Source organism: Vicia villosa, unplaced genomic scaffold (assembly GCF_029867415.1).
Source record: "Vicia villosa cultivar HV-30 ecotype Madison, WI unplaced genomic scaffold, Vvil1.0 ctg.000060F_1_1, whole genome shotgun sequence".
NCBI classification, from domain to species: Eukaryota; Viridiplantae; Streptophyta; class Magnoliopsida; order Fabales; family Fabaceae; genus Vicia; species Vicia villosa.
This window is the reverse complement of record NW_026704990.1, coordinates 982,923-1,055,011: the sequence shown is the minus strand read 5'-3', so window position 1 is coordinate 1,055,011 and position 72,089 is coordinate 982,923. Positions and strand designations below refer to the sequence as shown.

At 34.5% G+C, this 72,089-nt stretch overlaps 2 protein-coding genes across 2 annotated transcripts; one reads left to right on the top strand and one right to left on the bottom strand.

Annotated features, from left to right (window-relative positions):
* Positions 1 to 58,404: 58,404 nt before the first annotated feature.
* LOC131623262 (zinc finger BED domain-containing protein RICESLEEPER 2-like) lies at positions 58,405 to 60,731 on the bottom strand. The gene is made up of 2 exons (XM_058894261.1): positions 58,657 to 60,731; positions 58,405 to 58,556 (listed from the first exon to the last, which is right to left on the bottom strand). The coding sequence occupies exon 1, from the start codon at positions 60,687 to 60,689 to the stop codon at positions 58,734 to 58,736; it is 1,956 nt and encodes a 651-aa protein (XP_058750244.1). The 5' UTR covers positions 60,690 to 60,731; the 3' UTR covers positions 58,405 to 58,556; positions 58,657 to 58,733.
* Positions 60,732 to 63,676: 2,945 nt separating this feature from the next.
* Positions 63,677 to 68,091, top strand: LOC131623348 (putative hydrolase C777.06c). Its single transcript, XM_058894357.1, has 12 exons — positions 63,677 to 63,861; positions 64,013 to 64,143; positions 64,389 to 64,501; positions 65,074 to 65,115; positions 65,540 to 65,595; positions 65,729 to 65,805; positions 66,495 to 66,614; positions 66,984 to 67,060; positions 67,165 to 67,228; positions 67,355 to 67,405; positions 67,474 to 67,522; positions 67,716 to 68,091. The coding sequence occupies exons 1-12, from the start codon at positions 63,684 to 63,686 to the stop codon at positions 67,832 to 67,834; spliced, it is 1,077 nt and encodes a 358-aa protein (XP_058750340.1). The 5' UTR covers positions 63,677 to 63,683; the 3' UTR covers positions 67,835 to 68,091.
* The last annotated feature ends 3,998 nt before the right edge of the window (positions 68,092 to 72,089 follow it).

Genomic DNA, 72,089 nt, shown 5'->3' with positions numbered 1-72,089 from the left:
TTCACCAACAGAAAAAGAAGAAAGATTTGTAACAGAATATCAGAGAAAGAGAGCGTAACAGAAAAATTGGAAACTCACCCTGGAATCCTCTTCTCTCCGTCTCAAACCTTCAAACTCCTCTGAACCTCGATAATCTTCAACCTTCAATCCATAATCGCATCTTCAATTCTTCCATATCAAGATTCCTCCAGTGGATTCACCACAAAATTCTGCAGAAAACATAGAAGAGGAAATCACAAACTCAATCGTTTAGAAATCATCACCAATCACCGATTCAGGACTTCGCTTCTTCCGTTCATACACTCTTCACTTTCTCGATTTCTCTTCAATTTCAGCATCTCCTTCCTTTTCATCTCCATCTGCGCAATAACAACTATTCAACATCATCATCTTCGTTCATTATTCAAACGCAACGACATCACATCTTCACCTGTATCAAGCAACAACATCAAAATAACGTTTCTCAGAGGAAATTGGGAATAAGAAAGAGAAGTTTATTCGGGATGTTAAGCAGGAAAAGAAGAAATTAGCGATCTAAGAAGATCACTGAGAGACGAGTAGAGAAAGTAGATCGGTGAGGAAAGAGAGAGTGAACCGGAGAGACGAAGGTCGATTGTCTGTTTGGTTTACAATGACGGAATGAAGCTCCGATTGGAAAGAGGTGACAAGTCGCCGCCGCGCCGATCGCCGGAGAAGGAGATGATGTACGTCGCCGTTTGTTCGTGACTGAGGGAGAAGAGAGCTCAAGAATCCCAATCGTCACACACACGTAACCCTAATCCCTTTTTGTTTTTCCAATTTAATGTGTTAATTAATTAGCATATGATTTGAATATTTAGTTAGTATAAAGTTTGGTGTTAATTAGATATAATTGAGATTAATTGATGGACTAACTGGATTAATGAATTTGATTGGCAATTAACAAAAATCTGAATACGAAATCTGAATTAATTGGATCAAGTGCTATGGGCCAAACAAAACGCTGTTCATCACTCCCTGGGGGCCCACACACCACCATTTTTGGCTGGACAAAAAAAACAAAGATTTAGATATCTCTTGGGCCTGATCGTTATTTTCACCCCCTGTCGGGCCCATCACCATTGTTGAACAAAATTCTGAAAACAAAAACAATACAGACGGGCCAACATCACCACGGGCCCTACGCCTGTTTCTAACCTCACCCACACAGTTCGATTTACACCCCCAGTTGCCATTTTAGTTCTTAATAGGAATTAGTTTTTTCTAGTTTTAATTCTACATTTTAGATAATAAAAACATGATAAAACCTTTAATAGTTTGTCAGTTTTTTTAGGTAATCTTTGACATTAAAAAAGGCTCATAAAAATAGTAGATCTTTTAGGTTAATTTTGACATTTGAGTTCTTTTATAAAAAACCATAAAAATAGTAGTTTTAGAGTTTCATTTCGCATTAATGCTTGAATCGTTTTTGTACTATTTCCATGTTCGTTTTGTATAATTTTTGTGTGACTTTGTTGCTTAGTTTTTGGCCTTATTTTAGGCCTATGTTGTTAATACCACTTGTATGCTTCTCTTACAATCTATCCCATGTTAACATTAGGATTTAGACTTGTATAGACAACTTAGATTAGAAATAGGCTTAGTTCCCGTTTGCATTCTTTTCCCTTTCAACTTTTAAAATACTTAATAAATATCGATGAAGATCATACCGTTACTATATTTCATAGTAGGAACGAAATGATTGGGGTGTAGGCCCCGATGTATGTTCTTTCCTACTTAGCGGAGAAGAAATGATTGAAGTGTGAAGCTTCGATGTATTTCTTAACCGTTGTTTAGAGAAACGATCGTGGTGTAGGCCTCGATGTGCATTCTCTAAATATTCACAAAAAACTCTTTTTGTATCTCCTTTACTTAGCGGAGAAGAAATGATTGAGGTATGAAACCTCGATGTATTTCTTAACCGTTATTTAGAGAAACGATTGTGGCGTAGGCCTCGATGTGCGTTCTCTAAATATGCAAAACAAAAATCTTTTTGGTATGATCTAAGTCACAAACAAATCTCCCTTAAAAAACACCAACCAAAAACACTTAAAAAACCTAATAAATGGTCAGATTTAAAACAAAGTAAGGAAGTGATGCGAAGCCTTGTAGTAGGTTCTCGTCATCATGGAATTACCCTTAAAAGATACAAACCAATTCTCTCTCTCTTCCCTCTTTTCTTAAGGGCAAGTTATCTCCGCTCCATTGCATCCTAGGTTGTCCCCTTATGCAAGAGCGCGAGCGTTAACTCCGCCCAACTAAAAAACACAAAAACAAACAGAAAATCGTGAGCCGAGCTACGGTAACTCTGATTCCTGAAAAGGATACGTAGGCAGCGGGGTAGGGCCCGTGCGAGTACAATTCTTTATTTTCCCTACATTTTGCATTCATTTCGCATTTAGACATAGACATAGTACACACCCTTTAGATAGAAACAAACATAGGTGGATACCATCGAGTACGATGGGCGTGAGGGGTGCTAGTACCTTCCCCTCGCGTAACCGACTCCCGTACCTTGATTCTCTGGTCGCAAGACCCTGTTCCTTCCTTTGTTAGGTTTTCTGATATTCCTTTCCCTTATGGGATAAATATATTGGTGGCGACTCTGTTCATTTTTCGCGAGCGTGCGACAGCTGGCGACTCTGCTGGGGATGTGATAGACCTGTTGCTGGTCCATCCATAGTGAGTCGATCCTAGCCTGCGTTTGTTTGTTTATTTACTGGGTGTTTGTTTGTTTTTATGTCTATACCTTGTATATATGTTTGCATGTTTATTTTTCTGCTTGCATATCATGTTTATTTCTGTTTGCACATCACGCATATGGATTATATTCTGTGTTCCTTGGGGTCTTCTGTTCTGTTTTGCAGGTTGGGTGGGATGATTCTATGAGGTAAAAGGCCCAATACACAGGCTATGAGTGCACTTTAGGTACCCTAGGATAGAGTGGGAGCATGGTTTGTCTCGAGGTGTACGTCTCGGGATGGATCATGTGACTACGAGCAGAGTAGTGGTTTCAAACGGAGGTATTATCGTCACCCGCATCCGCGCTGTGATGATGCTTACCTTCGGGCGGACCGTATACTGCGTTTCATGACCTTACCCTGACCTAGATTCACCTGTGAGTGGGGAGGGATATACATGACAGGTACTGTTGGTGACTATTGGTCTTCCTGGTATTCAAAAAGGTGTCGGACCTTTGATTCTGTGATATTTGACCTGTATCAGTTATTCAGAAGTTTGTACAGTGGTTACTAAGATTATATGGACCGAGGATCCCATGCTTTTGCATTGCATAACATCATTGCTTTGTCCACTCCATTTATGAAAGATCCTAAAGTCTATTTCCAAAAAAAAAAAGAAAAGAAAAGAAAAGATATGTAAAAGAAAAGGAAATAGAAAAGCAAAAAAGAAAGAAAAGATATTCTATACAAAAAAAGGAAGCTTTAATTCCAAAAAAAAGAAGAATGAAAGTGTGTGAAAAGACTTTAGGATCTCTCATAAATGAAACATGCATTCATACCATCATGCATTTCATGGCTCTTTCAAAGACTTATGGGACCATTTCTATTCAGATTCCAAGATCAACAACAGATTTGACTTCTCACCGCCACAACTCTGAGATCAACTATGGAACAACTCCGTGAGGAAATGGATGAGATGAAGGAACAAATGGGTCATCTTATGTTGGAGATGCGAGACTTGGTCCGTAATCAGGATGCACTAAAAGAGGAGAATAGTCAGTTGAAGACTCAATTGAGCTTGGTCATGGAAGTTCTGAAGACGGTATTAAGGAAGGAAGGTGATGTTGTTCCTGCTGCTGCAACAGAAGTTGTTGATTCCTTCTTCCCAATAGGATTCCTTTCCACTCATGGAATGCCTCAGGGAGCTCTCCCTCAATTTCAAGTGCCATTATCTCCACGTCAATCTGTTCATGTCCCTAGAATGAATCAAGGGGGCCAAATGCGTGGGAAAAAGCCTAAGATACCTCAGAGAGTTCTCAATCCTATCCCGTTGCCTTATGCTCAGTTACTTCCTCGCTTGCTGGAACTTCAGTTGATTGAGCTACGAGATTTGGCTACGCCTGAAAAGCTTCCCCCCAATTTTGATGCCAATGCTCGATGCGAGTTCCATTCTGGGGCACCTGGCCATGATACTGAGAATTGTAGAGCGCTGAAACATCAAATTCAAGATCTTATCGACTCAAAAGTAGTTTGGTTCATCCCCGAGGGTATGATTGTTCAAGGAAATAAGATTCCATATGTGGTGGAGGAAAAGGTTGATTCATACTTCTATGAAGGATCTACTTCAAATCAGAAGCATAATGCACCATCTTGGGTTCCAGATTTCCCACTTCATCAGTCTCCGTTTGTTTCACAGCCAGATCAAAAGAGGAAGACACCTGAACAGAATGGGTACTTGAATCATTGCCATCAACAGGTCCACAAATGCCAAGGAGACCACCAAGAAGAATTGACCCAATTCCTATGACCTACAGTCAGCTGCTTTCTCATTTGCTCGAGGATTCTTTGGTCCAACTAAGGGAGTTTAAGCCCCCTCCAACACCGATTCCTCAAGGATATGACTTAAATGCAAGGTGTGAGTACCATTCTGGGACGTCTGGACATTCAACTGAGGATTGTAATGTTTTGAAACACAAAGTCCAAGATCTCATTGATTCCAAAGCAATATCATTCACTCCAAATGGCCCGCACATAAATTGAGGAGTCATGAATGCCCGTATTCCAGAAAGTATCACAAAAAAAAGAAGAATAAGCCCAAATGGAGTCAAGGCTCCTCAACATTGGCAATCATCGTTTCATTTCCGTATTCTCACTTCAATATTCCCTATTTTGTTGAAGACTACTTCCTTGTCTGAGTTGGTTGGTATGATAATAATAAAAGCACCACAAATTCTCGAGTAACTTCGTCATAATCTTTTCCAAAAAAAGAAATCAAGAATGTTTTGTAGAAGCATCTCTCATTCTCAAGGTTCTTATGCTCAGTTGTATCCGTGGAGGTTGGTGTTTCAGTTGGTGTTTGAGTTCTCTTCGCAATAAATAGCTTCTCTAAGTTTGGTGACTACGCAAGGTTCCTCCATGTTTGATGGCAAATACTTCTTCAATGACTATGCTTGGGGCTCCCGCACGAGGGATAAGCAAGACGCACTCTTATCTTGAGCATTGCATCATTCGCATTGCTCGAATCCCTAAAAGCATTACAAATTCCTGGATGACTTCGTCAGAATCTTCTTCCGTGTGATAATCAAGAGTGTTCTTCACAATGCTTCTCATTCTCAAGGTTCTACTTCATATATCAGTTGCCTTTTCTCATGATCTCCTTCTCAGTGGCCTTGCTAGTTAACAGAGACAAGAAATATATGAGAAACAAATTGATGTGATTGCCTTGTGCTCATTCGTTTCCTTGTTTGTTGGAATCACAATTGGTTAAGATTCTAGTATTGGGTCTTCTTCACCACAAGTGGCTCTCTTGAGTTGATGATCATACAAGATTCTTCCCATTTATGATGGCGATTACTACTCTAGCAACTATGCTTGGGGCTCCCGCACGAGGGATAAGCAAGACGTACTCTCATCTTGGGCATTGCATCACTCGCATTGCTCGAATCCCTAAAGCAAGGCAAAAGTTTACGACTCGTGGGTGACTTCGTTGGAGTTCTCTTTTGGAGTAATCTGAAGTGTTTTGAAAGAGCTGCAGGAAGTATTCAAGATCAATAAGTCCAGACGGAGTCAAGTCTCCTCAACAATGGCATTCATCTAGTTTCTTTATTGCATTCTCATTTGTAATATTTCATTGTTTGTTTAAGCACTGATTGCATGTAAAAACTTGTTAATTTCTGAATGAAAATCATAATACATTGTTTATGTTTGTCTTGAAGAAATCCATTCGTTTTCACTCATATAATATTTTGGCATTACGATACCAACTTTACTAATCGCTTGCTTAGGCAAAAAGCTGAGGGAGAATGATGAAAAATAAAAATACAAAATCTCTAATCATGTGTTTTCGAATAAAACCCTACTGAGGATGTATAGGCATTATTTCAAATCCCCAAACACCGGAGATATAAGGGAGATAGACCCTCGATAACCCTTTGAGCCGTGAAGTAGGAGTTTCTTTTCTAATCATAAAAACCCTTATTTTAACCTTGGGGCAGGGTAGTGTTCATTTAACTTGATCGAGTGTTCAGAACTCACCAAAAGGTGCACATAAGGGTACAACAATGGTTATCCTTCAAAAGGTTGAGGAATGTCAAAACCGCAATGATTATCCTTATTCCATCAAGAGATCAATAGATGACGATACCACAATGGTAATGCTTCATCAAATCAAAGGAGTGAGGCGGTCGCAATCACCTCCAACGAATCAAAGACTAAGCGAGGTCACACGACTTGTTCAAAAAAAAAAGAGCAAAAAAAAAAAAAGAATGGCGAAAAATAATGAAAATAAAAGATGAAAAGAAAATGGCAAAAGAAAAATGATGATGAAATTGCCAAGCAAGAACAAAGTCGTGTGACAATGAATCAGAAGAATAAAAGGTGAGCGACCGCCATGTCCAAAGAACTTCATTGATTCCTCAACCATCTCAAATTCCTTGTGAGGGATGAACACTCGTGTCGAGTTAACTGAACATAGGAATGGAGAACATCACGAAGGGGGTGGGTACAAATAATTTTGAGCCTAAAAATCCTTTGTTTTCTAAAAACCGTGAACCTGGCCAAGTTACAACCCTTAAAAGTCCTAATTGAAGTAGAGTTTATTTTGAAAGCGCACTCTGATGAGATAACATTTAACTGACTCCCAATGAAGCGAGACTCATATTCATGTTGGTATCGTATGTTTGCTTTATCTTTCATTCACAAGAGGTCGCAACCTCATTCCACTAAAGAGTTTTAAAACTTCAAGACTAACATAGGCTTTGCATTAGAATCATCATTCTTAGAATTAACATTCTTTTGCATACAAAATATGTGCTTAACATCAAGGAAATTACCATGATGAGAATCAGTAGGTAACTCGATCATGTCAAAGTACAAGAGACTTGAGAACTCCGAGAAGGAAAAGCTAATCATCTCAAATGTTGACCATCAAGGGGCAAGATATCCAAAGAACTCCGTTGGGCATGAATAGTAATGCTTTCTTTGATTACCATGAGGGGAAGAGTTTGAAGACTCCGTTGAGTGTGGTAAACTTGTTTCCATGTTTGTTTGACTTCAAAACAAAGAAAGCTTGAGGATTCTAGTAAGATATACCTAATCAGGGGCAATTGAATCGAGGTTTGACCTCTCAAATTCAGCATATCTGGGGGCAATCATGTCGATAAATCTCTTCAAGCTTTGATCAATCTGGGGCAATCGTGTCAAGGAATCTCCCTCAAGTTCAACCAATTTGGGGCAGTTACGTCGAGATTCGACAAATCTCTCCAAGGATCCTTTGTGGCAAATTCCTCCATAAGTCACGAAGCTTGGGGCACAATTCTGAGTTTTTTGTCGCTCCATGACCACAGGAGTTTATTTCTCCTGGAACCTTGGTCTCTCCCCAAGCACAGAGTCTATTTCTCCCGAGAGTTTGTTCCATTCCTCAAATATAGGAGTTTATTTCTCCTAGGAGTTGTCCTACTTCCCTAATCAAGGCTCCTTATCTGGATTTCTCATCCCCAGTATGGTGAATCAAGGGAATCTCCTTAAGCTGAAAATCCTCCAAGCAGTGGCACATGGTGAGAAGTCAGAAATCATTCTTCAAGTCAAAGAAAAGTGCATCTTACAAATCAAAGTCCAACATTTATTGGCACCTCCACATGGTCCTTAACACCAAGGGGATTCACCCTGGTGTTTACCTCACTAAGGCCTTTATTTGGCACTCTGCATATAGTTTCCATTGCATATAACATTGCATCCTCAAAAGCGTAGCATATCCATCAAAGGGGATCATTACGCCATGCATCAAAATTCAAACATGCAAAGCATAAGCCAGATAATACAAATCATCACTCAATCAAGACAATAATACATCCCCACACAAAAGGTTGTCCTTACAAATTCCGATTGATATCTGCTACTACATCTCAAATCTCTTCCAACCACGGTGTCGATGCGAGGTATCTTCAATCTCTGATGAGTGTCTGACACAATGTCTTCTTTTGTCCCTCGATGTCGAGTCGATGTTGAGTCATAGATCGCCACGAGATCTTATTCCTTTCCAAAGTGTGGAAAATCGCACGAGATTTTCTTTCGATGTTGAGTCATAAGATCGCCACGAGATCTTATCCCTTTCCAAAGTGTGGGAAATCGCACGAGATTTTCTTTTGATGTTGAGTCATAAGATCGCCACGAGATCTTATTCCTTTCCAAAGTGTGGAAAATCGCACGAGATTTTCTTTCGATGTTGAGTCATAAGATCGCCACGAGATCTTATCCCCTTTTCTTCTGTTGACGAGTTGATCGCCACGAGATCTTCTTTCGATGTTGAGTCATAGATCGCCACGAGATCTTATTCCTTTCCAAAGTGTGGAAAATCGCACGAGATTTTCTTTCGATGTTGAGTCATAAGATCGCCACGAGATCTTATTCCCTTTTCTTCTGTTGACGAGTTGATCGCCACGAGATCTTCTTTCGATGTTGAGTCATAAGATCGCCACGAGATCTTATTTCCTTTTCTTCTGTTGACGAGTTGATCGCCACGAGATCTTCTTTCGATGTTGAGTCATAGATCGCCACGAGATCTTATTCCTTTCAGTCCCGATGTTGAGTCATAGATCGCTACGAGATCTTATCTTTTCAGTCATTGTTTCATATAACCATTCTCTTTGAAAACCCTGTATTGGCACCTAGGCTACGTTACAAGCTACCACCATTCAAATCCATTACTCATTGTAAATTCTTCCACCAGAAAAACCAAAGAAATCTCTTTCCCCAGCAGATATCAAAACAAAAAATAAGAATAACACTTACACCATCTTCTCTTTAAGACAAATTTCTGGTACTCTGATATTTAATCTTCTTCTACCTCGAATGTTCGAAAGGCTAGCGCCAATCTCACTTTCGAGTATAAGACGGTTAAATAGGGGCAGCTGTCATACCCCAAATTTGTCCTACCCTTTCAATTTTATCTGGCTTAGGCTCATGCATTTCATAGTCTCATGTACATACCTCCCATTAGGTCATTTACATAACTCATGCATTCATTAATCAATAACTTGGCATTGGGATCAAGGATTTTGAAATCCTAGAGCTTCATATTAAGTTTGAGGCGTTCATGGCAACTAAAGTCTTATCCTTCTGATGTTTCCAGCGGTAAAGTGGGGGATCAGGGTTTATTTCCCTATGGTTGACCAAAGGTAAAGTTTTCACCTGTTGTGTCTGGGCTTGAGGAAGCTTCTAACTAAGGATCGTCGAATTAGGTTTTGAGATCATTGATAAACCATGGTGCAAAAGGATGAACTTGAAGATCGCATTGTACTCAGAGAGTCATTCGTGCATTGGTTGCGTGATACGCAAGTTTGGTTTGAATTGGTTAGCATTGAGTTAAAGGGTTCATTAAAGATCAGGTTGATTGGAATTGCTCATTGATATATGGAGTGGATTTGAGTTCAAAGACGATTAAGGTTCTTAAGTAGTTGCATGGGATTATTGATGAAAGTTGCAAAATTCAAGTTCTTCATAATATTATTGCAATTATTTACCATTAATCCAAGATCTACCCATTTCATGAGTCATTGGTGCTAGAGATCCAAGTTGGGAAAAGGAATGGAAGATTTAATTTGGAAAGTACTATGAATTCAATATTCCTAAATAGGAAAGAAGCATGATTCAAGGTTGTTAATGCAAATCCATTCAAAGTTTTCAAGAATCAATTCAACAATACAAGTCGGTGAAGGTGTGCGTATGGTTCATTCGGAAGACAAGTGTAATACGGTGAACTGACTTTAATTTGAAATGTCGCGGTTAAGCATGAGTCGCCACCGACTTTTATTTTATCCAAATATCGGAAAGGCTAAAAGAACAGGAAAAGACCTTTAAAAAGATTTTGAGTTCGGGGGGTAAGTTATGCAAAGGGAAGGTGTAAGGCACCCTTTGCATCCATGGTTATCCATGGGCTCTTAATTGCTTAGCTCACTTTGTTTGTTTGATTTGTTTGAAAAGCGGTGTGCGAATAGTAAAAGGTTTCGTTAAGGACTTTAGCTTATAAATAAGCGTAGCCTTGTTTGAAATTATTTTGAAATAGGAGGTGTGAAAAGTAAACTTTGAAGAAGAACTTTAGCTTGTAAATAAGCGTAGTCTTTTTGAAAAGTATTTGAAAATTAATGGGAAAATAGTTTGATTTTGAATTTTGAATTTGAATGGAGCAAGCAATTACTAGCAACTTACCCTAAGTTTAAAAATTTGTTCTTTTAGCTTTTCGAGGCGAAAGGATCTATCCATGCCATAAGAGGGCAGGAAGCCTTTCAATTGGATGTTTAAGGGTCATCGAGTAATCGTTTGCCATAAGACTGTCCCATGCCATAAAGAGGGCAGGTAGTCTAAGGGAAGGATATAATAGTCATTAATCTTTTTAGGCATCATGCGAGGATACCTTAGCAATTGGGACAATCATCATATAAGGCAACATCGAGGGACAAACTTGATGATGATAATGAACTTAGGGCAACATTTGTTTTGCTTTAGGTATCCTCGGAATCGAGGGACTTGACTATTTAGTACACTTAGAGGCAGCAAGGCAACAGGCAACAGAAGAGGTTACCCTAAAGTTGAGTGTGTGCAGCAATCACGTGGTTAACTTCGATTACATTTATCTTGTAGTTAAGTGATCTATGTTCAGTTCGTGGTTTGCACTCCCTAAATTACTAACCACGCAGTAATATAATAATACAATTTAAGTGCCTTCAAGGCCAATCAATACAACCAGTAAACAATTACATAATAATATGGGGAAGGGGACAATGAAACCAGCGGATCCCTTAATAGGGTTTGACATAAGTAATAATAAAGCATAAAATATTTAGGGTTTTAGGGTTACCAACATTCGTAGCTTTGGCGGTTTGACAAACCTTTAGCTTCGATTGATGAGGGTTGATGGGCCAAACATTTGCCTTGAGCATGAAGCATTGACCCTGACCATTAAAGAATTGGCAAAAGAAAAAGGAAGCAGTGAGTGTATGGCTAATTCATTAACATATGAAGTAAAACCTAATTGAACCTACAAGGCAAAGAAAAATAATAATAATAAAATGATATTTAAATAAAAGAAAGGGAGTTAGAACTTAGCTTTTTTGATCTGACGGCGCGTAGTCGGAGGATACGGGGTGACCCTGAAAAATTCGCACAAAGAAAAAATGTTTTAGTGTATGAATGATCTATAAACCCCAAAAGGTTTACAAACCCTAAAGGGTTTTCTTTAAGAAAACTTATCGTGACCTACAAGGTTTGTAAGGTTAAAAATGCATTTAGTGGAGAACACCTACCTGAAGATTTTAAGGTTTATAAATGAATCAAGGTTAACAAAAACTTTAATTATTAATTTTCAATTAATTAATTAATTAAAAATATATACAAAAATAAAATTTTTTATTGTTTAAAAATAATTATTGATAAAATTAAAAAACGAGTTTTCGATTAAAATAAATAACTATGAAATTATTATGTATAAAAACTAATTTCGTTAAATAAATAAAAATAAATAAAAGAAAGAAATTATAATAATAATAATAATAAATAAAATAATATATATAAAAAATTTCATGCAATTAAAAATAAAAACAAAAATAGAAACTTAGCTCAGATTGAGTGTTGTGCGCTCATGAGGGTACATGGTGTGATGGCTTAAGGAGGTACCTGCAAAAATAAGATAAGAATAAAAATAAGAATAACAATAATATAATAATAATAATAATAATAATAATAATAGTATAATAGTATAATAGTATAATAGTAATAATAACAATAATATAATAATAATAATAGAAGCAATTAACAAAAATATTACTAATAATAATAATTATAATAAAAAAAGATTAGTAATAATAATAGTTACAATAAAAATAAAAAATATTATATAAAGGGTTTGGCCTCATATAATTTACAATTTTTCCAAAAAATAAAGAAAGGTTCAGAAAGTTAGATTATGGCTAAAAGGGCAAAATTCCCAAGAGTTAAAAAAAAAATTATGATTGTAAAAACATAAATTTAAACTAAAATGTAGCAACAATGACCAAAACAATGATTTTAAAAAAAGAGGCCTCAGGTATCATCATTGGCCAAAAAAATTGTAATTCTAGATAAAGTATTTGAAAAAGGTTTTTTTTTTTTTAAAAAAGAGAGTTGAAAGAAAATGTTTCGAAACATAAAGAGGATGTCAAAAACATAAGAATTTTGATAAAAGGTGGCCTCAAGTATCATCATTAGCCAAAAACTAAAGTTAGTATAAAAACATACATCAAGGGCCTCATATGAAATCATTGGCCAAGAACTAAGCAAAAGAAGACCAAAAGATATTGAAGAAACTTGGTGAATTGTTTTGTATGTAGGAATTAGGAATGAAGAATAAGGTTGAAGGTGTTAAAAAAAATAAGGGTTTAGTTGTGAGAGAGTAAAATTGAGAAATTTGTAATTGTTAGTTTTATTTATATATCATGAATTAGGTTAGAAAAAATAATTATAGTAAAACTATGGACCAAATCAAAGCCCAAAAATCAATTTGTTTTAATTTTAATAAAAAATTAAATCAAACTAATTTAATAAGATTGACTTGTTCTCTAAGTTATAAAAAGTGCTAAAAATAGGACAAATAAGATTAAAAACTTTTTTTTTTGGATTTTTTGAATATTTTATGATTTTTGACTAAAAAATGCATAAAAGTGAAAATTTGACTATTTTAAAAAATGCATATTTAAATAGTGCGAAAATTAAAAATAAAATGATAAAAAAAATGATTTTTTGTGATTTTTTTAATAAAAATAAAATTAAAACTATAGTTAGAAAAAAAAGAAAAAAAAGTGTTAGAAGTGGGATTTGAACCCGAGACTTTGTACTTGCAAGCCTTACTTCCTTACCAACTATGTTATATTATTTGTTTGAAATAAAAGCCAATCGGAAGTGTATGAAGCATGAGAAAGCATTTTGCTATTTATTAAAATATAAATAATTTAAGAGTAAATTATTATATTTTAAAATAGACTTTAAATTGAATATTTATAAAATTCAAGACGTCAATGTGAATGACCTCAAAATTTTATAAAAAAAATCCAATTTTAAAATTATTTGAATATTTGAATATTGTGGGCAAATTTTGGGGTATGACAGCTGCCCCTGTTCAATCTTCTTAAACCTGAAGATATAGAGTGGTTTGTGTGCCAGTCGGTATCTGAAGGTGAAAGATGATTGAACACTAGAATACCAAGAAATTTGCCCTAGCTGAAGTAGGGACTTTTGTCGGAGATGGGCTTGAAGATGCCATCCAGGTGTTTGAAGTGTTTGAGAAGTGTTGTTTGTGTGTTGATCGTGTCATTACCGTTCGTAGTAGATGAATTAGATCTTTGAGAGTTTGATCGTGTCAGCACCGTTCGTAGTAACTGAATTAGACTTAGGAAATATTTGATCGTGTCCACATCGTTCGTGATGATGGAATTAGATCTCTTTAAAGGTTGATCGTGTCGGTACTGTTCGTAGTAACCGAATTAGATCTTTTGTCGTGTCAGTACCGTTCGTAGTAGCTGAATTAGACTGGGAAAGTCAGTGATCGTGTCTACACCGTTCGTGATGATAGAATTAGATCTCTGAGAGTTGACCGTGTCAGTACCGTTCGTAGTAACTGAATTAGATCTTGGGGAGATAATCGTGTCTACATCGTTCGTGATGATAGAATTAGATTCTCTTGTCGTGTCAGCACCGTTCGTAGTGACTTAATTAGACTGGGAAGGCCAGTGATCGTGTCCACACCGTTCGTGATGATAGAATTAGACCTCTGATCGCTTGATCGTGTCAGTACCGTTCGTGGTAACCGAATTAGATCTTCGAGCATTGACCGTGTCAGTACCGTTCGTAGTAGCTGAATTAGATCTTGAAAATGATCGTGTCATTACCGTTCGTGGTAGATGAATTAGACCTTGGAGCATTGACCGTGTCAGTACCGTTCGTGGTAGCTGAATTAGATCTTGAAAATGATCGTGTCATTACCGTTCGTGGTAGATGAATTAGACCTTGGAAAGTTGGAGTTTTCGTTCGTTTGTCTGTACCTGTATTCTGCAAAAGGTAAGATTAAATTTATGCGATGTCATGATGCATGGATTACATAATGAGTCTCTCAAAATAAATGAGAAGCTTCGTATGTTATGTATGAATTTTTATGAGGTAATGTATGCAAGGTATGAATGTGAATATGATTTATGAACTATGCTTTATGATGTAGTCTTGACTGGGAAAGTAAGTCTCTGTTTCGTTGTAGTTTTGATATCTGGTTTTGTCTTGAAGATGCTCAACTGGGGATTTATGATTTCTGCTTGGGGTGATCAGTAACTTGATATTCTCTGATTGGGATACAGAGAAGATAGGGATGCAAACCGTGTTGGGGAGCCATGCCTTTATTGTAGGAAGACATCTTCTTAGTGATTGCTCTGTGGGGATATGATCTTGTGAACCCGGTTCTGTGGGGTGACATGGATGTCTTGAAAGTTGCCCCAGTATTATAGTAACTACCATTCTTGGATTTGATCGGGACACACCATTGAGTATTAATCAAGATGTCAAGCTGGACTTGCATAGATTTGTCCCTGCTAGTAGGGACTTTGGAAAGATTCGCCTCGCGAGGACTTTTGTGAGATGTGCACTATGACGACATGCCCCTAGTACTTAGTATGATGCCCCTGACTGATCGGGAGGTAGCTTCGGTCCCACTTGGATGTATGCCCCTGATTGTTTTGGCACCCTTGAGAAATTCTCAGAATCTTGACTTGATTTCCCCAGATTGATTGGAGGAATAGTTGAAAATCCACTTGGGATATATGCCTTTGACTGTTTGTCATTTGAGAGATTCTTGGAATCTTGACTTGATTGCCTCAGATTGATTGGGCAAAACGTGACATGCCCCTTGTATATGTATGAGACATTGCTTCTCGGAGTAATATTGTCTGTCGGGATAACTTTCAGTCATTAGTTGTACCCTGTGCAAGTTCTTTCTGATGCTAACATTTGAAATTATGTAGCAGAATATGCTTAATGATGAATTCATGAGATGCAATGCATATGTCTGTCTTGAGTTTGTTGAAAAACATTAAAACTGGATATGTAAAAGCATGATGTTTATAAAAACGTGATGTTTGTAAAAAACGAAGTGTCAACTCAGCATTTGTGGTAAACCTTAAGGAGTCAGGATACCTTTTTTGTGACAGTGTGCTTTCGAACTAACCATGCTTCAGTTAGGACTTTTAAGGGTTGTAACGTGGCTTGGTTCACGGTTTAAGAAACGAAGGATAAAGGCTCAAAAATTGATTGTACCCACCCCCTCTTCGTGATGATCTTCGATCCTAAGCTCAGTTAATTCAACTTATGCATTCAGGTTCCAAGAGACTTTTGGATTTGCACCTTTGATAATGATGATGGTTCACAAGCAAAGAGCACTTTTGAGATGGCAGTCGCTTCTTCCTTTGGTTGTCACAACATTGTGTTGTATATTGACTTCTCTTTTTTCATCTTTTTGATATCCCTAACTTTTGCCTGAACTGTTTATTTCTGAGATTACAGTCAGCGGGATGCCTTGATTTTGCCTAAGTCGTCTTTTGATTTTTGACTTAGCAGGCTTTTCTTTGTATATATATTTTTCATTTTTTCTTTTGAAGATATTGACTGTCTTGTTTGATGATTGACGAACCATCATTGTCTTTTGATTGACATCTCCAACAGTTCTTTGATGTGTGCGGATGACCGTTTGTGATTGAAACCTTTGTTGAAAGGTGTACTGAATGATTCTCTTAAACTAGAATGCACAGCCAAATTAACTGAGAACTACCCTGCCCCAGGTTATGATCAAGGGTTTTAATTAGTACAAGAAAGAAACTTCTACTTCTTAGGCTCAAAGGGGTTTACGAGGGATTAACATCCTTATATCTCCACTGTTTAGGAATTGAAACAATGCCTGTACATCGTCAGCATAGTCCGCTCAAAAGCATACTGTATGAGGTTGCGGTATCGTTTTCGTCATCCTCCCTCAAAAGGTATAGAGCTTTAGCCAGAGTTGAGTATCATAAAACATATGCAAAGTAAAGACGTAATTTAAAATGAGTGATAACGAAATAATTTATTCAAGACAAATATATGCAATGCACTGATGATGATTATTAAAACAGGTAATGTCTATCATGAGTCAAATGTTTAAACAAACAGGAAAGAACTTGCAAATGAAAGTAGATCTAATGATCCAAAAGTTCGTTCGTCGAGACGTCAATCAATCTTGTCATTACTAGGCATAGGAGCGGTGATCACCACAGGGCTTTCAGGAGGGTTGGATTTGATTTCTCCTTCATTGATCAGATCTTGAATCTTATTACTTAATGTCCAGCAATTGTTTGTGTAATGTCCGAGACTGTTGGAATGGTATGTGCACCTCGCATTGGGTTTATAGTCAGGAGAATTCGTTGACTCGATTGCCCTGAGCGTCTGGATCATATGAGTGAATTGATTGTTGTGACTCAGTTGTCGTGATTCCATTATCGTGACTCAATTGTCGTGACTTTGTTGTCGTGATTTCATTATCGTGACTCAGTTGTCATGATTCCATTATCGTGACTCAGTTGTCGTGACTTTGTTGTCGTGATTCCATTATCGTGACTCAGTTGTCGTGATTCCATTATCGTGACTCAGTTGTCATGATTCCATTATCGTGACTCAGTTGTCGTGACTTTGTTTTCGTGATTCCATTATCGTGACTCAGTTGTCGTGATTCCATTATCGTGACTCAGTTGTCGTGACTTTGTCGTCGTGACTCAGTTGTCTCGATTCCATTATCGTGACTCAGTTGTCGTGATTCCATTATCGTGACTCAGTTGTCGTGGCTTCATTGTCGTGGTCTTTTCTGATTTGAGTGTCATGATTAAATCTTTAATGGAACGCTTCAACGGTCTACCATCCTTCACACCCTAACCAGGATTTGTTCAAATACTAAGCGCATCTCGCATTGTAATTGTACCCCAAGAATATGAGTGCCCTTAATTCTTCTTGCCCCTTGTTAGGTGCTGAGTCTTTGACTTGGAAGGTATGTGGCCAGAAGAAAATAAATCCTCTTGCCCCTAGATAGGAATTCAGTCCTTGATAAGAGCACCTGAAATTATGCGCCCTAAATTCCTAAGATCCTTGAAAGGGTTAGTTAACATGCTATGTTATGATGTCATGATGTCATGAGAATGCAGTTTGTTAGACTTAATGCGAGATGGTAAGGACAAACAAGTCCTTTCAACAAAACCTGCGAGGAAATGAAGGTTAGTAGTAAACACAAACAAGTCACGCAAGTCACACAAGTCACACAGTTTTTAGCTTAAGGCTTGCATGGAGTCTGATCAGGTGTCCTTCCCAAGGGTATTTCTATGGATAAGGATGATATCAGCAACGGGTTCTACCGCGTTACCCAGAATTGTTAGCCCTCCTAAAGCACCCTCGAACATGATACATACATACCATGCAATGATACTTTGAGAAAGAACCTATCTGAGTTGTAGTATCGGGTAGCGACTATGCTCTCAACATACATCAAGAGTAGTCCCCCCACTACATTCCTAAAAGTCAAGATGGGTTAAAGGTAACTAAAGGTCCTTAAGCTCCGAATCACCCACGGACATCCGCACGAACCTCCCTCATACAAGAGAAGCATGCAAACACCCATAGAGGCCTAACTTAAGCGTGAACTCTCATATTGACCAATCCTCCACATACATGAAGGAGGTCGCCATGACTATGCCACTTCCTATCTTAGATGTACTTGAATCCGGGTGTAGGATTCGTCCTTAATTTAATTCCCAAAACAACCCTGGAAAATAAAGCAAACAAAGCAAACATTAAGTGATCCTAAACTTTAAGGTAACCCCTCTTTTAATCGAAAGCATCCCCAGCAGAGTCGCCAGTTCTGTAATACGGTGAACTGACTTTAATTTGAAATGTCGCGGTTAAGCATGAGTCGCCACCGACTTTTATTTTATCCAAATATCGGAAAGGCTAAAAGAACAGGAAAAGACCTTTAAAAAGATTTTGAGTTCGGGGGGTAAGTTATGCAAAGGGAAGGTGTAAGGCACCCTTTGCATCCATGGTTATCCATGGGCTCTTAATTGCTTAGCTCACTTTGTTTGTTTGATTTGTTTGAAAAGCGGTGTGCGAATAGTAAAAGGTTTCGTTAAGGACTTTAGCTTATAAATAAGCGTAGCCTTGTTTGAAATTATTTTGAAATAGGAGGTGTGAAAAGTAAACTTTGAAGAAGAACTTTAGCTTGTAAATAAACGTAGTCTTTTTGAAAAGTATTTGAAAATTAATGGGAAAATAGTTTGATTTTGAATTTTGAATTTGAATGGAGCAAGCAATTACTAGCAACTTACCCTAAGTTTAAAAATTTGTTCTTTTAGCTTTTCGAGGCGAAAGGATCTATCCATGCCATAAGAGGGCAGGAAGCCTTTCAATTGGATGTTTAAGGGTCATCGAGTAATCGTTTGCCATAAGACTGTCCCATGCCATAAAGAGGGCAGGTAGTCTAAGGGAAGGATATAATAGTCATTAATCTTTTTAGGCATCATGCGAGGATACCTTAGCAATTGGGACAATCATCATATAAGGCAACATCGAGGGACAAACTTGATGATGATAATGAACTTAGGGCAACATTTGTTTTGCTTTAGGTATCCTCGGAATCGAGGGACTTGACTATTTAGTACACTTAGAGGCAGCAAGGCAACAGGCAACAGAAGAGGTTACCCTAAAGGTGAGTGTGTGCAGCAATCACGTGGTTAACTTCGATTACATTTATCTTGTAGTTAAGTGATCTATGTTCAGTTCGTGGTTTGCACTCCCTAAATTACTAACCACGCAGTAATATAATAATACAATTTAAGTGCCTTCAAGGCCAATCAATACAACCAGTAAACAATTACATAATAATATGGGGAAGGGGACAATGAAACCAGCGGATCCCTTAATAGGGTTTGACATAAGTAATAATAAAGCATAAAATATTTAGGGTTTTAGGGTTACCAACATTCGTAGCTTTGGCGGTTTGACAAACCTTTAGCTTCGATTGATGAGGGTTGATGGGCCAAACATTTGCCTTGAGCATGAAGCATTGACCCTGACCATTAAAGAATTGGCAAAAGAAAAAGGAAGCAGTGAGTGTATGGCTAATTCATTAACATATGAAGTAAAACCTAATTGAACCTACAAGGCAAAGAAAAATAATAATAATAAAATGATATTTAAATAAAAGAAAGGGAGTTAGAACTTAGCTTTTTTGATCTGACGGCGCGTAGTCGGAGGATACGGGGTGACCCTGAAAAATTCGCACAAAGAAAAAATGTTTTAGTGTATGAATGATCTATAAACCCCAAAAGGTTTACAAACCCTAAAGGGTTTTCTTTAAGAAAACTTATCGTGACCTACAAGGTTTGTAAGGTTAAAAATGCATTTAGTGGAGAACACCTACCTGAAGATTTTAAGGTTTATAAATGAATCAAGGTTAACAAAAACTTTAATTATTAATTTTCAATTAATTAATTAATTAAAAATATATACAAAAATAAAATTTTTTATTGTTTAAAAATAATTATTGATAAAATTAAAAAACGAGTTTTCGATTAAAATAAATAACTATGAAATTATTATGTATAAAAACTAATTTCGTTAAATAAATAAAAATAAATAAAAGAAAGAAATTATAATAATAATAATAATAAATAAAATAATATATATAAAAAATTTCATGCAATTAAAAATAAAAACAAAAATAGAAACTTAGCTCAGATTGAGTGTTGTGCGCTCATGAGGGTACATGGTGTGATGGCTTAAGGAGGTACCTGCAAAAATAAGATAAGAATAAAAATAAGAATAACAATAATATAATAATAATAATAATAATAATAATAATAATAGTATAATAGTATAATAGTATAATAGTAATAATAACAATAATATAATAATAATAATAATAGAAGCAATTAACAAAAATATTACTAATAATAATAATTATAATAAAAAAAGATTAGTAATAATAATAGTTACAATAAAAATAAAAAATATTATATAAAGGGTTTGGCCTCATATAATTTACAATTTTTCCAAAAAATAAAGAAAGGTTCAGAAAGTTAGATTATGGCTAAAAGGGCAAAATTCCCAAGAGTTAAAAAAAAAATTATGATTGTAAAAACATAAATTTAAACTAAAATGTAGCAACAATGACCAAAACAATGATTTTAAAAAAAGAGGCCTCAGGTATCATCATTGGCCAAAAAAATTGTAATTCTAGATAAAGTATTTGAAAAAGGTTTTTTTTTTTAAAAAAAGAGAGTTGAAAGAAAATGTTTCGAAACATAAAGAGGATGTCAAAAACATAAGAATTTTGATAAAAGGTGGCCTCAAGTATCATCATTAGCCAAAAACTAAAGTTAGTATAAAAACATACATCAAGGGCCTCATATGAAATCATTGGCCAAGAACTAAGCAAAAGAAGACCAAAAGATATTGAAGAAACTTGGTGAATTGTTTTGTATGTAGGAATTAGGAATGAAGAATAAGGTTGAAGGTGTTAAAAAAAATAAGGGTTTAGTTGTGAGAGAGTAAAATTGAGAAATTTGTAATTGTTAGTTTTATTTATATATCATGAATTAGGTTAGAAAAAATAATTATAGTAAAACTATGGACCAAATCAAAGCCCAAAAATCAATTTGTTTTAATTTTAATAAAAAATTAAATCAAACTAATTTAATAAGATTGACTTGTTCTCTAAGTTATAAAAAGTGCTAAAAATAGGACAAATAAGATTAAAAACTTTTTTTTTTGGATTTTTTGAATATTTTATGATTTTTGACTAAAAAATGCATAAAAGTGAAAATTTGACTATTTTAAAAAATGCATATTTAAATAGTGCGAAAATTAAAAATAAAATGATAAAAAAAATGATTTTTTGTGATTTTTTTAATAAAAATAAAATTAAAACTATAGTTAGAAAAAAAAGAAAAAAAAGTGTTAGAAGTGGGATTTGAACCCGAGACTTTGTACTTGCAAGCCTTACCTCCTTACCAACTATGTTATATTATTTGTTTGAAATAAAAGCCAATCGGAAGTGTATGAAGCATGAGAAAGCATTTTGCTATTTATTAAAATATAAATAATTTAAGAGTAAATTATTATATTTTAAAATAGACTTTAAATTGAATATTTATAAAATTCAAGACGTCAATGTGAATGACCTCAAAATTTTATAAAAAAAATCCAATTTTAAAATTATTTGAATATTTGAATATTGTGGGCAAATTTTGGGGTATGACAACAAGGTACTTAAAGTTTAAAACATTCATCTTGGGTTCATCCATTATCATCAACCAAAATCTCAAATATACATTTCAAATTTCCGCAAGATTACACGTTCATTACAAAATCCAAAAAAACCATTACACTTACTACCAAAGTCTATCAAAACCAAATTTGGATAAAAAGCTAGGTCCATTATCATTCAAACTCCATTACAAAAATAATACAAAAATCTACAGGAGAACCTATTCCCTCTAGTTTTCTATGTCTTCATTCAACTTCACCCTGACTTCGCCTTTTGCTTTACTATAAAGATCTCCATGACTCCATCTTGAGTTATTCATCCCAAAGTCCTTCCCATGTCATTCATAAAGCCAAAGAACAGTCCCTGCATCAAGACAAAACCAATACATAATTCACATCAGCACAGAGGTGGAATAACAGTGTTCAAATTCCTAAACCAAACAGCCCCACATATTAACATCCAGCCATACAATTTCACATCAAAATCAAATTCAAAACCAATCCCAATACTTATGCAAAACAACCCAAGTCCATGACTGAACCTGAAACCGATCCCTGCACCATATAAAACCAACAAAACCAGCTGCATAAACACAAATTAACCTGCTGCCATATATACATATTAACCTCATATTTCCCATTCAAAATAAAAACCATTTACAAACAGCAAAAACAGAATTTCTCACTGATCCATAACTTACTAGCCACACTCCTAACCTTCATTTTTTCCTAACTGTTCTAACAGAATCAAAACCTATTCATAACATTGTAACTAACTTCTAACAACCTAGCTTTCCTAACAGTTCATAACAGAAAGATAAGAGAAGTAAAAAACTAACCTTTAACTTCTATAAAATCCTCAGTCAGAAGCTTCTTCAGCTCTATATATACTTTCCCTCTTCCTTCACTCTCTCAATCTTGAACTCTCTCTTCAAAGCTTTCTTCACCATTCACTTCTCCACTTCTGGACTCACCACTTTCTCACCACCATTTTCACGATCTCAGAACCTCTCTCCCATCTTCATCTCTTCAATTCACCATAGAGTCCCTGGAGTCTTCACTTCACCATTTGGCACCTTCATCATCTTCATCGCTTCTTCAATCTTCATCACAAAATCACCATAATCCTCACTTCATCAATCTTCTTCATCATCCATATTCACCAATAGAAAAAGAAGAAAGATTTGTAACAGAATATCAGAGAAAGAGAGCGTAACAGAAAAATTGGAAACTCACCCTGGAATCCTCTTCTCTCCGTCTCAAACCTTCAAACTCCTCTGAACCTCGATAATCTTCAACCTTCAATCCATAATCGCATCTTCAATTCTTCCATATCAAGATTCCTCCAGTGGATTCACCACAAAATTCTGCAGAAAACATAGAAGAGGAAATCACAAACTCAATCGTTTAGAAATCATCACCAATCACCGATTCAGGACTTCGCTTCTTCCGTTCATACACTCTTCACTTTCTCGATTTCTCTTCAATTTCAGCATCTCCTTCCTTTTCATCTCCATCTGCGCAATAACAACTATTCAACATCATCATCTTCGTTCATTATTCAAACGCAACGACATCACATCTTCACCTGTATCAAGCAACAACATCAAAATAACGTTTCTCAGAGGAAATTGGGAATAAGAAAGAGAAGTTTATTCGGGATGTTAAGCAGGAAAAGAAGAAATTAGCGATCTAAGAAGATCACTGAGAGACGAGTAGAGAAAGTAGATCGGCGAGGAAAGAGAGAGTGAACCGGAGAGACGAAGGTCGATTGTCTGTTTGGTTTACAATGACGGAATGAAGCTCCGATTGGAAAGAGGTGACAAGTCGCCGCCGCGCCGATCGCCGGAGAAGGAGATGATGTACGTCGCCGTTTGTTCGTGACTGAGGGAGAAGAGAGCTCAAGAATCCCAATCGTCACACACACGTAACCCTAATCCCTTTTTGTTTTTCCAATTTAATGTGTTAATTAATTAACATATGATTTGAATATTTAGTTAGTATAAAGTTTGGTGTTAATTAGATATAATTGAGATTAATTGATGGACTAACTGGATTAATGAATTTGATTGGCAATTAACAAAAATCTGAATACGAAATCTGAATTAATTGGATCAAGTGCTATGGGCCAAACAAAACGCTGTTCATCACTCCCTGGGGGCCCACACACCACCATTTTTGGCTGGACAAAAAAAACAAAGATTTAGATATCTCTTGGGCCTGATCGTTATTTTCACCCCCTGTCGGGCCCATCACCATTGTTGAACAAAATTCTGAAAACAAAAACAATACAGACGGGCCAACATCACCACGGGCCCTACGCCTGTTTCTAACCTCACCCACACAGTTCGATTTACACCCCCAGTTGCCATTTTAGTTCTTAATAGGAATTAGTTTTTTCTAGTTTTAATTCTACATTTTAGATAATAAAAACATGATAAAACCTTTAATAGTTTGTCAGTTTTTTTAGGTAATCTTTGACATTAAAAAAGGCTCATAAAAATAGTAGATCTTTTAGGTTAATTTTGACATTTGAGTTCTTTTATAAAAAACCATAAAAATAGTAGTTTTAGAGTTTCATTTCGCATTAATGCTTGAATCGTTTTTGTACTATTTCCATGTTCGTTTTGTATAATTTTTGTGTGACTTTGTTGCTTAGTTTTTGGCCTTATTTTAGGCCTATGTTGTTAATACCACTTGTATGCTTCTCTTACAATCTATCCCATGTTAACATTAGGATTTAGACTTGTATAGACAACTTAGATTAGAAATAGGCTTAGTTCCCGTTTGCATTCTTTTCCCTTTCAACTTTTAAAATACTTAATAAATATCGATGAAGATCATACCGTTACTATATTTCATAGTAGGAAGGAAATGATTGGGGTGTAGGCCCCGATGTATGTTCTTTCCTACTTAGCGGAGAAGAAATGATTGAAGTGTGAAGCTTCGATGTATTTCTTAACCGTTGTTTAGAGAAACGATCGTGGTGTAGGCCTCGATGTGCATTCTCTAAATATTCACAAAAAAACTCTTTTTGTATCTCCTTTACTTAGCGGAGAAGAAATGATTGAGGTATGAAACCTCGATGTATTTCTTAACCGTTATTTAGAGAAACGATTGTGGCGTAGGCCTCGATGTGCGTTCTCTAAATATGCAAAACAAAAATCTTTTTGGTATGATCTAAGTCACAAACAAATCTCCCTTAAAAAACACCAACCAAAAACACTTAAAAAACCTAATAAATGGTCAGATTTAAAACAAAGTAAGGAAGTGATGCGAAGCCTTGTAGTAGGTTCTCGTCATCATGGAATTACCCTTAAAAGATACAAACCAATTCTCTCTCTCTTCCCTCTTTTCTTAAGGGCAAGTTATCTCCGCTCCATTGCATCCTAGGTTGTCCCCTTATGCAAGAGCGCGAGCGTTAACTCCGCCCAACTAAAAAACACAAAAACAAACAGAAAATCGTGAGCCGAGCTACGGTAACTCTGATTCCTGAAAAGGATACGTAGGCAGCGGGGTAGGGCCCGTGCGAGTACAATTCTTTATTTTCCCTACATTTTGCATTCATTTCGCATTTAGACATAGACATAGTACACACCCTTTAGATAGAAACAAACATAGGTGGATACCATCGAGTACGATGGGCGTGAGGGGTGCTAGTACCTTCCCCTCGCGTAACCGACTCCCGTACCTTGATTCTCTGGTCGCAAGACCCTGTTCCTTCCTTTGTTAGGTTTTCTGATATTCCTTTCCCTTATGGGATAAATATATTGGTGGCGACTCTGTTCATTTTTCGCGAGCGTGCGACATGATGCATTCGACAATTTTTGCGGTGCCTCTGGTATTGCAAGGCACAGAACTACTACAGGTACTCCACAGCAAAATGGTTTGGCTGAAAGGTTTAATCGAACTATTTTAGAGAGAGTTAGATTCATGTTGACTAGTGTTGGGTTAAAGAAGGTGTTTTAGGCTGAGGCTGATTGGACAACAACATATCTGATAAACATATGTCCTTCGAATGCATTAGATATGAAGACACCTAAAGAAGTTCGGTCGGACATCCACCAGATCTCGACAAACTGAGGTATTTGGCTGTGTAGCCTATACTCACATTAGGCAAGACAAGGTCGAACTTAGAGCTCTCAAATGCATGTTCATGGGATACTCCGAAGGAGTCAAAGCTTATAGGATATAGTGCCTAGAGCCAGGTGTAGCAACCGGCTTAAAATTTAAGAGTCGCCACCACTAATTTTTATCCTAAGGGAAGAGAATATAATGGGTAACACTAAATTTAGAGATTCTAAGTTTGTAAATCATTAGATGGAGGGAAGGTGTTAGGCACCCTTCATCTCCCTTGTATTCATGGACTCCCCTTTAGGTTTAGGCTTTAATGAGTTTTAATTCAAATAACTAAACGATTGACGTCAAATTGATCGATCAATTATTTGAAGATACGGTGAATGAAAATTCACCTATATCTTAATATTTATAGAATAGTATTGAATTATTAATATTTTAATTTATGGGACTCGCATTGATTTTTAAGCCGTGTGCCTACGTATCTCCTTATGAAGAATCAGAGTCCAATCGTAGTGTTAAGTGGCAAAATGTACTTATTTTGTATATATGTTTTGTGGCACTTATCTAGACTTTTGTTGATATTCGTTGAATAATTCCCCGTTTTGGGTATAAATACGTATACTTTGTGAATAGTTGTATTTTCATATACTTTTATACCTTTTGATAGTTTTTGTGTCTTTTTGTAGGTATTCTTGAGTATTTGGAGCATGAGCAATAAAGTGTCGAAGACACGGCTTCAAACGCCCGATTTTGAGCAACGAAACCAACTCGTCAGCGAATAAAGCTCAAATCCAAAGAAAAATAAATCACCAAATTGGTTGATATGTTGTCATTTTTAGATAGAAAATTTAATAAGCTTTCCAACGCTTCAAACCGGGTGCAAATCGGAGTTACGGTTCTCAAGTTATGGCCAAAACACTAAAGCTGGTTTTTTCAAGACAACAGTCAGCGCGCGACGCGCGCTACACCAGATCTAAAATTGCATAAATAGGGGAAAAACACATTTTTTTAGGTTATGTTTTGGGTATTTTTGAACCCCAACTCATCACAGGTCATTTTTTGGTAGATTTGTCTTGGAAACAACATTTTGAACTTGCACATGGATGATCGGAGGTCGAATTTCTCATCGATTGGTATTGACAAACCAAGAAATGTTTGGTTCATCTTCTTCTCTTCTCTTTGTATTTCTCTATTGTTGAGTTTGTATGTAAATACTCTAAACCCATGGATGTTTGTTAATCTTTCTACTAGTTGTATGACGTTTTCTTTACAAATCTTAATCGGTATTTTTCTCATCTTTTTGCTTAATCGCTTCGGATTTATGTTGTTATAGAAATATGCTTCGTGAATCTTGATTAGGAGAATACCTGTTAGTTATAGATTCTAGACATAGGGTTTGGGGTTAACATCCACATAATATCTAAGTTTAATGTCTTTGTGTTGTTCGATCGGTTGAGACATCATCGAAAGAGCAATATAGTTGAACTCTCGTCGGTATTGCAGAAATGGACATTGATGTGAGGGATATGTGGTGATTTTGATGAGTATTGTAGATTGAGTACGGCGGGGTGATAAATCTAAGTTTGTAAGGAGTAGTTTAGATTCAAACCAGATAAGTTATTCTCTATCAAGAATGAATTCTTTTTATGTTCATATGTTATATTTTCCTGTTTACTTAAAACCCATTTAACCCAAACTCAAGAATTAAGAATCTGTCGAACGGCGATTCAATAGCGCTAATCTCTGTGGACACGATAATTTCTCGGATAAATACTTCCAAATTTTTTATTGCTTGCCGCTTTACCGCTTCAACACGTAGTTCGAAGTGTTTGGTTGGTTGTTTTTATTAGATTGTGTAAATGGTTTAGAAATTTCCTTGAACCTTATCTGGGTTTGAAAGTAGCGTAGTCGTAGACGAAATTCGCAGTTGATTTATAAAATATATAAAATATATCTGCAACCCTCTTTGAAAATAATATCTTGATTTTTTAATTAAGTTAGTGAAGAAAGATATTTGAATTGGTTTGTTAATTTTGATGAGGAAATGTTAATATTATTTATTTATTATTCAATGACTAAATAATTAAATTGGAGAGACAATGATCTTTTATATTTTTTTATTTTTGTATTATAGATTAAAATGAAAAAAAAAATATAAAACAAGTGAATAAATAGAATTAATATTTATCACAAAACAAAATAACAAAATATTTTCAAAGTGACACAGTGTCACATAATGATCGTTAAAAAAACGTAAATAAAAAAGAAGTATAACGATGATTTAATATTATATTAGTATTATTATGTAGAACTTGAGAAATAGTAGGTTATGGTTGTACCAACTAAAGCCATGTTATATGAAACCATATCAGTATTATAAAATTGTCTCATGTGTAGTAATTAATGACATACACAACAAACAAAAACTTGCTATTCTCCTCACCATTGTAATCTTGAGATACTGATATAGTTCTTACAACCATTACTACTCCTTCCAATGCTATAAAATAAATCAATAACGAATAAACAAAACAAGAATCTTTAATCCACTTTTACGTGTATTACTTTTCAAATAACATATAGGCAAATAATATGACAACATATAGCCTATTGAATAACATCAAAACAATGGCCAGAGAAAGAGTGTCGGTTCTTACCTGGTAGTATTGGGAGTTCGATGGGGATTTGTGTGGCGGAGCTGGAGTAACCGTCACGATGAGAAGTCCGGCGGAGGACGGAGGCAAGCGGCTGCAGCTCGAGGATAAACACGGTTGTGTTGCCGTCGTTGTTAGCTATAGTTTAGTTTTATTTGAATTATTCTTTTAGTTTGTTATAATAACACTTATTCTTTAGGGAGTTATATATTTTGTTTCAGCCACTATGCTTTAGGTTTAGAACGTGTAGTTTCGGTTATTTCCTATATTTATGTAATGCTTATTAAATAGCAGTTGCTTTATTGAATTTAATATGAGATTTTCCTCTCTCAATCAGTTCTAAGCTTTTTCTAAATTCTGTATTTACATTTGGTATAAGGGCTTAGTGAAAGGGGCCTGACGAGTGTAAGAGTGAGTGAAGTATGGCAATCTCAGATAAATTTATCATTCCAAAATTTGAGAAGCCTAGAGGTGTGGAATCTGGTGGAGGACGGGATTCCGTCACCAGCAATTGGAATTTCACCAGCAAGCGAGGCTCAAATAAAGGGTGTTGAAGAAGCTAAGCTCAAGGATCTGAAGGTAAAGAATTTTCTATTTCAAGCAATTGAAAGAGAAATTATTGAAACCATTCTTGACAAGAAGACGTCAAAGACAATCTGGGATTCAATGAAGCAAAAATACCAAGGCTCCACCAAGGTGAAAAGAGCGCAACTACAGGCATTAAGGAAGGAGTTTGAACTCCTAAATATATAGGAGGGAGAGAAGGTTGATAGCTTCCTTGCACGAACCCTAACAATTGTGAATAAGATGAAGATAAATGGTGAAGCTATACAGCCAAACACAGTGGTAAGCAAGATTTTGAGATCTTTGACTCCAAAATTCAATCATGTTGTTTGTGCAATTAAGGAGTCTAATGATATAGATACCATGTCCATTGATGAACTCCATGGAAGCCTTCTTGTTCAAGAACAAAGGATGCATGGAAGTCAGATAAAAGAACAAGCTCTGAGAGTTTCATATGATGGTAAACCAAGGCGAGGAAGGGGTAGAATCTCCTATCAAGGAGGTCAAGGTCGGGGATGAGGAAGAATGTATCCAAATAAAGCTACCATAGAATGTTTAAAATGCCATCATTTGGGACCCTACCAATATGAGTGACCAGATTGGGAAAAGAAGGCCAACTATGTTGAGCAAGAGGAGGAATAAGAGTTTTTATTGATGACCAGTATTGAACCTCATCAAACCAAAAGAGAAGAAGTTTGGTTCCTTGACTCGGGGTGTTCAAATCACATGACTGGAAACAAAAGATGGTTCTTAGAGCTAGATGAGGGCTTTCGGCAAATGGTGAAGCTTAGAAATGACACCAAAATGGACGTTGTGGCTAAAGGCAGTGTGCAGTTTCAAATATATGGCATCACTCAGGTACTTTCAAATGTATTTTATGTACCTGAATTAAAAAACAATCTACTGAGTATATGACAGCTTCAGAACAAAGGGTTAGCCATTTTAATTTAACATGGGACGTGTAAAATTTATCATTCTAGACGGGGTTTAATCATGCAAACCAATATGAGCAAAAACACAATGTTCTATCTGCTAGCATCTATGACACCCAAAACTTCTTTGTGTATGCGAGCTGAATTTCATCCTGGAAAAGAATCATACTTGTGGCATCGATGCTTTGGCCATTTGAATTACCAAAGATTGAGAACACTTGCATCTATTAACATGGTAGATAGTCTTCCACTGATCAAAATTCCAGAAAAACTATGTGAAACTTGCATGGTTGGGAAACAACACAAAGAGTCTTGGCGAAACAGAGTTCATGGAGAGCTTCAAAACAACTTCAGTTGGTGCGTTCTAATCTATGTGGACCTATAAAACCAGCTTCTAACAACACTAAAAGGTATTTCATAAGTTTTATTGATGATTTTTCACGTAAAACATGGGTCTGTTTTTTAAATGAGAAATTAGAAGCTTTTGGTGTATTTAAGATTTTTAAAGCTTGTGTTGTGAAGGAAGCTGGTGCATATATTACTTGTCTAAGAACAGATAGAGGGGGTGAATTCAACTCAAATGAATTTGATGAATTTTGCAAAGCTTAAGGCATAAATAGGAAATTGATGACTTCCTATACTCCACAACAAAACGGCGTTACTGAGCGGAAGAACAGGAAGATCATGAACACAGTAAGATCAATTTTAGCGGAGAAGAGAATTCCAAAAGAATTTTGGCCCGAAGCTGTAAAGTGGTGTGTACACATTCAAAATAGAAGTATAACTGCAACAATAAAAGGAAAAACTCCAGAGGAAGCATGGAGTAGTTTGAAACCAAAGGTTGATTATTTTCGGATCTTTGGTTGTATAGCCCATGTCCACATTCCAGATCAGAAGAGGAGCAAGCAAGATTCCAAGAGTAAGAAGTGTGTGTTCTTGGGTATTAGTGATAAATCTAAAGCCTATATATTGTATTATCCTATCACCAAGCAGATTGTCATTAGCAAGGATGTTGTATTTGAAGAAGAAGAAAGTTGGGATTGGAGCAACACTGAAAAAAGTCAAATTTAGATGAGCTGGAAGTTGACGCAAGCGGTATTGAAAGGCATATTGAAGAGGAGAAATTTCATAATGTCCTAGGTAGCAGCAGTTCTAGTAATTCCATTCATAACAACATCTCTGGTAACTCAATTCCAATTGAAGAAAATATGGGAGATGCTGAAATTGAAGGGAGGGACGAAAGAATGAGAAGAAAACCAATATGAATGGTTGATTATGAAACAGGTGATGGGCTTTCTGAGGAGGAAGATATGCTTGCCATGATGATGGTAACTAATCCATTTTCATTTGAAGAGGCAAGTAAGAGTATGAAATGGAGATATGCAATGGCAGCAGAGATTCGGTCCATAGAGAAAAATCAGACTTGGGAGTTAATGAATCTACCTAAAGGTGCCAAACCTATTGGAGTTAAATGGGTCTTCAAGACCAAACTTAATGAAAATGGAGATATAAAAAAATATAAGGCGCAGTTGGTAGCTAAAGGCTACGCACAACATTATGGTGTAGATTATACCGAAGTATTTACACCAGTAGCTAAGCTTGACACCATTCGAGTCATTCTTGCAGTAGCGACTCAATATGGTTGGGAGGTTATCCAGTTAGACGTGAAAAGTGCATTTCTTCATGGTGAGCTTAAGGAGGAAATATTTGTGCAGCAACCCGACGGGTTTACAAAGAAAGGAAAAGAAGGAAAAGTCTACAAATTAAAAAAGGTTTTATATGACCTCAAGCAAGCACCAAGGGCCTGGTACAGCTAAATTGAGACTTATTTTCTGCATAAAGGCTTTGAAAAATGCTCAAGTGAACACACTTTGTTCACAAAATCAGTTGATGGTAAAATTTTGATAATAAGTCTCTATGTAGATGATTTAATTTTCACTGGAAATGATGTTTGTATGTGCCATGAATTCAAAAACTCAATGATGTTGGAGTTTGACATGACTGATTTGGGAATAATGAAGCATTTTCTTGGAATAGAAGTGTTCCAGAATCCGAATGGTATTTTCATATGTCAAAGAAGATATGCACATGAGGTGTTACTAAGATTTAATATGAAGAGTTGCAATGCTGTGAAGAATCCAATTGTTGTTGGAACAAAGCTGACAAAAGATGAAGGAGGAACTGAAGTTGATGCTACCTTATTCAAGCAAATGGATCGGAGTCTCATTTACATAACTATGACTCGTCCCGACTTAATGTGTGCTGTCAGTCTCATTAGTAGGTACATGTCTAGACCAAACACGTCAGATTGGATCGTAGCCAAGCGAATTCTTAGGTACTTGAAAGTAACAACTGAACTACGAATTTTCTGTAGGAAGGGAGAAGAAAATGTGAAGCTTTTGGCATTCACGGATAGTGGATATGCAGGTGATCTTGATGATAGGACATGGAGCTGTATCACGGTCTTCAAAAAAGCAACTGGTGGTGACTTTATCTACTACGGAGGCTGGATATATTGCAGCAACTCTCTGTGCGTGCGATAATGATTCGACCATTAAATTGTTTAAAAATTCAGTTTTTCATGGACATAACAAACATATTGATGTGAGGTTCTATTTTTTGAGAGATTTGAATGATGGAGTGGTGAAGTTAAGGTACTGCAGCTCACAAGATCAAATTGTAGATTTAATGACAAAACCGTTGAAGCTTGAGCAATTTGAAAAATTCCGTAATTTGCTTGGAATGGTGAATGCATCAGAAATAAGCTTTGTTGAATTAGAACGTGTAGTTTCAGTTATTTCCTATATTCAGGTAATGCTTATTAAATAGAAGTTGGTTGGTTGAATTAAATATGAGACTTTCCTCTCTCAATCAGTTCTAAGCTTTTTCTAAGTTCTGTTCTTACAGTCATCGTGATTCCCTTGAAAGGCTACCGTGTGCGATCGGAAACGAAATTGAATCTGTTGTTTTTTTTATTTCAACTTTTCTTTTGATTTATCGTTTGAGCTGTGGTTATCTTAACATGAAAATGTTACCACGGTTTATATCGGGATTGGATAGAAGGTTTGTCATGTGATTTACATGTTGTTTGGGTTTATGATGTTGTTCGTTGTTATAAGTAACAAGTTTTGTATTGGTTGATGTTAAACTGGTGTAAGGTTTGAAGCAAGGTTTGGTTATAATTAGCAGGTTTATGGCTTTGGAGTGGTATAACATTATGAACAGTGAGAGTGGTTAGAATTTTGTGAATGAGTGTGTTGGAATTATGAAGAGGGTTTTGTACATGAATTTGACTATCCCCTAATTGTTAGTGAATGGCCTCCTTTTATAATAAGAAATTAGGTTAAATAAAATAGGAAATTAAATCAATTATTAAAAATGAAATTAAATATTAGAATAAAAATTAAATCAATGGTTTGATTATTATAATAAAAATTAGGGTTAATACCTATTTTACCCCCTGCCATATGGGGCCTAGCTGAAAAACCCCCCTGCCAAAAAAAAAGTTTCAAAACATGCCTCATAAAATTTCAAAAGTTTGCATTTGAACCTTTATCACGCCACATCATTAAAAAATCTGATGTGGCATTATTTTCTGTAATTTTTTAATAAACTTATATGCCACATCACTAAGTCATCGATTGGAAAGACCTAAATACCCTTAGTCTTTTTAACTTCATAAACCCTTGACCTTGTAGACCTAATTCACATTCGTGAAGCATCTTCTTGTTCTTCCAAGCTTTCTTCTTCTTCTTCTTGTTTCGTTGCTGCGTTTTGCGATTTGAATCAACAAATTTCATCTATTTTCTACTCTTTTCTTCATGAGTCAACAAATTTCATCTAACTCAAGCTTATCTTCAAATGGAAGAGTAACTCCCAAATGTGGCCACAATGTTTCCATGAAGTTATTTGTTTCAAAATCGGTTTCAAATCCAGGAAGAAAATATTGGAAGTGTAAGCTGTGGGGTAAAGAAGACGACTGCAACGCATTTATTTGGGATGATGAATTTTGCGGGTTAAGAGATTTTGGGCATCTTGATGTAGGAGTTGTAGAACGAATGAGCAAAATTGAGAGAGACTTTTCACTAAAGATGGAAGCCATAGAGAAAAAGATTGATGTGCCAACAAAGAAGATGAATTATCTTTTAGCTGTGTTAATTTGTCTATGGGTTTTCTTTCTCAGTCCATGTAACAAATAATTTGTCTATGTGTTAATTTGTAAGGCTTCTGTTATTGAATTTTGTCCAAGTTTTGTTATGTTGGTTCATGTTAACTCATGTTGGTTTATTTGACAATTAATTTGTCTGTGTTGTAATGGCTTTATGAAGGTGTATGGTTGTATTGAAATAGATTACAATGGAAATGATATATGCTATGTTTTTCAATTCTTATGTGTTTTATTATACCAAAATATGAAATTCTCATGTGTTTTAGTTAATCCAATACCAAGTGAACTTGGATTGATTCCAAAATATTGACAATAACAAGTACATAAATAACAACTTGGAATGGTACCAAAATGGCACATAATTAACAACTTGGATGAGTACCAAAATGTCACATAATTAAAAGCTTGGATTGGATCCAATATGTTCTGATAAGTAGGACATTAAAACACAATACATTTGTTCAATAACACATAATGTGCTTAACATAAGTTCAATAACACAGTACATTTGAAATCACCAAAATGGCACTTAATGTGCATAACTTAAAGACATTAAAACAGTCAAATTGAACTTGTAACACAGCTACTGAGTCATTCTCCTAGCAATTCCTTTCAACATCTGTTTTGATATTTTCTTTGATGCACTCCAACCAGATCCTTCAGGTTCATCAATTGTCAATGGTGCATCAGGTGTTGATCCAGGCCCACCATGTCGTTCGGCATTTCTCACCCCCTTCATCCTCTCACTGACCCTTTTTCTTGTTGGCTTCACAGGCAAGACCTTTTTCTTTTTCTTTGTAGGAGGTTTTTTGACACTTGCTGAAGCTGGCCCTGGTTCAGTCATTGCAGCAGGCTCTGAAACAGCTAAAGGAACACTTGTTGCAGCAGCAGGTTGCATAACAGCAGGTTGTGTGGGATTATCAACTTGTGATGTTTGTTCTTCAAAGAGAGCCATCATATCATTAAGCAATGCATCCAACTCTGGGTCTTCAACCACAGATGGAGCTGCCTCAGTTTGAGCTTCCATATTTCCACCAGATTGAGCCTGTTCAGTAGAAGCCTTAGTTGGAGCTGCCTCAGTTGGAGCTGCCTCTTGTACATGTTTTCTTGGTACTTTGGTCCTGGGTGTCTTCCTCTGCATTCAGTATCAAATATGAGAACATATAATTTGTCAAATATAAGAACATATAAAGACATGAATTGTGAGGGAATACCTTTCTCTTGAGTGCATTAGGATTTTGCTCAGTAGCTTGACACTTCCTAGAATTGTGGCCCAATTTGTCACACTTTGTGCATCTATAGGATACACCTACCCTTCTCATCCTTGATCCACTCTCATCCAACTCTCTAAACCTCAGTTTCTTAGGCCTTCCAGGTCCCTTCTTGTATTGTGGTGGCAACAAATTTTCAGTATCCACAGTGGGCCACATGTCCATGCCATTTATTGGACTAACATTGTTTTCATAACATGCCCTATAAGCATCTCTCATGTAACAAGGATCAACATACTTTTCAGGATCTAAATTCTGATATTGCAAGGCAGAAACAACATGTCTACAAGGTATGCCTACAAGATCCCAAAAGCAACAAGTGCAAGTTTTCTTCCCAATGTCAACAACAAACTGCAACCCATTATATGGGTGATGAACTTGCCACAAATCACCACTACTCCATGTAGGCAGCCATTCTCCACTAAAATGAGTTTCCTTGTCAAGCCTTTTCCTAGGATTAGGCATGACATTATGCTTCCACTTATCAAGCTTCACAATACTATTAGCAATCCTATTCATGAAATAGTTTCTAATCCATTCTACCGTAGTGAGTATTGGTTTATCCCTAGCTTGTAATATGGTACTATTGAAAGATTCACTCAAGTTATTCATCAAAACATCACACTTAGGGTAAAATGAAAAAGAATGCTTACACCACAGTTTTGTTGGCACTCCCATCAACCAATCCCATGCCTTCTTGTCAAGTTGCTTAAGCTCATTCATCTTCTTCTCCCAAGCTTGGAAGTATGTGGCCTTGGCAGCCCCCATTAAAAGGTCCCTAATGGCAGCTCCACCACCAAATTTCTTCTTGAAATTTGCATACAAATGTCTGAGGCACACCCTATGTTCTATCTGTTCAAACATCTCCTCAAAAACACTAACAAGCCCCTAAAACCAGCATAAGCACACAACAGAAAAAGAACAACATTAACACTATACTATAAAAATGAATCAATTAGCACTATACCATAAAAATGAATAACAAACACATAATGTACCTTTTGTTGATCTGATATAAAAACATACTTTCTCTCAGATCCAATGTCTTCCATCAGCAATTGCATAAACCATCTCCAGCTTTCCTTTGTCTCGGTCTCCACCACACCAAATGCCAAAGGATAATATTGGTCATTTGGGTCCCTTGCTACATCAATTAACAGTTGACCTCCATATTGTGTCTTAAGATGACACCCATATACACCTATAAATGGTCTACAACCATGGGTAAACCCTTTCTTGCAGCCATCCAAACAGAAATAAAACCTCCCAAATCTTGGTGGTAGTGTTGGATGTGGTCTCTCAGTGTTTATCTTGACAGTATTACCAGCACAATGGTTTCTCAACTCAGCTGCATAACTCCACAACATATTATACTGTTCCTTTGCAACACCTTCAATTATTTCATCAGCAATAGCTTTTGCTCTCCAAGCTTTTCCTTTGGTGATGCCTACTGAATATTTCTGTCTAAGCTCAGCCATAATTTCAGACAACTTTACTTTCCCTTGTGATTTCCTCTTTTCAACCACTAACTTAGAAACCCACTTGGAATTGGCAGACTTGTTATTTAATACCCTAGCACATGTGTGGGTCCCCACCCAAGTCTTTATCTGGTATGTGTGACTGTCTCCCACTTTACTACATAATGCCAAAAAACCACATTTACCCTTGCACTCAACCCTAACCCTATAACTCTCATTCTTAACAAAACTTATCTCTCTACCATTTAATATAGACCACTCCCTAATAGCATCTTTAAATTCAGAGAGAGATTTGAACTCCATACCTAATTTGAATTGAAAGTTTTTGTTGAGCAGCTCTGATCTGAACTTGTCATACTTTGGCTTGGAAGGTTTCTCACCCATGTCACTTTCACCAGCATCTGAACTATCAAGTTCTTCACTAGCATAATCCACATCTTCATCATTGGTTGTATTCCTCTTTGAACTAGATCCTAAGACACTCTTGGGCACCAATAGATTAACCTTCTTTACCATGCTTTTGGCTTTCATGTTTTTGGGATCCTTGGATGCACAACGCTTGAATCTCAAAGATTTCCCATGGACATTCACCCTATTCCCACTCTCGGGCAGAACTACCTCCACTTGATCGAATTGTTCATCTTCTACTTCAATCACTCTTTCCTCTTCACTATCATCGAAACATTCTCCTGTATCAGTATCAGAACCACTGCTCTCAGTTTCACTAGATGTGCTGAAGTCATCCACATTAGGATGAACCACCTTGGTCATCATGTCCTTGACACCATGCTCCACCCAAATATGGCCATCAACCTTACAAGCCATACAATGCTTAGAAATTTCTACACAAGCTGCATCATCAACAACATTCATAAAGCCTTCATCTAGTTGCGGTATCTTTCGCCATAGCCTAAAACCTTCATATCCCCAATCCCTAACCAAACTAACAGCTTCAAAAAAACTCCATTTATCTTCATCCTGACCTTCAACAATAGTGTCGCTACCCCCTCTGTAATATATATGACCCTCTTGCACGAAGTGTCCCCCATGGTGAAATACTACACTAAAAACACCCATACCTGCAGAAAAGAGACAATATCCCGTCCAATATTTCAGAAAGATTTTCACTTGGGACCACAATCACAAGAAGACAATACGTACGAGAATAGAAATCACAAGAAGACAATACGTACCTTTTTTAACTTCGAATTTAGAGCGTCTTCAGAGTGTGCGAAATCGTATTCAGAGAGTGCAAAATCGTATTCAAGTGTTGACAACAGTGGAAGATGAAAATGAAGAACCCTAATTGTAGGGTCTGAAACGATAACAAAATCAAATGCACATCAGAAATGAAGTTAAAAAGACTAAGGGTATTTAGGTCTTTCCATTTCATGACTTAGTGATGTGGCATATAAGTTTATTAAAAAATTAAAAAAATTAATGCCACATCAGACTTTTTAATGATGTGGCGTGATAAAGGTTCAAATACAAACTTTTGAAATTTTATGAGGCATGTTTTGAAACTTTTTTTTTGGCAGGGGGTTTTTCAACTACGCCCCATATGGCAGGGGGTAAAATAGGTATTAACCCTAAAAATTATATAAAAAAATATTCATTGTGTATCCAAAGTGTAGGATTGAACTCATGACCTTATACTTGCAAATTTTTACTTCTTAATAATATTGCTATCTTGTTTGTTCAAAATAAAAATGCACTCGCAAGTATATGAAGGTCAAACAAATATTTTTTATTTAAGAAATACAGATAATTTAAAGTAAACTATTTATATATTCTTAAATGAATATCATAATGAATTACAGTTAAAATGTTAGTGAAATTGGAACAGATGGATGTGAAGATTGCGTTCTTGTATGGTGATCTAGACGAAACAATCCTGATAAGACAACCTGAAGGGTATGTCGAAAGGGGTAAAGAAGATTATGTGTGCAAGCTAAAGAGATCTTTATATGGACAAAAACAAACTCCTCGACCGTGGAATAAGATATTCGAAAAGTTCATGGCATGCATAAGTTTCGTTAGAAGTCAGTTCGACCATTGTGTTTACTTCCGATTTTGACCTGCTAATTTATTTAATATTTTGTTGCTTTATGTGGATGATATTCTCATAGCAAGCAACAATGTCGAAGATGTAATGAGGGTGAAGGCTGAACTCAATAAAGAGTTTAATATGAAAGATCTTGGAGCTGCATCCAGGATTCTTGGGATTGACATTCGAAGAGATAGAAATCAGTCAAAATTATGCTTATCTCAAGAGCCATACCTACAAAAGATTCTCGACAAGTTTGGTATGTCAAAATCAAAGCATGTTGTGACTCCGACAAACCCTCAATTCAAGCTTAGTATTGATTAGTATCCCAGTACTTATGTCGAAAGAACCTATATGAATAGCATCCTATATGCTAATATAGTTGGTTCTTTGATGTATGATATCGTATATATTAGACCCGTCATAACATATGCAGTAAGTCTTGTAAGAAGGTACATGGCGAATCCTAGAAAGGCCCACTGACAAGTATTGAAGTGGATTCTAAGGTACATAAATGAGTCTCTGAACAAAGTTTTAATTTAAGGTGAAGCCTTGGGTGAAGATAGTAAAGCATTAATCGAAGGATATGTCGACTCTAATTATGCAGGTTGTCTGGATTCCTGAAAATATATTTCTGGATATGTTTTCACTATGTTTGGGACAACAATTAGTTGGAAAGCAACATTTCAGAAGGTTGTTGTCTTATCAACCACTGAAGCGGAATATATTGCTTTAACCGAAGTTGTGAAAGAAGAATTGTGGCTTGAAGGTTTTGTGAAGGAGATCAAACTACAAGGTCGAAGTATCACTGTTAATTGTGATAGTCCAAGTGCAATACACATGTCGAAGAACTCAGCATATCATAAGCAAAGTAAGCACATCGATGTGAGGTTGCATTTCGTGAGTAGGGTAATCGAGCGTGAAGAAGTCCAAGTGCTAAAGGTTTCGACAGATCACAATGTTGCTGATATGATCACCAAGACATTTCCCAGTTGCAAGTTTTTCCACTGTATGCAGTTGATAAAGCTGCATGAAGAAAGCTAGCTTATTCCTTGATGTTATAGAATTTGATCCAAGGTGGAGATTTGTGAGAATTGGGTCGAACTCTAATGGGTCAAAGAGCAGCTTTCTGTTTCGACAGGGAATATGTCGAAGACCTACATACTGTAGTGGAAGTGTGTTCTAGTACGTGGGTGTCGAAATGCTAGGGTTGTTAGTATTTCGAATTGGGCCTATTTGTTATGTCCAATTGTTTAAGTTAGCTTGTACCCTAAGTTGGCTTGTAATAGGTGTGAAGAAAGCCCATTAGTTTAGTATGTTAGGTTTATTATAGATAACATACCAGTCTCTCGTCATTGCATACTGCAAATTTTAATTTAGGGTGAGAGAGTTATTTGTTATTCTTGCAACTTGTAATCTTGATTTAAGAGAAAGAAAATAATAGCAGTTGTAACCAATCCTTACTGTTCTTCTTACTTTTCTATTGTGTTCCCTATTATACTCTGTCCTTGGCATAGTTTTCACAACACTTTTCATAATTCTCCATAGCACTAAATTATAATTTGCAATGTGATATTAAAGACACATTGCATGATGAAATCTAGCACTTTAAATCAGGTTATTTGGCTTGTAGAATAATTATCTTTTATTCTTGCAAACTAAGGATTTTGTTGTATTTCGACCAAATATAATTTTATTGTGTAATGATTCAATTATATGTGTTATGACATGTTTGCAAAATAGTTAAAAATGAGTTATCGGTTATTGCAACAACAACCCCTTTAATATACTTGTTTCCTCTTTTATGTAAATTTTAAGAACAATGAAAAATGGAGAAAGGTAAAAAAAAAGTTGATGAACGCAAAACAACAAGGATTGGTGATATGTATAAAAAAATGCCAGAAGGACTTCTTCAATTTCATCACATTTTGTCTTTTATGGAAACCAAGTATGTTTTTTTAGAAAGTTGTAATATCAAAAAAAGTGGAAAGATGTTTGTAGATTAACACCATATTTTCATTTTAGTAGCCAATCTTTCCAAAATTTTCCGCTTTCAAGAAGTTTGTGAAATGGATTATAGCAGATCGTGACGCTGATTCTTCGATGAAGCGTCTTATCTATTGTTTTCCTGAAGAATATTTTATAGAGTGGAATTTAGTGGATATGGTTATTGAATATATAGTTTGTCATGGAATCAAAGAGATCATAATGTTGTATAATATGCTACGAAGACCTGCAAAATAAGAACCAGATTGTTTCATTATATGTGTAAATTATTTTTTCTTCTATATTCTCAATACCCCTCACATTTCATATATTTAATTTATATGGATATTTGTAAAAAAAAAATGTAAGATTTAAATCATTCCATAAAATTAATAAAACTCTAAAATAATTCTTTCCAATCAATTTTAATTAATATGAATCAATCTCCACAAACATAACTATCCAAAAAGAGTGATGCTATATGTCACGAACACATAAGCTCGCGAAAATCACGAATGCCACCTATGTTCTTAAATTGACATGGAAAAACAAATAAAAAGATCTCAATCATATACTACTATCTAAATAAAGATGCAAGACTATGTTACATATTAAAATAAAAAATATTTTATGATTTCAATTTTTAAGCACCTAGTAAAACGTACCAACATCTTTTCAACAAACTGTCGCTCTGTGTCACTCTGTTAGCTAGTAAACAATATTTTTCAATTTAAAAACATGAGAAATAGATGTAGGTATACATGAAAGCTAAGACTAATTCTTTGTAGCCAAGGTGATTAATGAAATCAATGTTATTGGGGTGAAATTGTGATCAATCTGAAATACAGTTAGTTTAGTCATTCGTGAACACGCTCGTGATTATTATTTTTGTGATGTTTAGCATTTTCCATCCAAAAAATATAAGAGTATTAGGTACATTGATTAACCATAATGAAATTGTTTATTTAATATTAAATTGATTTGATTGAAAACATTAAAGATTATTATATTAATTTAAATTTAAACAATAGGTTAAACATGTTAAACAATGTTATTAGTATGGAATAATATCTGAACCAAACAAATGTATCCAATTAAAATATTCATTTCTTAATTAACATGTTATTTCATTAATTAATAAAATTTAAGGAAAATAAATCAAATATAATATATTTGTCAAAAATATTTTAAATAATAACAATAATTATTTTTTAAATAAATAATAACTGCAACACATAATTAATAGGCCAGAGAAATTTTTACTATTTTTATCTGCAAATCTTTGAAACATATTCCCAACTTTTTTGGTCCTAAAATGTCTCCTTATTGTATAAACCCATTGGCAAGTTTGTACAAACTCCCTGGTTTTACTAACTTGACGAGTTTAAACATATATAATTGTGGAATGAGTTTTAAAACAACTAAATCCTTGAATCTAAATTATCCTCGGTGGTTATTGTTGTATTCAAATTATCTTTAATATAAAATGAGAGAAATAGTAATTTAAAGATATTAATGAGAGGATTTTTTTTTTTTTTTTTACAAATACAATACTTGTTGTAAAATGAAAATAAGTTATACTTGAAAAATGCTGTTATAGGTGAAACAATAAAAATTTTAGTATAAATGTTGTTGAAAGAATATTGTTTCATCAAAGATAGTTACTTTGTGAAACAATACTAATATGGCTTATAGATAAGATCATTTTGGATTCAATAAAACACAACACAACACAAAAACGTATAACCTTTTCAAAAAAATCTGAATTCTCCTTTTTAAATTCGAGTTTCATCTGTCTTATGCAAACTTGAGTATATATTGAATTTTTTTTGATAAGTAAAAAAAATCAAACAAATATAGAGAGAGCCAGATTTAGAAAAATCATAAAAGCTTAAAAAAAATCATAAAAAAAAATTTAACAATTTTGAATACAATACATAATCCTAGATCAAAAATTATGACAAATGGATGAAGGTTAAAAGTGGCAGAGTTATAAATGAAATGAAAGAGTAATTTTTATGTATTAATAGATAACAATTTATATTTTATTTAAACAACTTTTTTACCTGACTTGCTTCATAATAAAGAAATGTTAAACAACTTCTTTTACCTGACTTGCTTCATAATAAAGAAATGATATTTAGACACTAAAACTAATGTCTAATATGTGTTTTTATTTTATTTTAAAGCATATTAAAATATTTTCAAAAGAAATAAAAAAATAAGAGACATTGACATAAAAATAAAATATCTAAAATTTGATATTCAAATACTATAACTATTTTTTTATTTAATATTTGATATTAATATCTTTTTCAAAGTAGCTATTATATTATATAGTTATCTGTGTTGGTGTTAATTTAATTAGATTTTAGTGAGATTTTTGGTGTTTTGGCAATTTAGTTGTTTTTTTTTTCTCGACAAAGAATGTATAATTTGTACACATTTATTCAATATTGTTTTTGGTCAAGCATATTTAATCAATATTATATGAAGTTAATTTTTTAGTTAATAGTAATTGATTTGTGTGTTTTCTTATGAGTGATACAATGGTTAGATATAAAAAAAAAATTAACAATTTTAAAAAAATAAAATAAAAATAAGAAATTATTATTTTTTAAATAATATTTGTTACACACAAAATACATTACTTTGAAAATAACCCATCTTACTTTTACTTGTTATAAAGTAGTATTACTAATGTTTCTAGGAGAACCTCCTTACGATAACCTTTGGAGTATAAAAGTGTTATTGAGAGGTTTTGAATTGGTTTCTGAATTGAAGCTCAATTTTCATAAAAGCAACTTTTATGGAACTCACATAGGAGATTGGTACATAAATTCGGCGACAAAGTCCCTTGCTTGCAAAAAAGGTTGTTTTCCGTTTAAATTCCTCGGTATTTGGGTGGGAGAAGGTGCGAACAAGAAGAAGGTTTGGCAAGAGGTGATCGACAAAATAAAATCAAGACTTTCCAATTGGAAGGGAAGGAACATCTCCATAGGAGGGAGGGTGACTTTAATTGGCTCCGTTCTTAACGCTATTCCTATTTTCACTCTTTCCTTCTACAAAGCTCCGAGTAAAATCATCCATGTTATAAGAAGCCTTCTTAGCAATTTTTTGTGGTGCGGGAACACTAAATCAAGATGCATACATTGGGTGGAGTGGGAGAATGTATGCAAACCAAGAGAGAAATGTGGGTTAGGAATTAGGGATATTGGAGATATGAATAAATCCCTTCTTCTTAAATGGAAATGGAGAATTTTAAAGGAAGATAAGGCTATTTGGAGTAGATTCTTACTCTTGAGATATCACAATCCCAAATTAAAAGTGTTAGCTTCTAGCAAGGACCTTTTAAATAGGGAGGACTCACATTGGTGGCGAGACATAGTCCTTAATGACTTCAAAGAAGACGATTTCGGAGAAGGCTTTAATGAATGGGTTAAATGCGAGTTCAAGAGAGGAAACAATATTCTTTTTTGGCTTAGTTGTTGGTTGGTTGATCAACCGCTCCGCGTTGTTTTTCCGCATTTGTTTGACAAAACAACCAACAAACTTAACGCGGTGAGCGACCTCTTTCTCTCCAATCACGAAGAAATTATTTGGAAACTAGAAGACATTTTTGGGGAGGAAGTGTTGAACCCTCCGGCTCGGAGTGCCTCTTCCATCATTTCATCCAATCCGACCACGGCAATAACCGAAGAGCTTAGGGAGTTGAAAAGGATGCTTCAAGGGATGGTGCCGAATTCGACGACAAGGGACGGTTTCCATTGGAACTTAAATACAAACGGAGCCTTCACGGCGTCGAGTGTGTCGCACTTGGTATCTAATGCAAAGGAGATAGCTTGGCCAAATCCTATTATCAAGAGTTTGGACGTCATTTGGAAGACAAACTTACCGACAAAGATCAAGATTTTTGCGTGGAGATTCCTCCTCAATAGGCTTCCTTTAAAAGATCAACTCGTCAAAAGAGGTGTGACTACTCTCACTTCCATAGATTGCCTATTTTGCACTAATCACCCGGAAACTTTGGATCATCTCTTCTTCCATTGCCATGTCACAAAGGAGGTGTGGAGTAGAATTTATATATGGTTGGGGAATGATTTGAATTTTTCTCTTGAGGAGTTCAAGAGCTTTGGGAGCATTCAAGAGAAGGTGAAAAACAAAAATATTAAAGCTAATCTAAATAATATATGGATAGCTTTGATTTGTTGCATTTGGAATATGAGAAACACTATGACTTTTGATGATGGCATTTTTAGCTTTGATGAGATGATTTCAAACATCATGTTTTTCTCATGGAGATGGACAAGCAACAAGGATCTTCCAAGTAGGATATTTTTTTATGATTGGTATAAATTGCCATTACTTTGTAATTAATCTTTCATGTACGTTATCGATGTAAGGGTTGCACCCCTAGTGCACTTTCTTATATCCAATTGCTTATTAAAAAAAAGTAATGTTTCTATATACTGATTATTTGTTTGTTAGGTTGTTTTGAACGAACTAAGAAATACGGGTGTGCATGGGTCGGTTTGGGCTGAATTTAGCCAAAATCATAACCCAACTCGTATATGGTACACTGGTCTGGGTAAGGTAAAATAATCACCCAGAATATTATTGGGTTGGTTTAGGTAAAACCACGTGAGTTGGATTGGGTTGGATAGTGGGTTATCTAATATTTTTTTCCTTATATAATTATTAATGATATGTCACATTTTTTTAATAAATAGTTTAACATATTGCTGTTATTTTCTTAAAGATCAAATGTCAAAATGTATAATGAAATTTATCATAAACATATATTTGTAAAAATCAAAGTTACATTACAGTAAAACCTAGAATTGCATAAAATGCTTACAACTTACTAGAATTAACATCAAAATATTCAAAGTGTGGCATCCTAAAATGCTTACAACCCATGGATTTTGTGAGTTGGGTGTGGGTTTACCTATAACCCAATTACTTTGATTGGGTTTTCATTTTTGAAAATTGTATTCACTCAATAACCCGATCCAACCCACTTTTTTGGGTCGATTAAGGTGGGGTTTTACTAGGTTTATTGGGTTTACCCAACCCACTAAAAGAAATATCTATGATGATAAACATTTGTTTAACACAGACATAACAAAATATATATATATATATATATATATATATATATATATATATATATATATATATATATATATATATATATAATTAAATACAAATAAAAATGATGTATCTTAAATAGCGGTTGGTTCTATTAATTTATGGAGAAAAACGTTACATAAATATTTAAATAAAGTGTATTAATAAACTTAAATAATTAATTTAATATTTATTTTAAGTAATTAGTTAAAGTGACTCAAAGTCAACCATTCTTCCAATTGAATGATGTTAATTATTTATTAAAGCACAAAACAACTAACATCCTTAATAAAAATAAGGGTCATGCTAACGAGTGTCTAGGGGCACTCTTTAAGTATTCCATTTAAAGAAAATAATCCTTAAATAAATTATTTCTTTCAATTTCTAATGCATTAAATACTAGTTCTTTCAATAAAATAAACTTTGTTATTCTTTAAAAAAGTCCATTATTTCCATTTCTAAAACATTAAATATAAGTATTACTTGCCTTTTAAACTCTTAACAAATGCTCCTGGGGCACCCGTTAGCATTTCCCTTAAAAAAATAGTAGTTCTAGGACCAGATCATTCATCATTCACGAAATAAGAATAGAGATTACGAATTCTATAAAGAGCTAATTCCCAAAAGATTCGATCTGTTGTATACGGATTCCACTCTGAGGATTTTATAAATTTCAATTTAATTTCGATTTCTTTTCAATTATATCTATAAACTCGTATGCTTAATTAGATTGCTTTCATTTTCTTAATTCGATTACTGCTTATAGGATGGATTTGATTAAATTCAATTGTATGTATGATCCTTTACTATAATTGTGTTACCGTAGCTTTTTTCGTCATCGCGTTTGATTAAGTCACGTTTGCTTAATTTGCGACTACTTAAATCTGTTTGCTTAATTAGGAAATTAAGAACATACATCATATAATATCAATTGCGCTTGTTAGTGAGGATTGTAATCGAATATGATCAAATTCGTTTAGGAAATTAAAATTATACGAATTGGTGATAAGGAAATCAATATAGTAGATTAGCTTATTTATCATCATGCTTTTACCTTAATCACATTCGATTTTAAGTTTTGAACCTTAAACCCCCTTTCATTTGGTTGGTTAAATCATCGCGAGCTTCCCTAAACTACAGTTTTTAATTACTCATTTTTGACCCGTGTTCGACAACGGATCAAATTGGCGTCGTTGCCAGAGACTCTATATTTATTTTATCCAATTATAGAATCCTAGTTTAGAGTCTTGTTAAATTTTTTTCTTGTTTGTTGATTTTTAGGAATGCGGTACAGTGGGTAAGTATCCTAGCCTCTTAGGTGACTCTGTAAGTTACTGTTTTAAATTGTTCTGATTTTTTTCCATAAATCAGAAATGAATCAACAACCAGTACTCCATTTGAAGAGACTTCTAAGGGATTTCAACACTCAAAGTTGCAAATTCCTTTTTTTTTTCTATTTTATTTGATTTTGTTTCTATTTTCATATATTTAAAAAAAACAAAAAAAACTGTAGTTTCGTTAATTTATTTTATGTTATTTTTAGTCAAATTTTTATAATTTTTAGGTTTTATTTTAATCGATTTTCTATTTTTTCATTCATTTTCTCAATGGAGACATTGTTGACATTTTCTTAATTGCTGCATTGCAGTGCTTTATGATTTTATTTGATTATGTGTTGATTTGATTTTGATTATATTTTTATTCTCATTAGTGATAGTGGTTTTATTTGATTTTGAATTTGAAAATCATATCATAGCTGATCAAAATACAACCTTAAGAGAACTTGCTGCACCTGATTCACTTTTTGCTAATTTTCCTTCTTTGTCTGATTTTGATGACACTTATACTTGTGATATTTGTACTGATAATCACTTATGTTAAGTTTGTGTAGAAATTCAAGCTTCTTACAGGTTGATATGTCTTATGAGATTTCTACTGACAAAGTTGATGTTGTAGATTTAAATGTAGTTCATGCTGCCAAAATTTTGTCATCCATCGAGCAGCCATTAGGCTCAAAATCTCATACAGGTTAATGATCTACCAAAAATGATGCACAATTTAGAATTTATTCCTACTTATCATACTAAGAATGCACAACAAATTAGTTACATCGCACCATAAGTCTCTAGTCAAGAGAACTAAGAAAATACTCACACTTGCAACCCCAGAAACCAATGAAAAAGCATGCATTTTTTAATATATTTTTTGAAATAGAAATGAAGAGAACAACAAAAATAACGTAAATGACATCCTTCTCCGACACTTAAAATACAAATTATCCTCAATGAAAGAAACAAACTTAAAATAAGAGAGAGGACAGAGAGGAAATAACACACCCGGGGAGTCAAGGCGGATAGATAACTTCATAAGTAGCAATTTTCCAATGAGAGATCTTGGATGTTTCCTCTTCCAATATGGGGCTCTCATGGACTAGCTTCAGGTAGTGCTTATTGACTTTGAAATTTTGACCAGTGCCTTCACCTTTTATTCCAGGATAAAAGAACAGTCTTTTATAGGTAAGAGTGTCAAATGGGCAAGTGAAAAATGATTTTCTCTTTGTCCTCTGGTGCAATATAGATCTAATTTTTTATAACATCCAAAATCAAGAGGTTAGGCCGCTTTTGGGGCTGCATCACTACTTTTCCTCCATCTTCAAGTAAGATCATATACATACACATGGACTGCCTAATATCAGGAATGTCAACCAAGGTACATACAATTCCCTTCTCATATTGTTCCTGCAATAACTGTAACAACTTTTGTTCCTGTTCAAATTCAAGTTTAGATGAAATTATTAATTTCCATTAAATTCTAAAAACATAGGGAGTGGATTTAGCTTAAAAGTGTCAATTATTCCTTTTGTAACACCTCAATAATCAACTGTTAGGGTTAATAGTTAAGTATGTAACAACTCTTTTGAAAAACTTTCACTTTTGGACTAGATAATTGATTATGCAGATTGCATCATTGAGTATCTGTATTAAAAAGGCCCATGGATATATTTCTTTTAAAACCAAATTTCGTCTTATAAATAGAAGACTAATTTCTCATTTCTCACACACCAAAAAATGTATTTGAGATACCTTTTCTCCTATTTCTCTCTTTAATTTATCACATTTGTTGTAGTTCTTTTTAGAATGAAATATTTATATCTGTGAGCTGTTTTGGTCTGGTGTAAATGCATTATTGAAACTTCTCATCAGAAAAATATTATTTTTAGTTGTAAGTTAAACCAAATGAAAAGCTCTCTTTTGGTTGTTGAGATAAACCGGTTAAAACATCGTTATTGGTTGGGTGGTCTCTATAGTTAAAACTTTAGCATGTTCGTGAGCATAGCCTATTGTTATAAGTTCTCAGATGGTTGACGCTTGCAACGGCTATTATGTACGTTATTGGGCCTAGAGAGCGAATGGGCTTGCTCGGCCTCGACCCAAAGATTGGGCCTGCTCGTTAGAGTTAAGTGTTGGGCCTGCTCGGCCTAGACCAGAACAATGTCTAATATTATTCTCGTGGTTTATTCTAGTTTGAGTAGTGGTTATATTGATAGTCAACAATGTGATCATATTGATGATCTTAAGTAAATGGAGTGATGATTATTGATGGTTAGAATGGTGGTCGATAGCGATCATAATGGTGATAAGTAGTTATTAGGTGTTGATGAAGTGGTCATCGATGACGGTGATAGTTGTGATTTGTGGTAATTACATTTAAGATCATAGATGAATAAAATAGTGACCAAAGTGGTCATAATAACATTTAACGGCCATCGGGGATGTTTAACAATATCCATAAAGGTGGTCAATGATGAGAGTAGTTATAAAAAAAATATTGCATGATGTGTATGTGCCATTACCCATTAGCCAACATAATAAAATACATTTCCAAGCATAAATAAAAAGTGAGAAATAAAATATCGAAATATACATCAAATGAGAAATAAAAGATCAAAATACACATCAAATATAAAAGTCGTCCAGTTTTCTACAAACCCCGTGAATAAGTCCGTTCATAAGATTTTTAAGTTATAAGTGAAAATTCCTATTTTTTCTCAATCTAAACCAGATTACACTACAATTAGATAGATTACAAAGAAAAATGGTATAGATAATTGAGGTTCAGAAAGCTTAATCCCATTTAGAGGCATAGTCTAAATGCTAGAAATCAAATTGTGACTAAAATTATGTCCATCACCCCATAAATATTGTTATTAATAATAACAACAAAAATAAAAACCAGAAAAACTAAGCAAACATGGCTTGAGTGTTTCCAAATCAAAATTGAAACAAAAATGTAGTATACCGGAAAACTTAGCTATGCCGCTGAAGTAGTTGACAAAGAAACTAGAGTGTTAGTGTGAAGCCATACTTTATAGGAGCTCTCGTCAATGTCCTCAATCTTTGTAAGTTGTTTGGTCTTCACATTGTAAGCAAAATGTATGTATTTGACTCTTCTTTCGGTTAGATCCACAAGAAAGATAATTAGATCATTGATCCACAAATAGAATTTCACCTCTGGAGCAATACGATTATGACCAAAAGCAGCCATATTCATATAATCAAATGGTCTCATCACATGATAAAGAGACCATTTTCCAGAATCAAAATCTAAAATATGGATTTCAAATGCTTTATGAGAACGTTTCGCAATGCAAGAAAGGTAATTTCCCGTCCATAAATAGTTTGGTTTCCAACTATGAGAAGACGGGTAAAGTGGATATTCCCGTACAATAGTTTCCTTGTCAACATTGATGACAATAATTTCCTCAGATGTTATCCAGTAGATATCATCGCCTCCACTATAAAGTGGTCTCCTTGCCATACGGCAATTGAAGGGAGCTTCTTTTCTAGCCATCTCTTTCCATGAGTTATCCTTTCCAACTCTCAGCACATAGAAAACATACCAAAGAGCATCCGAAACCCTAACGAAGTCTTGAAAGAACAACTTGAATTCGGCAGTGCGGGGAACACGTGCTATAATACATCGATTGATAATACGGATATATTCTTCAGAGACTGGAAAACGGGGAAGTCTAAGCCAGCACTTGAGGATAGGGTTTGCGAGGAAAATGTATCCATTAGGAGCCAAAAGCATCAAAATGCCATCACAAGTACCGATAACGGATCCCATATTTGGAGGTGTTGGTAAATAGATAGTTTCAAACCGGGGATTGACATGATCTTTGAATTCCAAGTAATGAGAATCGCCACTTGACCTGCGGTTTTGAACGAAGATACCAGGTGTAGAACGCACACGGTGATTGTGATTAAAAGTGGCAATAGTAGCAGCCCAATGTTTGCAAACATACCTTGCGGAATCAATAAGGTAATAAATGGGAACCAAATCAAAGATATGAAGCATTAAGTCTTGAGGAATCAATAGCTTTGACATCTCTTTACAAGTATTTGAGTTTTGATTCATATTCTCGTCGTCGGTATAATCATGTGATTTAGAATCAGAGTAACTGCAAATGCACTTCTTAATGCGTGTTTCCATTATAAGTCTTCTGGGCATAAAGCAGAAGCGAGTTAATCCTGATAATGTGTTTATCTCTAATGTTGCACTTTGTATTCATAGGTTAGAGAAAGAGTAGCAGAATTGGGCTCTTAAATCAACAGGCCCATCTCCATTAAACTCTATTAAATTATTCGATTAATATTAAATATCAAAAATCTCTTTTACTTTCGTATATTCAAACACAGATAAATTAATATTAAATTTATTTTTAAATAAAATTAATTCTATCCAAATTCAATTATGTGAAAAGGGTTGTTGTTGCAGCTTTCTATTTTTATTTGATGCGGATTTGCCGTTGGACTCAAATATTGCACATGTTAAATGTTGATTTTCTTTTAATTAAATTAGAGGTTTTTCTTAAAAGAATGAATAACATAAAATGTTAAAAATGGAATAATTTTTCTAAAAAATTATTGTTATTCTTTTATAAATATTATATTATATTTTTTAGTGAAAATAAATCTAATAATAACTTAATTATGAAATATAAGAAAAAATAATATTCACTCATAAAATTTAAATAACACAGCATAATATATATATATATATATATATATATATATATATATATATATATATATATATATATATATATATATATATATATATATATATATATATATATATATATATATATATATATATATAAGCAACAACTTGAATAATAGAAGGGGCTTCACAGTAAAATCTGGATGTAATAGAAATATAACTTTAATTAATAATTTTTTAATTATTATGGCCGTCTGGAAAATAGTGGTTTTGTTAGACCAAGTTCACCATTCGATTTTCAAATTAGTAATTTTGTTATATTTTTTAATTTTTAAAGGTTTCAGTTTTTAAAAAATATCCTAGGCTAAGAGATTGATAGTTTTGGATTTTTTTAGGAGTTTTGTCTTTCATATATATATATATATATAATTATTATATAAAAAAATTTCAAATTTTTTTCATAAAAAAAACACGTGGACTTATTTGTATATCATTCGTTTAATAAATATTCATTAAAACAATTATATCAATGTCCATATTGTTTTAACTTTTAACCCTGTATATATTAAACTATTTAGGAAGTTTTAGGAAATGTCACTATTTAGTGAGTCGTATAAATAAGATGTCTCAATATCTATCATCTTCAAATTAAGTTTTTCATGTACTACAATGTTAATTAAATATAGAAAATTAATTGAATCCAGTACAGGTGGATATGTTTCGTCAAAACTAATTTTAGGTCTTTGTGAAAATCATTTAGCAACAAATTAAACCTTATACTATTTTTATTTTGCTTTTTCATAAAAACTCATTTATATCCAATTGGTTTCACACCTTGAGATGTTCGGACTACAGGTCAAAAAGCGAGTCGCTTGCAAAGTGAATTTAATTCTTCTTCAATTGGATCGGTTCATTTTGGTCAATTTTCATTTTGTCTACAATCTTCAATAGACTTTGATTCATGATCCTCGTTATCATTTATCATCTTTAGCGTTATATTTTATCAAAAGACATTGTCAATATTGACTTTATTTTAGTTCCATCATATTCTATTTATGACGTAATTTATTACGATCTCTTTATTTTCATAATATTCAATTATCTAGTTAGTTATTCTAGAACTAAAAATAAAGCATGTCAAAGTACTCTTTGAATTTTCATATATTCACTTAGGTCATCTTTTTATTTTATCTCATTTTCTTGTAGAGAACTTTTAATATTAGAACCAATTTGTCTAATACACTTAGTAACACCCTAAAATCTCAACTCTTAATTTATAAAAGATAAATAGATAATATCTCAAATATCAGTGTTACACATGCTGAACATACATCTTTAACAACCATCATAATAAGAAATAGCAACATAACTCAACTACCAATCATACTTTAATTGTCGCAAATAAAATAAAGTACTTCATATAATTAAACAACTCAAACTTTGAAAATACAAAACAAATAACAATAATCTCGTCCCGATGTTACATATTAGAGCTTCAATGAAAACTAAATAACTCGAGAACTATAAATAAACGAAGAGGCCTCAACGCCACCCTCTCTATATATAAACGTAGAGCTCAAGTCGCAACTACTCCTCTCTATATGATTTTTTATACTTCATGATAGTACAAAACACCACAAACAAAACAGACATGAGTGAGAATATGCCTCACTCATCAATGATTCCCCATTCTGTATCAGCGACTCATCACTGGAACGTAGTCCGTACATACATCCCTGACACACATGATGCATGATGTGCAACAACAACATGCAGGTGCAATACTCACCACTGATTCCTCTTTAAATTGTAACCATCACCCATTATAAGGCCACCATATTAACATAACAAGTATAATATGTAATTACACCTCACTAATACGAATTCATATAAGTATCCAACAACATATACTTATACATTCATAAAATATTCACATAACTCTTAAAACATAACCATGTTATTCACCAACTCGTAAAAACACAACAAAATAACAACCAATAGTCGTTGAAATCGGAAACATTTCAAAAAATTGAGTCTAAAACCCCAAAACTGGTCAACTAAAGGGCTGATAGTCAGTCCATCCGTCATGATGTGCCTGTCACCCGAGCGAGAAGCCTGTATCGGGGCCGGGGGACCATGACGGCCGCCCCATCTCCCAACATATTCCCTTCAGCTCCACCATATGCATGACGGTTGGACCGTCACGCCTGTGACGCCCGTCTCCACTGTGCATATTGCATAATCCATGATTTTCACCATAGGAGCACCCTCTAAGCTCTGATTTTGAATGCTAAAACCCCAATAGACTCAAAGACTTATTATACAACATATATTGAACATATAACACACCAATTCCTCGCCAATTACACTTTAACATTAATTATCATGAAATTAGCATTATGTTCATCATCACCAAAACCACATAAGCAAGAACAACACCAATATAAATTTCACTTATAAATTTCATACAAAGTTCAGTAGTTAAATCAGAGCATGAATTTATGTTTATCACTATTAAGATAATTTTATACAAACTTTCTCCAAAACACATAAAACTCAACAATGGAGAAAACATAATAAAACAAGAAAGAGGGTGAAGATTCCTCTCTATCCTTCATGCGTGTTACACTCATAGATGAGTAATCCCCCCACCTCAACTTTCCATTAGGGTTTCAACTTTTGATAATGGTGATCTCTCTCTCTCTCTCTCTCTCTCTATATATATATATATATATATATATATATATATATATATATATATATATATATATATATATATATCCCTCTCTTCTTCTTCTTCAGCTTCATATAGTTCTTTCTCCCCTTTTGTCTTTTTTCTCAAAAGTCACGTAATGACTTTTTAGCTCTCCCCACTTTTCTATTTAAGCAATGGTTGCTCTATTTTGCAGTAGTTTCGAGTTGCTCACCGACGAGATTGTTTTGCTTTTTCGCTTTAATTATTTTTCTTTTTCAATTTTTATTTGATTGAGTTGTTGTGTCGCTTTTGTTTTTGAAACTTGAAGGGTGATGATGTTTTATGGTGGGATGATTTGAGGTTTAGAGAGTTTGCGTGTGGTTTATAATTTACAGGTGGTGTTGTTGTTAGATATTTAAGGATTTGTGATTGATATATTATTATTATTTTTGAAATCTTGGTATCCGGCTTTGCGACCGACTAATCCAAGGGGATCAATCCCACCATCCACTTGTGGGGACTCTGTTTAAAGATAGAGCAAAACTCTGTATGGACTGGCCCAACATATAAACTGTTTGCACCCAACGAGATTCAAACCTGAGATCTTGAGATGAACATGTTTGGCCATGGTTGATGCTTGGGTTGATGGTAAGAGGTTGTGAAATATTGAAAGTGTACGGTTGATGCTTGGGTTGATGGTAAGAGGTTGTGGAATATTGAAAGTGTGTGGGTTTGTATAATTTGGAAGAAAGTAATAGTGAGTTTGAAAGTTATTGTTTCGAAAAGAGGGAAGAGATGATGTCATGTTACATATAAGGTGTAAGTATTTTTACTGCAAGATTGTGAAGTGGATGGAAGTGTATGGAGGTTAGCCTCTAACTAAAATAATAAGGTTTTTCGTGTGAAATTATGGTGTTGACTCAAAACAAATGGTGACTAAGACATAAAAAGAAAAAAAAGATTTTCTAATGGTAAAAAATGAGTTTTTTGATGGATCGATCATTGTGTAGAAATTGGTCTCCATTTTTAATGTCAAATTAGGTCAACAAAATTGGAAATAAAATTAACTATGACAGAACATGACCAATCAAATGACAATACGACAATTAGACAAAACTGTGACACAAATGCGACAAACCGGGAAATAATAATTTTAAAAAATCCCTAATTAAAAAAATCCCCAAAAAGTCAACATTTGACTTTTTGTTGGGTTTTTTTACCATTTTAATAAAAGTGACAAATAAAAAAAATATGTGACGAGGTTCGAACTCGCAACCCTACGCATGACATCCTAATCTAGCTACCAACTAAATTGACTGACACTTTTGATTTTGAAATGCTCTTAAAATAAAATAAACCCGAACAAAATTAGGGATGACAAAGGGGAGTCATAGGTTTTCCCTCCTCTCGCAAATATTCAGTAAGCCTGACCTTTTTCTACAGCACAACCTGATCCTTCTGAAAAGCGAAGCAATTTTGCTCCATAGCCTCACATTTCCCTCTCTAAGTGTCCCTTTCTAAGGTTTTCCTTTTAAACAACAACACAAACTCTAATCAATTTTGCTGAATATCGTGAGTGTCATCTGCAATAGATATGTACGAAACAAGGCTGACTATTCATCTAACTCTTTCACCATATTTAAGCTCTCAGAGTAACCAAAAGTTCAAATTAGTCTCAATTTGCTTGAAGTTCCGACTACGCGCAGATTTGATTCTCCAATACAAAACATATCCATAAATACTCATATTAGAACAAATAAACAAAAAAATTAGAAGAAACTGGAGAGATGTGTGACAAAATGGTTGACATAATACCTCAATTCATACAAAATTTAATCAAATATTATGATTATATTTTATAATATAGATAAAAAAAATCAAGAAGAACATAACTCAAATTGAGAAAAAAAATCCAAATAACCATGTTTAATAAATAATTTACACCAAAAACCATGTTTTCGGCAAAATTACGCATATGACCAGGTTTCAGAGGTGGTCTCCACATAGGAGCCACCTCTGGTGGCGCCAATGCCTATTTTCCTATAACTAATGCGCCATCCAGGGTGGCTTCAATGTGCATTTTCTTCTTTCAAGCCACCTAGGGTGGCGCCTATGTGTGTTTTCTTTTTTTTTTGTTTTTTTTTAATTGTTTCTATACTAATTTTTTTTTAATTTTGTTATTTATTTATAAAATTGTTTTTATTTTAAATTTTTTAATTATATATTGTTTTTTGATTTTTTTAAAATTGTTTTAACATAATTAAAAACACAATTAAATAAATAATGAAACACCACGTGTCATTCATTCCAAACATTACAAATACAAGAAATGCAGAAACAACATTACAAATACGGTCATACAGTCCAAACATTACAAATACGAAAAAAAAAAAATTTTAAAACATGGATATTATGCTATTCACGACCCCTCCGACCATGACCCCTCCGACCATGACCCCTCCGACCCGGACCATGACCCCTCTGACCGCCAGTTCCGCAATCTGGAACTGTTCGAACCCGGTTGGAAGGATCTCGACGACCCACTTCTCCACGACCCCCCCTATTCCTTGGTTGTTCTTGTTGTGTCTGCGTAGGTGGTCCTCGGATTAGCCCCTCCATGCGCTCGTTGGACATGTATTCTTGTATGCTGCTGTCAAATAGTCGGGTCCCCATGCCCTCAAAGATTGGCCTGCGTATGAAGGGGACGTGGTTTGGCATAATGATAACATGCGGAGAAAGAAAAGAGGTCGCCCGAACAGCACCCGGATCACAACCGAGATGGATCATGAGAAAATGGTACGAAAGTGTAGCATATGTCGTGAAGTCGGGCACAATAGAAATACCTGTCCTAACCGTGGATCAAATTCCACCAACAATTAGTTGTATGTCGTTTGTATTTTGTATCTGTATTTTTATTGATAATGTTTTTGTATTTGTATTTGTATTTGTATTAGTATTTGTATTTGTATTTGTATTTATGTTTGTATTTGTATTTGTATTTGTATTTGTATTTGTATTTGTATTTGTATTTGTATTTGTATTTGTATTTCTATTGGTTATGTATTTGTATTATCCTTTATTAAATCAACTAGTTATGTCTTTGTCTCGTAGTGAAATTGTCTTCATGCCCATACTGCCACTCTTTATTTTGGACAGTCAAATACGCATGCTTTCGTCTAGTCTATGGGTGGAAGTAGGCCAGGCCAGGCCAGGCTTTTCGTAAATAGGCCCGGCCTATTTTTCAAATTTAAAGCCTAAGCCTGGCCTATTATCTATCATGGGCTTTAATCTAGGCCTGGCCTGACCTTTTTATAAGCCTGGTCTGGCCTATTAGCCTATTTAAAAAGCCTATTTCATTGTACAGTTATTAATCTCTAAAATCATAAAATTCCAAATTATAACTATTATTTAAGTTTAGTTATAAATATCAAATAAATTCTAAATTATAACTATAATCATTATTTAAAAACTAAGTATATAGAATACAATGCCCTTATTTTAAAAAGTTACAAAACGTATAATTACTATTTAAAAACCAGTTCAAAAGTATAATTATTTTAAAGGTATAATTATTATAACTATAATTATTATTTAAAAACTAGGAAGAAGTATATAGAATACTGTATTGGAATACATTGATAAAAATTGTGATCTTATTTTTAAAGGTTCAGAAACGTGCCCAGAAAAGCCAAGAAAATAAAGTAAATTATGACTTACTTTAACTGCATTAACAAACTAAAAAGAATTCTATAAATAGGGATATAAAATAGCAGAAAACTACCATGTATATAATGAGCCATTATGAAATAGCAGAAAATTCAAAATATCATAATGAGCCATCAAAAATTTCAACAAAATATAAGGCAATTGGTCTTTCATATAACTTTGCTCTGTGTATAACAGCAAGCTAAACACCATTAAATATGCAGAAAGCAAAACACCATTAAACATAAAAAATGAGTCAAATCTTTAAGGTGATCTCCTGATGTTGTTCGACCGCCACCTTCAAAAGAAGACACAAAAATTAAAAACTATAACAAGTCTAAAAATTATACTTGTAAGAAGAATTATACAAATACAATGTGAAAAGAAGAAGTTTTAACCTTTGACTTTTTTTTCAAGTTATACTTGTGACGAAGCCAATCCCCACCACAAATGAGTGCTTCTATAGATTTCTCATTCAATTTAGAGCGATATTCATCAATAACTCGGCCTCCGGCACTGAAAGTAGACTCGATGCCACAGTAGATATAGGAACAGCTAGAATATCAGCAGCCATCTTTGATAAGATCTTATATTTTAAGCTATTGTTCCTCCACCACTCTAATACGCAAAAAGAGTTATTATTTCCATCGGGAATGTAAACACCTTCATCAAGATAGGTTTGTAATTCTGATTTTACTGCGGGAACAGCTTCCTTTTCACGCACAATGCTCATGATTCGGTCAAATCCGGTGATGTCTAAAGATTGAGATTGTGTCGAAGATGATGATGAATTTATGCCACTAGTATGAACTTCATTAGAAGATGACTCTTGCAGACTTAGAGAAACATATTCAGCATATAGCTCTTCTAATGAATTCTTCACCTTCTCTATATTTTCTTGAGCAACTTCAGCTTTATATATCAATGGAAAACATATATTAACGGTATGAAATTTGCTCCTTGGATCCAAAACACTAGCAATCGCCATCAACAAATTGCATTCACCCCAATATTTGTCAAACTTTAATTTCATAGAAGCTGCCATTTCTCTCATAAATGAATTTGTATCTTCTGCTGCATTATCAATGACTTGCTTCACCCTCCAAACTTCCACAAGATATAGGTTAGAGGTAGGGTACTCACTACCTGATATTACAACAGTGGCAAGATTAAACACTTCAAGAAATTGACAAACTTTCTCAACATTTTCCCAATCTTCAGTCGAAGGTGCATATTTATAATGCGGCTCTCTTTCCTTATAAGATGGAAATGCAATCTTGAATTTCAATGCAGCGGATAACATGTGATACGTAGAATTCCATCTTGTTGGGCAATCAAGTATGAGCTTCCTATCTTTCAGCCCCTTTTGTTCAACAACATCACAGAAAGCTTTCAATCTTGCATCATTATGGTTAATATACTTCACACTTTCACGAACTTTGCCAATGACATCCTTAATTTGGCTAAGGCCATCTTGCACTAACAAATTTATTACATGTGCACAGCATCTAACATGAAACAATGCCCCTCCAAGAACTAACATTCTGCTTAGTGGATAGTCTTCCTTCAAACTTTTTAAGCACGAATCGTTGTAAGAGGCATTGTCGACTGAAACTGAAAATATCTTATTCTCAATTCCCCAAGATTTCAAGCACTTGAAAATTGCATCAGCCACATCTATCCCACGCCTTGGAGCAGGAATTTTCACAAAACTCAACACCCTTTTTTGGAGTTTCCATCCAGAATCAATGAAATGGCCAGTGATAACCATATATTCAGCTACTTGATGACTTGATCTCCACATATCAGTAGTTATACTAATTTTGCCAATGTTTCTCAACAAAGCCTTCAAAATTTTCTTCTCTTCCTCGTATATTCTCAAACAATCTTCTCTTGCTGTTTTTCGACCGATTTTATGAAAATCTGAGTTCGCATATTGGAAAGCCCACATCCATACTTCTTCCTCAACCACACTAAATGGGTGTTCATGCACCATAATAGCAGTAGCAACAATTTCTCTCATCTTCTCATTTGTATATCTATCCCCAGGACTCATAAATGGGTTACCTTGATTAGAAGGTTGAAAACGAATAACAGTTTGTTTTGCTTCTTTAGTCATGTGGAGCTTCCTTTGCATGCAGATTTGAGAATGTCTTTTTAAATGGCTAGTGCTGGATCCTAGACCACCAGTAGCGAATTGATATTTACAGTATCTGCAAACAGCTTTCTTCACACCTCCTTCAATTTCAACTTCGTCGAAATCATTCCAAACAGGAGAAGTTTTTTTCCTTTTCCTCTTCGTCTTCTGGAATGAATCTTCAATCACATGATCCTGATCATTTTCATTAACTTGTAGGTTATGCTCCGGTTGACTTGAATCTATCGGAACATCATCATTTTCTAGAGCAGGAGTGGGATTGGATGAAGGCATTCTTCAAACCTGGGAATTTGGAAAATTATAGAAAGAATTATGAGAAAAGACATGACAATATAAATGAAAATGAGAGATTAAGAAAAATGAAAAGAGAGTTAATGTAAAATCAGAACAGTAAAAACTGTGAACACATTTTTGGTGATGTGTGAAAATAGTTCCCAGAACCTACATAACACCATATTAGTTCAAAATTCACTAGACAGTGCAAGAAACTACTATCAATGATCGCTAGAAGATGCTTTAATCAAATAATTAATACTTCATAATTTCCTATTAGAATTGAGTTTGTAGACATTTCTAGAGGTTCTTGAGAACTTACCAATTTATGCTTATAGTGCTTAGACAATGGTGTTAGGTTTAGTGATATATTATAGTAGTTTGTATCAAGGCTTCTTACAATATAATTTCTGATATTAACTATTGATCCTCATTGTTCTTTGTTTATTGTATCTATTTAGTTGGAGAATAGGGCTATTCTGTTAGAGCTTTTTACTAAAAAAATTATAATATTAGAACTATATGAACTCAAGCTTCCTACTTGTAAATGTCAAGCAAATAATAAAAAAATTTCTTTCTTTTCAGTTTTTCTTTTTATCTTTCTTGTTACTATGCAGGTTCATCACTTTTCTGTCAAATATTGACACAGTATTAATAGCAAAAGATTGCTTTGATTTCGTTTTGCTCATATCCACTACATGTCATTTAAGGCCCTTTATTCATAGTGAATTAGTGATCCTTACTGAATTAGTGATTTAGTGAACCTAACAAGAAATAATTGAAATTTGCTGGAAAAAATAGAAGGGGAAAAAATGGAAATAGGTTTCATGTTACCTGAGAATTAGAAAAGATGGTGACTTTGACAGTGTTGGATGAGAACGGCGCCGAAAATAATCGATGTGGAGACGGACCGGAAAGTGGAGATTTTTTATAAGTTATAACCTATCTTTAGTTTTCTTTGTTTAATCCTAAGTGAATGGCAAATTGCCTATTTAACTCATTGCTCATTGCTATCCAGCTTTTAATAACACCAACGATACATTTCATTTGTTTATTTTTGTTTATTAGACTCTTCATTACTTGCAATTTCATTAATTACTATTTTATTTTGAAAATTGTATTAATAGACCAAACCTTCAAACTTCATTTTTTTAGACTCTTCGTTAATCATTACTAATAATTTTATTAATTATTTTTTTTGGACTTAGAGTATTTATATTTAGATAAGTATTATATAAGTACTATTAAATAGGCCGGCCTATCAGGCCTATTAGGCTTTTTTAAAAGTCCAAGCCTGGCCTACTTAAATAAATAGGCTTTTTGAAAAGCCTTAACCTGACCTTTTTATTAAATAGGCCAGGCCAGGCCAGGCCATAAATAGGCCAGGCCATAGGCCCCTGTCGGCGGCCTAGCCTACTTCCACCCCTAGTCTAGTCCCATCAAGTCAGTCATTGATCAGTGTGTCTGCATTTATCATACATGTTATGCGTGCTTGTAAACAGTACGCAACATCATTACTTTTCTACCCGCTACAGTCTGTATTTTGGACAGTCAAATACGCATGCTTTCAGTCTTGTAAACAGTACGCAACAATACTTTTTTTCTACCCACTACTATTATAAATTAGGGGCTCCTATGGTTGAGTTTACACACAGATACACAAACTCCAAATACCAAACAATCACACAAACACAACCATGCCTCGCCGGACAACCATTAGGCCAGATGGATGTCACCGGACAACAGAGTTGCCGCCCCGGAGATCAACATGGCGTGCCGAACCTGAACCGGAGTATCACAGAAGGAACGGACATGTCATATTCTCACCCGTCAAACCTCCCATGCCGGTTATTTTTTGGAATATCTCTTCCGTCGAGCAACTCAAGAGGACTCTCATGAGTTTTTTAGAGGGGGAGTACGAAGCCGGCGAACAGATAAGAAGCATCAAGAGGCTTAAAACAAGGGCCGATGCTGTGACTGGAGCAACGATAACTTTCTGGGATAACGTGGATTACGACATTGATGCCATTCAAATGATGCATGGACCTAATGACATTGTTTTAACCGTGGTGATTTCTTAGATGTTTTAGTTTATCTTTTTCTGTTGGTTATTTTCTATGTACCTTTTAATTAATGAATGAACTACTGTTTTCCGTGAACGCTCGAGTTCGCTGATTCACTGATCTTATCTGTTGCAATTTAATATATATATTTTTTAAATACATTAAAATAAAAACAATTTTATAAATAAATAACAAAATTAAAAAAAAAATTAGTATAGAAACAATTAAAAAAAAACAAAAAAAAAAGAAAACACATATAGACGCCACCCTAGGTGGCTTGAAAGAAGAAAATGCACATTGAAGCCACCCTGGGTGGCGCATTAGTTATAGGAAAATAGGCATTGGCGCCACCAGAGGTGGCTCCTATGTGGAGACCACCTCTGAAACCTGATCATATGCGTAATTTTGCCGAAAACATGGTTTTTGATGTAAATTATTTATTAAACATGGTTATTTGGATTTTTTTTCTCAAATTGACGCCCTTTTTAAATTTCAAAGAGACCACACTAATTAAATTGACACCTCTATTAAGTTTGGGGAGCATGCGCCAATTAGATTTAAGTGTTTTGTACTATTTTAATTTTTTTTTCAATTGAAATATAGATAGTTCGAAAAATACACAAGAAAATGGGTAAGGTTATTAAAGTAAAAGATGTTGGTTATTAGAATAAAAAAAAATTCTTTCTTTATACTCCCTCTGTTTTACAAATAAATGTCGTTTTAACAATTAAAATTGTTATTATTATTATTTTAATTATGTAATTTAATTATTATTCTATACACTATTTTTAATATATTTATAAAGTTAATTCAATAAAAATATAATATTTTATGACAATATTATTAAATTTTTTAAAATTGTGTGAAAACATAAAATAATAATTAAAAATGTTGTATAGTAAAAAAATAATTCTTGTACTTTTCGCCAACTATGAATGTGTGTGCGACTGTGAACACAACACAACTCAACCAATCAATGGTGGTTACATCTATTCGTCTTCTTCCTTCTTCTCTCACTTCTCTCCTTCAACCTCGTTCTCCATATTCATGGCGCTGGCGTCCTCCTCCTTCTTCCGTCTCATTTCCACTCTCTCCCATCCACTCCAGCAGTAACTAACCACCACTTTCTTATTGCTTTCAAATTTATATTTTATTCAATTTTTTCTAGGTTTAAATTATCCAATAGCTATCATGTTTTTATCACAACTTCTTAATTTCTTATTGTGAAATTTGATTGTTATATTTTAATTTGTGTTGCAGTTTCTTCCAATGGAGTTGGTGATGTTGAATTACCTGTTGATGATCAATCACAAGTTATTTTCATTGGGACTGGAACTAGTGAAGGGATTCCACGAGTTAGCTGCTTGACTAATCCTGCAAATAAATGTCCGGTAAAATAGTCAATCATATCATCTTAAATTATAATTAGTGTCTACGTGTCAGTGTCAATGTCAGTGTCAAGTGGTGTGTGATGTCTATATACTATGTGTCTGTGTCGTGTCTGATGTCTATATACGTGTCAGTGTCAATGTCGTGTCTGATGTCTATACATGTGTAAGTGTTTTGTTTATGAAATATATTGATGAATGTTTGTTAAGAGAGTTGTTTTTGCCATTTCTTTTTATGGCTATTTCAGATTTGTTTAAAAGCTGCTAAACCGGGTGATAAGAATAGGAGACTTAACACGAGCATCCTCATTCGCCACCCAAACTCCACGGGAACACATAATATTCTTATAGATGCTGGAAAGTATGTTTCAATTTTCAAATTTCCGTTTGTAGTATGTATTGCAATTGTGATGGGTTAATGGTTATGAATTAGGGTGATTGTTTTCTTCCTTTAAGTTTGATTTCAGTCCAAGATGTGATTTCTTGATATTGAAATTGTGGCCTTCTTGCAATGTTTTGCTTGTATATTTCATGTTGTATGGTGAAGACTTAAGAAGCTTGAAATTGATTCACTTACAAGTGAAGGAGTTTTGTTTTAACTGTTATCACAGTTTATGTATTAGAAAAACTGTCAATGACTTAACTCTTAAGTACTGACTACCGAGATATATGCATCTCTTTTGTCATTATAGAAGTGTGGATGTCAACAAATGAATGAGTTTTTTTTTCTTTTTAGTTTTTTCTCTTATTTCTCTTGAGGATATTGTATGAGTGGATTTAAGATTGGGTTGCCTAGTCATGATATGATATATACCGTGTCTGGAAATAGTCATTTATTGAATTCTTAAAACTGAGATTGGATTAAACGCCAGTTTCAAAGAAAACAATTTGCCTCATTTGGGTGCTGATAACAAATTATTTTCATCGTTGCAGGTTTTTCTATCACAGTGCTCTCCAGTGGTTCCCTAAATTTGGGTTAGTTAACGCTTTTCATTTGCTTAGCTGTTTTTGATGTTATTTGAGACAGCTTCTCCTGTTTTCCATACTGCTTTTAAGAAAAGTCCTCTATAACTTAATAACGGTTAAGAACTGGAAGTAGAATGAAACATATGAGTTGTAAAATGGAGTTGATACTAGATACCTGCCCAAACTAAGTGAGGTATATGCACCATTAGGGCGGTTTGTAAAATGTTGTAGTGGGACTAGGGTGTTGTCCAGTGGCTTGTATGGGAATATGCGAGAGTGTATGGGTTATGTTTGTGTTAATATTATGATTGGGATTATTATTGAGCCTTAGAGAATTTATGATGTAGATGACATTCTTGCTGGTTTTCTTGTATTTTTCAACTTTGTTTTTATTTATTTTAAATACCTCTTTAACTAGTTGTATTTCTGTCAGGATAAGAACACTTGATGCAGTTATTATTACTCATTCTCATGCTGATGCAATTGGAGGTCTCTGACATTAATACTTTCTAATGCTCTTTGGATAATTAATAGCAATAATATGAAAATTACAATTCTTGTCTGAAGTAACAAGAAATCTGACTAGGCATATAGACTAAATCTGTTTCTCTCTTCTCCCCAGGTCTTGATGATCTTAGAGACTGGACTAACAATGTTCAGCCTTCTATTCCAATTTATGTTGCCGAGCGTGACTTTGAGGTCCTCTCTCCTGTTCTTCTTTCCTTCTGAAATTAAAGCTTTCAATTTTACTTTCTTCATCTGCTTGTTGACTACATGTCTAGGATTCATTGCTATTATTAAGATCAAACGTGGAAACTGGAAGGGACTCCCACCCACACATACTTGGCATATTTAAGAAATCAATGTTTTTCATCAGAATTCGCAATACTTTTAGAAATTTTATGTTGCATTTATGTCAACGTGTTAAAATGGTGTTTATGCCTTCTCTGGGATTATCCAAGGAGGGTGCACAGCTGATATTATTGAAGTATGTATTTATACATGCTACTTAACACTTAACACAAGTTAGTATCAGTATCTGCCTCAGCATTTAAATGACAGAAATTCATTATGCATTTGAAACAGATGTATATGATGAATTGTAGTTAATAATTGAGAAGGATCAAATCTTTCTCTCATGGTATAATATGAAGGACTAGGGGGTTGTTTATTAGAAGTTCCTGTATAATATCTTGATTCAAAGGTTCTATATTCTAATTCGTGTGATGGAACCATTTTTTCACTATGACAGCTTCCAGAATTCAGGGAGGGAGGGAAGTTGTCCATCTTGCATTATAGTTATAGTATGCTTGTCTCTTACTGAGATATGAAGAAATGTTTTAGGGGAAATCTTTTCGTGCTCATGTATTCATTACTGAAATATGCAGGTTATGAAGAAGACCCATTATTACTTAGTAGATACCAGCGTAATCACACCTGGTGCTGCAGTCTCAGCGTTGCAATTCAAAAACATATCTGAAGAACCGTTTTTTGTTCATGGATTGAAGGTTGGTATTATTATCAATTATAAATGAATGAAGTGCGGGTATTTTGGCTCTTTTTCTTATTTGCTCAATTTAATTTCTCATTTTTTGCTCAATCATTTAATAGATTTAACTGCCAGCGTAAAATTTTAACTAGTTTTACACTAACATAAAACAAAAATTCACTATTTTTTCACATTAGTCCATTATTGTAGCTGGTTTTTTTAAATTAATGGCATGACATGAAAAAATATCGAACTTCCATTGGATGTGAGTGAAAAACTAATTTACACTTACGGTATATTACCCATTACACTCATAATTTCTAACCATGAAGTTCTTGTGCGTGGGGCTTGGCTCTAATTTATTTTTCTTTTTGTGATTGTACTTCAGTTTACTCCACTACCAGTGTGGCATGGTCAAGGTTATCGGTCCCTTGGTTTCCGTTTTGGTAATATATGTTACATAAGGTAATGTTTCTCAATAAGTGGAAAAATTTTCCGTATAGTATAATTCAGTCCATTTTTTTTATCAATAATATTTACAGGTGTTGATCTCGTGTCAAAATTTGCAGTGATGTCAGTGAAATTCCTGAAGAAACTTATCCACTTTTGAAGGGCTGCGAACTTCTAATCATGGTGACTCAGCTCACCCTCCTATCTTTTCTACATTGCCATAAACTTCACCATTTTCACCTTAAAAAATAGAAATAGCGCATACTGTTTCTCTTTGCCTCATAATGTGTATGATTCTACTTTCTCCAGGATGCTTTGAGGCCTGATCGCTCTTCAGCTACACATTTTGGACTTCCAAGGGTAATCCCTTTCATACCTGTTGAGTTTTTTTCTCGGAGAAGTAAATTTATTCCAATCTTCCTTTTCAGGCCTTAGAAGAAGTGCGTAAAATTCAACCCAAAAAGACACTTTTTACTGGTATGTTCAGCTGCAACTTCCTTGTCAGCATAACCTTCCCCCGGTTTCATGCCTTGATTTTCATGATGCAACCTTCTACTGTTCAATGATTAATAACTTCCTTGATATAAACCGTGCTTATATGTTCCATCAATGAAAATCGAAAACGCTTCAAAAAAGTAATTTTCTATGTTTCTTTATTTACAATTTAAAGGAATGATGCATCTGATGGATCATGAAGAAGTAAATGGCTACCTTACAAAATTATTGGAGTCTGAGGGCCTTGACGCACAACTGAGCTATGATGGGCTTTGTATACCAGTCAGGCTCTAACTGCAATTTCACTCATAAGAGGACACCATTATTTTTTCTCTAAAAGAGAACTTATTAATTACAAAATAAACTTTGAAATGAGTGTCATTACCAGGTTTTTTATGGTATGAACATTCTGCAGGCTGCTGCAGCTATTCTTCCTTTTCACTATCACCATTCTTTATTTCTTTAGCTCTCTCTGAACACTAAGGATAATACCATACATGTGTCTTGAGGTTTATTTCCTGCAATGAAAGATTTAATTGTTTATATAGTAATGTGGTGCTGTTGGAATAGTTATATTGTCAAATTCAATTTAATCCATATTTATTTAAATACAGACCATATTGAAACTGTTCTGGTTAGCGACAGTTTAGGATTCTATAGAATCTTGTCTACTTTTTAAAATTAAGGGATTGCTCGTTACATTTTATATATTTCTCTCGTATCCCATAAAATTTCAGAATTACCCCTTCGTCGTCCAGATTGTAAAATCCAAATACGCCCTATACATTTGTTTGGATAATACTATCCTAACAAACTCCTACACAGTTTTTAAAAATTGCGGTTGTTAATGTTGGAATTAAGGTTGTTTTTGTGTGTAGGACAAGTGTTTAGAAATATTGGAGGCTTGAATAAAAACTTGATAGGTAGGAGAATTCTTTATGGAAGAGAGAACTTTGTATTTTGCTTGATACAAATGTGTGAGATTACATCTCTATTTATAGTACTCTAAGGAGAACTCTAGATTCACTAATTCTAGAGAGTTCTCAACTCTAGATATTACAACCATAAGAAATATCTAGACACTCCAAACACTACAAGAATTCTCTAGAAACACTATCCAAAATTATCTAATCCCAAAATAACTAAGCCCAAAATACCAAATAATAAAGAGGCCCAAATCAAGTTTAATATTTCAACATCCCCCCTTAAACTTGATTTGTGACTCCAAACATTCTCCTTAGCTTCATGCTTGCTCAACTCGCTGCTACATTCCAACGGGGCGTCAACTGAATTGGGGTCATCCATCTTTAACTTCTTAAGGTCTTCTTTGACATATCCTTCTTGGGTGATGAAAATTCCTTTGTCTTCTTGCTCCGGGATCTTAAATGAGTCTTCGTCCATGACGTCTCTCCATTTGATGTTTTTCGCCGCTTCTTGATAGCTTAGAGCCTCACAATCACCAAAAAGACAAAAGAGGTTAATGTGGTTTAGGTTTTTGGTTACCTCATAAATCTCTTCAATGCTCCTTAGTCGCGGTGTCCTCTCACTTGAGCTTGTTTCTTCCAACCTTGGTGTCGGTGAGGTCGGTGGTGTAAGATGTTCCTCTATCATTGGTTGTTCAATTTCTTCTTCTTCTTCAAAGTAAGGAAGAAAATCATACCTTTCTTCTTGAACACTCCAATCCCAACAATCTTCTTCATCGAACTCCACGTCGCGGCTTATGACGATCTTTCCACTATTTGGATTGTAAAGCTTGTAACCTTTGGAACTTGAGTCGTAACCTACAAACACGTATTTCTCACTTTTATCATCGAGCTTTGTTCTTCTTTCGTCTGGAACATGGGTGTAAGCAATACTTCCAAACACTTTAAGGTGAGAAATCCCTGGCTTCCTTCCACTCCATGCTTCTTGTGGTGTCTTCTCATGCACGCTTCTTGTTGGAGAACGATTTGTCAAGTAAACCGCACATGCCACAGCTTCGGCCCAAAACTCCTTCGGCATCTTCTTGCTTTTGAGCATGCTTCGCACCATGTTAAGTATGGTTCGATTCTTTCTTTCTGCTACTCCATTTTGTTGTGGCGATCTTGGCACAGTTAGTGGACGACGTATTCCATGGTCTTCACAATATTTGTTGAACTTATTTGAAGTGAACTCTCCTCCTCGATCAGATCTCATGGCCTTAATGGAAAGACCACTTTCTTTCTCCACAAGGGCTTTGAACTTCTTAAAGTTTTCAAACACTTCTGACTTCTCCTTTAAGAAGTAAACCCATGTCTTTATGGAATAATCATCAATAAACAGGAGAAAGTACTTACTCTTACCAAAAGAGTTGGGTTTGATTGGTCCACAAACATCGGTGTGTATGAGCTCTAGCGGCTTTCTGGCTCTTGTAGTTTACATAGTTTGCTCTGATACCACTTTGTTGGAATTAAGGTTGTTTTTGTGTGTAGGACAAGTGTTTAGAAATCTTGGGGGCTTGAATAAAAACTTGATAGGTAGGAGAATTCTTTATGGAAGAGAGAACTTTGTATTTTGCTTGATACAAATGTGTGAGATTACATCTCTATTTATAGTACTCTAAGGAGAACTCTAGATTCACTAATTCTAGAGAGTTCTCAACTCTAGATATCTAAAGAGTACTCTAGAGAATATTACAACCATAAGAAATATCTAGACACTCCAAACACTACAAGAATTCTCTAGAAACACTATCCAAAATTATCTAATCCCAAAATAACTAAGCCCAAAATACCAAATAATAAAGAGGCCCAAATCAAGTTTAATATTTCAACAGTTAAAACTGTCACAATTTATCTTATCCAGATATTTTCTTTTTCTCTTTCATTTTTCTAGACCATGAGCTACCGAAGGTGTTGCCTTAAAATCCAACAGTTTGAATGTACTTGATTTCTGTATTTCAAGATAACTAGAAAAATGAGTATTAGCCGATAGAGTCACTCAAACTGCTTTGAAATGCATAATTGACAACAGCCATCTTCTCAAGTTGGTGCCCATTGTACAATTAATTCCGCATTCTCACCTCCACCAACAACACTTGCCTTGATAACCTAAGAAATCAATAAAAAAAATTCTACATAAGTCAATGAATTAGCATTTTGTATAGACAAGAGTCAGTTCATATTTTTAATTCTGAATCTTGAGCAATTTTAGCCAGAAGTCCCAATTGTCAAACATTACGCAAAAAGCATGTTTCCAGCTCAGTCAGTGGCAGCATCAAAATTTAATTTATTCCTACTTGAGCTCAATCTATACCTTGATAAAAAAATTTCCTGTAAAGAGAACTAATTCAAAAAAAAAAGTGATGGTTGATTGTGTTATAACGGCATGTCCTATTTATGGTGATTTAGTTGAGTCCAACTTAGTTAATACTGTTTAGTATAAGATTTTCAGATGGTCGAGCTTGCAAACAATCCTTCTTAAGAATTCGAGTCTTTTCTTTGAGAGTTTTCTTTTTTAAAAGGTGAGACTATGTTTAAGAGTATCGTTGGTTCAATTGAAGAGAGGAAAGGAGAGATATTTTTATCAAAGGAGGGGAGACAAGGGGATGAGAGTGAGGGCTCAACGGAGGAGTGTCTCTTTGGTTCAATTGAAGGGAGGGGGAGAGAGATTTTTATCAAAGGGAGGGGAGTGAAGGGATGGGAAGGAGGGCAAAGGAGGAGAGGGATTTTAATTACATATATGTTTGATTCGAAATGTAAAAGGGGAAGGGATGGGAGGAGTTTTAATTACTACTGTGACAATCGTTGTGCAACACCCTAAAACCTCCCCTTATTATTATAAAATAAAGCATATGGAATTACATATTCACACTTAGGATGTTACTCGATATCAAATACACATGTTCTATAACACATTATAACATAAAATATTTAACACCTGCCATTGCATGCTCACCATCATTTAGGGTATCACCGTGGCAGAATCATATCAAATTCAATAATGAAACTTATTAAGTTCAACTTTAGTCTCATAAGGTCTTAAACATTGATAAAATAATTATAATAGAGTATAATATCCAACTCATTGCAAATTCAAAGTAACTCAAAAGGAAAGTTATTAAACTTCAACAATTCAGAAATAACTTTGCACAAAATAAAAAAATATCGTTTGCTCGCCCAGCGTTATAGATCAGAGCAACGGAATCTAAAGACGTAAAACAAAAAAGAAAGAAGAACAACCTTGTGCCATCCACCCACTCTAAGCAGCTACTCAGTTACCTGTTTATATGTATTCCAAAAAGAAGCACAAACCACAACAACAAATCGCTTCTGCTTAGTGTCACGTCAATTTTAATTGTAAAAATTACAAGATTTCCAAGCATCAAAAAGAGGGGGGGGGGGGGCGCAGAATGTCTCCTATGGTTTTTCCGTTTATGTTTTGTCTCCTATGGTTTTTCGTTTATGTTTTGTTTCTTATCAATTTAGTATTTGGGTTTATCTATCATAATTGAGTCTCCTCAAATAGTTCCGCATTATAGGGTTGTATGCTAAATTGTTTTTACAGATACATAAATTAAACTATTTGATTA

Coding starts and splice junctions, on each gene's coding strand:
- LOC131623262 (XM_058894261.1), bottom strand. CDS start 60,689: ATGCCTTCATCCAATCCCACTCCTGCTCTAGAAAATGATGATGTTCCG.
- LOC131623348 (XM_058894357.1), top strand. CDS start 63,684: ATGAATGTGTGTGCGACTGTGAACACAACACAACTCAACCAATCAATG. Junction 64,144..64,388: donor ATCCTGCAAATAAATGTCCG/GTAAAATAGTCA, acceptor TGGCTATTTCAG/ATTTGTTTAAAAGCTGCTAA. Junction 67,406..67,473: donor CACATTTTGGACTTCCAAGG/GTAATCCCTTTC, acceptor CTTCCTTTTCAG/GCCTTAGAAGAAGTGCGTAA.